Source organism: Equus przewalskii, unplaced genomic scaffold, assembly GCF_037783145.1.
Source record: "Equus przewalskii isolate Varuska unplaced genomic scaffold, EquPr2 ChrUn-13, whole genome shotgun sequence".
Lineage (NCBI taxonomy): Eukaryota > Metazoa > Chordata > Mammalia > Perissodactyla > Equidae > Equus > Equus przewalskii.
The window spans coordinates 9,349,288-9,404,214 of record NW_027228750.1 but is presented as its reverse complement, the minus strand read 5'-3'; the positions used below and the strand labels follow the sequence as shown (position 1 = coordinate 9,404,214).

General features: G+C 48.9%; 3 protein-coding genes and 3 long non-coding RNA genes across 22 annotated transcripts in view; 4 read left to right on the top strand and 2 right to left on the bottom strand.

Annotated features, from left to right (window-relative positions):
- Nucleotides 1-5,929, bottom strand: part of LOC139081598 (uncharacterized) — a 7,640-nt gene extending 1,711 nt beyond the window's left edge. The window contains exon 1 of the long non-coding RNA XR_011536729.1: nucleotides 5,791-5,929. This is a non-coding gene — a long non-coding RNA (uncharacterized lncRNA). The remainder of the gene's footprint in view (nucleotides 1-5,790) is intronic.
- Nucleotides 5,930-6,416: 487 nt separating this feature from the next.
- Nucleotides 6,417-7,045, top strand: LOC139081597 (uncharacterized). The gene is made up of 2 exons (XR_011536728.1): nucleotides 6,417-6,556; nucleotides 6,732-7,045. It is a non-coding gene; the product is annotated as an uncharacterized lncRNA (long non-coding RNA).
- A 5,490-nt stretch (nucleotides 7,046-12,535) lies between these two features.
- Nucleotides 12,536-18,847, bottom strand: LOC139081599 (uncharacterized). The gene is made up of 3 exons (XR_011536730.1): nucleotides 18,657-18,847; nucleotides 16,831-17,739; nucleotides 12,536-13,493 (listed from the first exon to the last, which is right to left on the bottom strand). It is a non-coding gene; the product is annotated as an uncharacterized lncRNA (long non-coding RNA).
- On the top strand, nucleotides 18,261-30,372 carry LOC103557535 (glutathione S-transferase Mu 1). Of its 8 annotated transcripts, none has more exons than XM_070607784.1 (9): nucleotides 18,261-18,574; nucleotides 18,681-18,756; nucleotides 19,157-19,221; nucleotides 19,523-19,604; nucleotides 19,703-19,803; nucleotides 20,618-20,713; nucleotides 20,798-20,908; nucleotides 22,862-22,972; nucleotides 23,253-23,631. In XM_070607784.1, the coding sequence occupies exons 2-8, from the start codon at nucleotides 18,747-18,749 to the stop codon at nucleotides 22,949-22,951; spliced, it is 555 nt and encodes a 184-aa protein (XP_070463885.1). In that variant the 5' UTR covers nucleotides 18,261-18,574; nucleotides 18,681-18,746; the 3' UTR covers nucleotides 22,952-22,972; nucleotides 23,253-23,631. The 8 variants fall into 8 exon arrangements, with proteins under 8 accessions (XP_070463885.1, XP_008528313.2, XP_070463881.1 ...); XM_070607780.1 differs by lacking the exon at nucleotides 23,253-23,631 and adding an exon at nucleotides 30,171-30,372 and having other exon boundaries at nucleotides 18,277-18,434; XM_070607779.1 differs by having other exon boundaries at nucleotides 18,277-18,434.
- Nucleotides 30,279-37,172, top strand: LOC103557536 (glutathione S-transferase Mu 1-like). Its single transcript, XM_008530092.2, has 8 exons — nucleotides 30,279-32,440; nucleotides 32,674-32,749; nucleotides 33,150-33,214; nucleotides 33,516-33,597; nucleotides 33,696-33,796; nucleotides 34,264-34,359; nucleotides 34,445-34,555; nucleotides 36,634-37,172. The coding sequence occupies exons 1-8, from the start codon at nucleotides 32,405-32,407 to the stop codon at nucleotides 36,721-36,723; spliced, it is 657 nt and encodes a 218-aa protein (XP_008528314.1). The 5' UTR covers nucleotides 30,279-32,404; the 3' UTR covers nucleotides 36,724-37,172.
- A 6,411-nt stretch (nucleotides 37,173-43,583) lies between these two features.
- On the top strand, nucleotides 43,584-49,068 carry LOC103557537 (glutathione S-transferase Mu 2). Of its 10 annotated transcripts, none has more exons than XM_008530093.2 (9): nucleotides 43,637-43,965; nucleotides 44,212-44,287; nucleotides 44,688-44,752; nucleotides 45,053-45,134; nucleotides 45,233-45,333; nucleotides 45,956-45,994; nucleotides 46,154-46,249; nucleotides 46,326-46,436; nucleotides 48,529-49,068. In XM_008530093.2, exons 1-9 carry the CDS (start codon nucleotides 43,930-43,932, stop codon nucleotides 48,616-48,618), a joined length of 696 nt encoding a protein of 231 aa, XP_008528315.1. In that variant the 5' UTR covers nucleotides 43,637-43,929; the 3' UTR covers nucleotides 48,619-49,068. The 10 variants fall into 10 exon arrangements, with proteins under 10 accessions (XP_008528317.1, XP_008528315.1, XP_070463876.1 ...); XM_070607775.1 differs by having other exon boundaries at nucleotides 43,664-43,965; nucleotides 46,326-46,522; XM_008530095.2 differs by lacking the exon at nucleotides 45,956-45,994 and having other exon boundaries at nucleotides 43,584-43,965.
- Nucleotides 49,069-54,927: the final 5,859 nt, after the last annotated feature.

Here is a 54,927-nt window from a genome sequence, read left to right as displayed (position 1 = left end):
CCTGGCTCTGAGCCACAGCCTTCTTCCTCTTCTCTGACGGAAACAAAAAAAGCAAGGGGGACTTAAAACATTTCAGTTTCTTTCTTTGTTGAAGATCTCTAATAAACAGTCTGGGAAGGAACACACAGGTCTTCGAGTACCTTTTGTAAGAACAATCAACAATAGCCATAGGCTCTTAATCCCTCCTGCCTGCCACAGCAGGAGCCCTTGTTCATGGTCATGGCAGAGGGTCTCAAGTCCCGCGGAGGGAATTTTTCCCAGAGTCTCCCATAACAGCAGGTGGATGTCAAAATGCCAAAGCTCTGTTCTGTTAAAGCCATTCTATGGGGGCCCCCAAAAGTGTGGTCTAGGCTAAGATGGTGAATTTTATGTGAATTTATGTGTATTTTACCACAATTTTTTTTTTTTTGAGGAAGATTAGCCCTGAGCTAACATCCGTGCCCATCTTCCTCTACTTTATGTGTGGGACGCCTACCACAGCATGGTTTTTGCCAAGCGGTGCCGTGTCCGCACCTGGGATCTGAACCGGTGAACCCCGGGCCGCCAAAGTAGAACGTGCAAACTTAACCACTGTGTCACCAGGCCAGCCCCATACCACAATTTTTTTAAAGATTTTATTTTTCCTTTTTCTCCCCAAAGCCCCCCGGCACATAGTTGTATATTTTTAGCTGTGGGTCCTTCTAGACGTGGCATGTGGGATGCCTCCTCAGCATGGCTTGATGAGCGGTGCCATGTCTGCACCCAGCATCCGAACGGGTGAAACCCTGGGCCACCGAAGCAGAGCACACAAACTCAACCACTCCACCACGGGTCTGACCCCCACAATTTTTTTAAAAAGTGTAGTGTAAAGACTTCCTTTCTCAAAGTCTGTTTTAACCCAAGGTTATAACGTAGAGTATCTAATGGAATGAACAGACTACAGAAATTATATCGGGAAGATTATTTCTTGCAGCTGAGGATTTGATGAGTATCAAGCGGTAGAGAGTTCAGACTTACATTATCTGACAAAATCCCGGAGGGCAGATACTGTGGTTCTGACCGAGGAGATGGCACACTGTAAAGCAGCTGTTCAACACTGGCCCACAAGAGAACCGCCTAGGGAGCTCTGAAAACTACAGACGCCACCACCCTCAGGAAGTCTGACTTCACTGGCCTGTGATGTGGCCCGAGCATCGGTATTTTTTAAAAAGTTCTCCAGATGATTCTAATGTGTGGACAGGTTGAGAATTACTTAGGTTTTTACAGCAGCAGAGTGGGGAAAAGGTTGACCTTTTTTTTTTAAATCACAGTTAAGTAACCCAACCAAGGCACATGCCTGAATGAGCCGGCCAGAGACTGCCTGGGCTTATCTTTCTAAGTCTCCATCTTCTTGCTCTTAATCTACTCCATGTGAACAACAGCTTGCTCTCTTTGTTTAACCTGTCATTGAGTATAACCCTTTGGAATTTGCAGGTCACTGTCGCTTGATCGGCACAGCCACCTTGTGAGATAGGACAGGTGTTACATCCTTATTTTCCAGGTGAAGGAAATCTCCTTTATCCAGTGTGAAGGGCACCGACTGGCCTGCTAGAACCTAGTGTGGGCCAGGGGTGGGGTAGAGCCACCTCCCTGATGGTCCATGTGACACAACCCGCTGTTACTATCTTGGATTGGTGTTCCCCACGCCACTGTGGCATGGCCACTTGGTCCACTAAAAGAACCAGTGTCACCCGTGGTTGTGCGGGAGTGTTCCTCTAGGCTTTCCACACACTTTGCATAACGAAATATTAACGGAATATGCAAGTCTGCTCTGAGAAACAGGCTGTAACCAAAAAGTCACAGCGGAGGAGAAAAGCACAGCCTCTATTCCATTAATTGTGAGATGCACCATCATTTTATGGACAAATAAGACATGGAAAAAATCCTACCGTGTAAACTGCAATGTGCTATTTGATTGTATGACATCTTTATTTCAGAGATGTTAGAATGCAAAAACAAATGCATCTTAGGGTCTGACCCCATGGCTGAGTGGTTAAGGTTCTGCGTGCTCTGATTTGGTGGCCCTGGTTCACAGGTTCGGATCCTGGGCATGGACCTACTCCACTTACCAGCCACGCTGTGGAGGTGTCCCCCAACACACAAAAATAGAGGAGGATTGACACAGATGTTAGCTCAGGGCTAATCTTCCTCAATAAAAAAGAAAAGCATCTTAAAATCCATAAAACAGGGTATTTCTAGCCGTCTCCTCTTTTCATGCTCCATAAGGAATGAGGTCCATATTTCCCCAGGGCCCAGTAGCCCAGAGGTAAAATGGGGTTGCCAGGACTCCAAGCACCTGCATTTCATGAGCCCTGTTCTCTCCCCATCTCTGTTATTCCTGGAAGTCTCCACAACACCTCTGTGCTCCCATTTGGCTCTGTCGCAGCCTCTTCTGTGAGGTTGCTGGCGATTCTGAGGGGTGCTTCACCAGGCAGCCTCTGAAAGTGCTTTCGCTGAGCTGGCCAGCAATCCCTGGAACACCCAGAGCAGAGGACTCTTCAGTGCTCACCTCGAACTCCCTATCTGAGAAGTGGCATTCACCACGGCTTCCCCTCCCCCTTGTCAACAGTAGTAAGAAAGTACACTGCCATTTTGACGAAGGAACGCATTCTGGATTCTCTTCATCTCGGGCACCGAGATCCCTGACCTACCTTTAGATGTTGGGCATTGCTCAAATCATAAAGTGTCTGCTGAAACATATATATGGACTTCAGGACCCAGTAGTCTCTCTGGATTTTGGAGCCGAAGGAAAGCAGCACAAACATGCCCTCAAAGCAAGGGAGACCTAAGTGTTGGGGCAGAGGGACACCCCCCACTCGTGAGCACACACGCGGCCTTTGCTGTCCTCAACTGCATCCTTGACCACGGGCCGTGGCTGCCAGCGGGCGAGCGGGCGGTGAGCTGAAGAGACTTGCCTCTTCTCTGACCATCGCCCACATGTGGCGCAGTTCCTGGAAAGTGCCCATTGCTTCATGCTTCTGTGTCTTTCCACCCTCTGCCCAGAATGGTGACATCCACATCTGTGTGCACCTTCCAAGGTCCCAGTCACATTTCGTCTCCCTTTTCCTTTCCTGACCTTTCCCTCCTGTGTCCTCGCCATGTTCGGACTTCCCTCCCATCGCTGCCACACCAGGTGGCTCTTCTTTGTTGATCTCATGCTCTAGACTAGCGCCAACCAGTGGAAGTGGGATGCTAGCTGCCTAATTTTAAGTGATCTAGTAGCCACATTAAAAAAGTAAAAAGAAAGTAACTTTAATAATTTAGTTAACTCAATATATCCAAAATAATATAATTTCAACATGTAAATCAATCCCATTTACAATTGCAACAAAAAGAATAAAATACCTAGGAATAAACTTAATGAAAGAGGTGAAAGATCTGTACACCAAAAACTATAAAACATTGTTGAAAGAAATCGAAGAAGACACAAAGAAATGGAAAGATATTCCATCCTCTTGGATTGGAAGAATTAACATCGTTAAAATGTGCATAATTCCTAAAGCAATCTATAGATTCAACGCAATCCCTATCAAAGTTCCAACACATTTTTTTACAGAAATAGAACAAAGAATCCTAAAATTTATATGGAACAAGAAAAGACCCTGAATAGCCAAAGGATTCCTGAGAAAAAAAAAACAAAGCTGGAGGTATCACACTCCCGGATTTCAAATTATACTACAAAGCCGTAGTAACCAAAACAGCATGGTAACTGGCACAAAAACAGACACACAGATCAATGGAACAAAATTGAGAGCCCAGAAGTAAACCCACACGTTTATGGACAGCTAATATTCGACAAGGGAGCCAAGAGCATACAATGGAGAAAGGAGAGTCTCTTCAATAAACGGTGCTGGGAAAACTGGACAGCCACATGCAAAAGAATGAAACTAGACCATTCCCTTACACCATGCACAAAAATCAACTCAAAATGGATTAAAGACTTGAATGTGAGACCCGAAACCATGAGACTTCTAGAAGAAAACATAGGCAGTACGCTCTATGACATTGGTCTGAGCAGCATATTTTCAAGTCCCATGTCTGACCGGGCAAGGGAAACAAAAGAAAAAATGAACAAATGGGTCTACATCAAACTAAAAAGTTTCCGCACAGCAAAGGAAACCATCAACGAAACGAAAAGACAATCTAACAATTGGGAGAAGATATTTGCAAACCACATATCAGATAAGGGGTTAACATCCAAAATATACAAAGAACTCATACAGCTCAACAACAAAAAAACCAACAATCCAATTAGAAAATGGGCAAAAGATCTGAACAGAGATTTCTCCAAAGAAGATATACAGATGGCCAACAGGCATATGAAAAGATGCTCAACATCATTAGCTATCAGGGAAATGCAAATCAAAACTACAATGAGGTATCGCCTCACTCCGGTCAGAATGGCTATAATTAACAAGGCAGGAAACAACAAATGTTGGAGAGGGTGTGGAGAGAAGGGAACCCTTGTTCACTGCTGGTGGCAGTGCAAACTGGTGCAGCCACTATGGAAAGCAGTTTGGAGAATCCTCAGAAAATTAAGGATAGATCTACCATATGATCCAGCTATTCCACTGCTGGGTATTTATCCAAAGAACTTGAAAACACAAAGGCATAAAGATACTTGCACCCCTATGTTCATTGCGGCATTATACACAATAGCCAAGACTTGGAAGCAACCTAGGTGCCCATCAAGGGACCAATGGATAAAGAAGATGTGGTATTTATACACGACGGACTACTAATCAGCCATAAGAAATGACGAAATCCAGCCATTTGTGACAACATGGATGGACCTTAAGGGTATTTTGCTGAGTGAAATAAGTCAGAGGGAGAAAGTCAAATACCATATGATCTCACTCATAAGTAGAAGACAAAAACGACAAAAAAAAACCCCCACATAGCATTGGAGATTGGACTGGTGGTTACCATTGGGGAAGGGGGGAGGGGGGCGGGCAAAAGGGGTGATTGGGGGCACATGTGAGGGGATGCACTATAATTAGTGTACGGGTGGTGAACATGATGTAATGTATCCAGAATTTGAAATATGATGTACATCCGAAAAAAATAAAAATAAAAAAAACCCCAAAAAAACCCCAAAAACAAACAAACAAAAAATTGATCTTTGAAATCGGATGTATGTTTTATACTTCAAGCACATCTCAGTTCCAATCCTAAATTTTCCCTGGAAATACTTGATTTGCATCTGGATCTCAAAACACAGATGAAAAAAACTGGTTCACATATCCAACTTGTCCCAAATATATCTAAAAGTTTTTCAATAACTGAATTGAGTATCAGTTTTTAAAATTAAATTAATTAAAATTAAATAAAATGAAGAATCAAATTCCTCAGTTGCACCAGCCACATTTCCAGCTTTCAGCGGGCACCTGTGGCTGGTGGAGACCACGTTGCACAGCACGGTTCTGAACCCCAGGCTTCCTGAGGGTAGGGATTGTTTCTCAGAGTCAAACACAGAGCTCAGAACAGAGAGGTCCTAAAATGTTTGTTGAATGAATGACTAACAGAGTTGGGACTTTCAACAAAGGGAAAAGCAAGAGTACAGCAACTTGTTTACAGATAAAGGCTGCCTGGATCAGTGTAGCTCAACAGAGCACTTCTCTGGCATAACCTCCCTCGCCTAAATCCTTTTAGATTTTAGAGAACCCTCCCTCCCAACACCAGCCAGCTCTTGTCTCCACACTCTCATTTGGCTTCTAAGAGCTTCCAGAGCTCAGTTTTTCAGATCCCCAGGGTTAAGAGGTAGAAACAGACCTCATTTCTTCCCTAGATATTTCCAGCCGGAGGCTCCACATATCCCAGGTCTCAGAGCTCCCGGCAAGCCCTCACAGGGCTGTCCAAGAAGACTTCTGTGCTCCAGCCGCAGCTGAGGCCAGTGGAAGCTTCCATCCTGTCAACGATGGCCCCTTAGGGACAAGGGGGCAGGGAAGAGCAAGAGGAATGTGTCCTCGTGATCACCATCTGCTGAGGGGAGCCCACTGGAGTTTTAGATCCTCCCTCCCAAGCCAGAAGTTTCTTCTTGGAAGGGAAGGTGGAGGACAGCTGAAGCTGGGGAAAGACTGTTAATGCCATCAGGTCAGTGTGGGAGGATGCGGTGTGAAGGTTTTAGTGTTAGAAGATGAGGTCACATTAGTCCTCTCCAGGTTCTGGGGGAATCATTTGTCCTCAAATTCGTGGTTCACACTATGTACCTGAGGGCCGTCCTGCCTCAAGGCAGCACCAGGAGACACAGTTACAGGGGCAAGTTGGGAAATATGAGACAGTTCCCAAACCAGGCTGAGGACCTTCACTCCCTCCCTTAAGAGGAATAATTAGAGCCTTGCCAGGCCCAGCCCTACTGGTCATCTCCCCCATCCACCTTCATCCAGGTTTTTCTGAGTCATTGGGCGAGATCGGGCCCCTCCAGCCAGTTGCACAGGCGTGTTCTGAGCCTCTCTGTCTGCCTAGGGCCCCTCCTCCATTTGCAGTTCTGGAGGAGCTGGGAGCCTCCTCTGAAACGGAAGAATATCGTGGAGATGGAGTGAGTGACAAGGCCTCCTGGGGGAAGGGGGGGCATGAGGAGAGCGCAGCAGAAAGAGCATGGACCTGGGGAGACACAGCCAGGCTGGATTCCAGCCCTTCCGCTCACCAGCTAGGTAAGCATGAGGAAGGTGCTTAAAAACCTCTGTGTCTCAGTTTCCCCTTTTGGTTGCCAGGTGGTTGGGAGAAAAGCCCACATTTAGTTCGCGGATGCTGTCCTCTTCGTCACCATTAACCCCACCGAGCAGAGCGGTCACAGCCTCCCTGGGCTCTCCATGCCTTCCATGCCAGTGCTCTGAGACATTCCAGATCTTCAGTCAAGCTCTTCTCCTCCTCCATTCTCAGAGCCTGAAGAAGAATTTCTGCCTGCAGAAAGTCAACTGCTTTTTCCAGCGCAGGGCAGAACCGACCTTGGAGTCCTGGAGAGTTCCAGGGGTCCTGTAAGGCCGTGGCTGTTCACTTCCCTTCAATAAATTTTCCTGCACTTGTCCTGGTTGGATGTTCTCTTCTGCTGTCAGGGTCATTGAGGGGAGGTGCAGGTTGGTGACCTTGACCAGTGAATAGGTCCCTGACTTAAGAGGGAAGCTGGGACAAACCCTGTGTTTGCCTCTGCTTTGAAGAGCTCAACTGGACCTCTCCCCTGCTATACTTAGTTCTGAGGTCCCTCTCTGTTGCCCAGCAAGGACAGTGCCAGCCTGGAGGTCTAATGGCCCACTGGACGCCTCACTGCTCTTGGCTGCGGCACATGGCCTGGTGCCAGCCCCAGGTGAAGGTTGAACAGCTCCTGCTGCCTCTTGTCTATTTACCTGCAGCCTACCTGTTCTCACCAATTGGTCCTGCGGCTTCTAGGAGATTTAAAGGGCCAGTGCCAGGACTTTTCCCTCCTTCATCTTTTGCTTTTTCTCCTTTTGGAACATTTAAGGTCTAGGACATTCAAAAGATACCACATATATGGGGGAATTTAGAAAGGCACCACCCAGAACTTCAGTGTACACCTCAGGCTGACCCCTGGCACAGAGACACCACATGACAAAACACACATAAACATACACGCACACCCCACCTCACACACATTCCATCTGTGACCACCACGTTTCCAGTCATGTCCCTGTCAATGTGAGGGACGTGTAGCTGGCTGCCAGGACATCTCTAGGGCTGGACCTCCATACCCTTCCTCTTTGTTGGGACAAGCTCTGGATTCAGATTCACAGTTTAGGCCACACCTAATTGATTATTTTAAATTTGATCCTTATCATTCTTAGTCCCAGGACTGCAGGGCTGGTCCTTGAAAGGAAAACACTGTCCTCTGCCCCGTGTCCTGGGTGCTCCTTCCCATCGCACTGGTAGTCCGTTCTGTAAGACACGTGGGTGTCGCGGATTACAAGGACTGGGAGGAGATTTGGGGCTGTTCTGAGTCCTGCTCTTCCTGTGTCAGGTACTCAGTTAAAAACCCGCCATTTCACAGGCACTGCTCTGGCCTCAACATGGCATCTGAGCCTCCCGGAGCCCCAGGAACGGGAGAGCCCAGGGACAAACTGAGAGATGGCTAGAGGGGAAGGAAGGGAGAGAGCTTTGTTCTTTTCGTGGTTCAGGCTGGTCTCCCAAGCGCACTGCCAACTCCCTGTGACCCAGCAGGGGTCTGAATGGGGGCGGGGGAGCCAAGAAACTGGAGGAGCCAGAGCCAGGTGCCTTCAGTGTCTCCGCGACCACACCTCAGGTCCCAAGTCCTCTGGGCTGTGACTCGAATGGCTCTTTTATCTTCCCTCTTCTCCCTGCTGCTTTCCTAGTCCTGGAGCTAAAGGAAGAAAACGAGCATCATTGAGGATGTGTTATCAGGATCTGTGCTCAGGATCTTACATTTATTGTGTCAAATTTAATCTTTACCACATTCCTACCGGGGAGAAGAATTATCACCTCCATTTTACAGATAGGGAGACTGAGGCTGAAAGGATAAGTAATTTGCTCAAGGTCATAGAGACAGGACAGGCTGTGCTGGGTTCCATGTCTGTGTCTGGCTCCCATGGGCAGCAGTCAGTGGCTCTCGCTTTCCTGTGCCAAAGAGAGAAGGCTCGGGTCCTTTTCCAGCCTGGGTGACACAGCTGAGGACAACGTGGATGAAGGAGCGTGTTCAGGGATTTGTCTGTAGCTGGCATTAGTGGAGCTGAGACACAGTAGGCTTGATATGAAGCACCAGAGACACAGACGGTATTTACTCCTGATCTGCAGAAAGCTTGGCAGGTGTCAGATCCCCATTGGGACTAGTTCTGAGATTCCAAGGCTGTAGTTGGCCCTGGGACTTGAGTCCACATGTGGGTGCCCCTGCGGATGGATTTTATCTTGACCTCTTCTCTTGTGGGGGGCACTGACTTCACCCTGTCTCCCTTTCCTTCTTCCTCAAATTACCCAAGACTCTGTCTCAGCGATGGGGTAGTACATTATGTTAGATCACCTTCACTGATAGGATCTTTTCCAGTGTACGAGGCACTGTGTCAGGCACAGTGGGGCTGCAAAGGTGACCCAGCCCTGAAGCCCAGTCTCCTGGGTGTCGTGCAGTTGAGGAACTACAGGAACCAGGCTGTGTGGTACGTGGGACCAGCTGGCTGCTGGGGGCGCACAGCCAGGACCCCACCACACAGGTGTTCAGGGGTCACCATTAGGCAACTCGTTGGAGAGCAGCACGTCTGCTTTATTACAGATTTGGGTATTTGAGGCATTAGTGCAACAGGTTTCTCAGCCTACAATCTGTTTTCCTTTCCCATTCTCCATCACGAAATCTGCTTTGCCAGCTAGTTCTCATCAGCTCTGGTCTGGTCCAGCTGATCGGCCTTGGGGATTATGCAAGAGACGAGACAACTAACTGACTGGGAGGGATAGAGGACAATTGGGGCTGTAGTCAGGGCTTTTTGGGGCCTGGCCCATTGGGTACAGACATTCCCATCATCTTTGAATCCTTTAAAACTTACCAGGCACTCTCTATGTGGGAAGATGGTGCCCAAACACATCTGCATGTCATATTGCCTGGTTGGCTGTAGCAGGACTGGGATGAGGTAGGCTGGGGCCAGTGAGATTGGGCCCAGATAACAGGCCAGCAAATGGACTTTCTCCTTTAAGAGGAATGATTAGAGTCTGGCCTGGCTTCACTGCTCCACATCCTCCTCACAGCTTTCACTGAGGTTTTGCTGAGTCATTGGGTGAGATGTGGCCTCTTCTAAGCTGCACAGGCACATTCTGAGCCCCTTTGTTCTGCTAGGGGTCCCTCTGTGAGCAAAGCCTAGGAAGCCAGGTGCCTCCCTCTGCAAAAGGGGAAAGTTTGTGCAGACAGGGAGGGCAGGGCCTCCTGTGGGGAGGAGAGGAGGGGAGCATGGCAGAAAGAGCACAGGACTGGAGGGAGAGGCAGGCTGCCTTCCAGCCCTCCCACTTACTGGCTGTGTGAGCATGAGGAAGGTGCTTCCCCTGTGTGTGCCTCAGTTTCCCTTGTGATACTCTGTGTGAGTAGATCGTATCCTGTAGGTAGTTGTGTGGAGATTCTGTAGCTATATCGTATCCCTGGTGGCCATGCAGCTCCTGGCAGTGCAGAGTCTCCATCAGTGGTAACTCCTATTGAGAGATCACGTTAGTTCCAGGACATTGGATGAGTTGACTTTCCAGAGCTGGGGACCCCAGAAAGACTGTGTAATGTTCCAACACTTGACCCCACAAGGAAGGGCTTTACCAGGGTCCTGCATTCACTGTGCCTGGAGTGGTGCTGCCTGAGCCCTGCTGGGGCAGCAGTCCCTGGGATCTGACCTTCTTTTTCCCACCCTCAGGGCCTGAAGAAGATCTCTGCCTAGATGAAGTCCAGCTGTTTCCTCCGAAGACCCGTGTTTCTATATGTGGCCTTGTGGGGCAACAAGTAGGGATTTTAAGGCCAGAAAATCAGAGCAAAGGGTCAGAGGGGCAACCGATGTCCGTGGCCCTGGAGAACAGCTGCACCTCCGTGCACCCAGAACCAGCTGTCTTGCTTCTTTCTCCTTTTTTTCACTTTCTTCTCCTGCCTCAGATGCCTTATTGGCCCCCTTTTCTCACTCCCTACCCGCTTTTCACTAGGATGTTTAAATCTTCAGCTCCCTACTTCTCTTCACTGAAGTCTGTCCCCGCTCCCACCCATCCCCATTATTCTCCCTGCACTGAAGCCACCCAGTCCATCCTTCCCTTCAGTGGTTGCTCTGTTGAGGAGCCCGACCAGACGCCTGGCCTGGAGAGCTGAGCCCTGAGCCCCCAGCACTGCCCTGAAGAGCCGTATTGGCCTTGTGTGCAGTGCCTGCTCCCCCACTGTGGCCCTGCCCTGCCTGATCCTCAGTAAAGCCTTAATGACACCTGCTGTGTCTTGTCTTCTTCCTTCTGGCCACGTGGGCTCACGATTGACCGTGTTGGGGGCGTGGGTGTGTCCATTTTTCCTTCTGTTGTCCATTGCAGGGGCTGGGTGGATGGGGATGAGTGTGTATGTGTGTGGTGGGGGGAACAGATGGGATTATAGGAATTCCTACTCATTTCAATCTCTCCTTCATGTGTGTGCCTCCGCACGGGGTCTCTGCAGAAGGAGCCCTCTGTGCCGGGGACCCACCTTAAATCGGCGTTCATGCAATGCCTCCTGTTAGCTTGCAGTGCTCGGTGTCATGGTTCTTGGGTGGTGGGAAGGGAGTTGAGCAGTCCACTGGGGTGTGGGATCTGACTGCCTTCAGTCGCCCTTTCTCAGAAGCTTCCCCTGCTTTAGACACCCTTCCTCTGCACTCTTACAACATCTCTCAGTGAGACATATCCCACTGTGTTATCAGTGTTGTTTTATTTGTTTTCCTCTCCAACTTGATCATAAATTCATTGAAGAGAGAATCTATGTCTTATTTTACTTTTTATCTCTGATATATATAACACTTCCTGGCACACAGTAAATGTTCAATAAGCATTGGAAATTTGATGGAATTATCTCTAGGTAAGACCTTAGGCAATCTCTACAGCCACGCTTTGGATTTAGAGCTCTGGGTATAGTTATCTCAGCCACTGGAGATACGGAATAAAGTTTGGTAGATTTTAAATCTACAGGTCCTGGAGAACGTCATTCCTTCTCTCTAACTTGAGCATTTCGTAGGCTGTAGCTGCCCTTTGAATAACGTGCCCTGAGATGCGCAGGCATTCCTGGTGCACCGTGCTAAGGTGCAGCCAATCTGTGCAGTCAGCAGGTGGTGAGAGCGTTGCATGTTAGGACATCTGCAAAGGAGCAGGATTGCTCAGAGAACCATCTGCAATGCAGGTTCCTCAAACAGGGGCTGGTTCCTGGAGTTGGGTCTTACTGACACGAAGCCCTGAAACTTGGCTGGTAAGAGGAGAAGATTTAGAGAACAGTCCTTTTGGGTGTTTGTCCAGATGTTCACTGCCTTGCAGTTATTAGATAGAAAAGGAGCAATGGTAACAATGTTAAAGTTCATTGAGAAATCAATAATTAATTAAAAAAGATAAAACGGGTACGATGAAAGTTCAGCAAACCTAAAAGGTAATGATACTGATCAGATCAAAGTTAGTTAAGCCAAAATCTGGTTAAACTTTAACTTAAAGACAGAAGACATAGAAGGAAAAAAAGGAAAGAAGTCATAGAAATTAGGAGTGACACAATGACAGAAGCTAAGTAGAATAAAAATATTCCATTAGAGTAAAGCAGACACAGAGCTGGAACACGAGTGGGCAAATGTTTCTGTAGAGGGCCAGAGAGTAAATATTTTTGGCTTCAAGGCTGCATGGTCTCTGTCTGAGTTTCTCACCTCTATCAGGTGGGTGGGAAAGCAGCCACAGCTAATGGCAAAACAAGTGGGTGGGCTGTATGCCAAGAGAGCTGCATTGGCAAAAGCAGGTGGTCGTAGTTTCCGGACTCCTAGTCTAGAAGCTCAAATTAAAAGGGCATAGCTATATTAAAGCTAAAATAGTAGATTTGAAATGTAAAAGGTCATCATCAAAGAAAAACAGAACCTTTTAATCGATCTTTAAAACAGAGGAAAGACACGATAAAGTTGCAAATGAAGACAATTTTCTAAACATTGTGGTCAAAATTGTAAAGCTAAAAACGTACACTTTAAAGCCAGGAGTAGAAGTAGAGGAGAGTATGTACTTCAAACTGAGGCAACCAAAAATGAACATCTTATGGTACCTAGGATCTAGCAGAGGTCCCAGGGCTTGGGTTCTTTGGCTCCTCGTGACAGTGCTCGTACACCGTTCAGTGTGAATCTCCCCCTTCTAGAATGGGAGACAAGACCATCTGAGAACATGGCTGCCGGCACTGGTGTCTCCTGCCTTGATCTGTGACCACCTGTTGTCTCTTTCAAGTCCCTGCTAGTTTCCTCCATTATCATTGTGTAGGTGAAGAAAGGTAAAGCTGAGAGACCCCAAGACAGCAGCTTAGAGAAAATGGAAGCTCATTCTTTCTTGTTCCAGGGGGAACAGTCCAGGCTGTTGAGGCAGCCCTGCTCCACGAAGTTATTCAGGGCCTCAAGCTCCTTCCATCCTGTGGCTCTGCCATGCCCTAGGGTGCCGCCTCTTCTTGGTGGAAGCTCTATCATGAGTATGGGAAGGAAAATAGAGAAAACCCAAGGAAGCAACCACCCAGTATGCAGGTGAGGCAGAAGTTGCCTCCATCACGATCATTCCCGTTTCATTCACGAGGTTCACTTGTGTGGCTGTACCTCGTGACAAGGGTAGACCCATATTTGGACCAAAGAGTGGATTTTGGTGGCCAACTGCAGTCATTCTCACACCCAGAAAAGTGGGGGTAAAGGTTAAACCCACGTCCACGAGAAACCGTGGGTATAATCCAGTGGCTTAAAGCAGTAGGAGAGAGGCCAAGGTGTTGAAGACAAGATCTGTATCTTCAGAGAGACCGAAGGGGAGTGGCGATCACCCAGGGTTCCCTGTTGCTGAAACAAGAAAGTGATTTATCAGTGGTATCAGGTGGCACGAGAAACCCTGGGATGGCCAGGGTGTTGGCCTTGGCAGCTGAGTCACTGGGAAGTGTGCCTAACCGCCTGAGTGATTGTTCTAGAGAAAGCCCTACAGCTGTTGCTGGGCACAACTCTGGAGCTCCTACCCAGATGTATGGCACCAGGTGCAAGTGTCTCACCACTGCCACCTCCAAAATCCTGATTCCTCCTCAACCCCCCTTGCCAGCAAATGAATTCTCAGGGCCTGCTTCTTCAGAACTGAAGTCCCGCCCCACTGCGTGCAGTTAACAGAGCCTGGGTTACAGGCCTGTGCCTCAGCCACAAGGGAGGCTGGAAGAGTGAGTGCATTGATTAGTGGTAAGTTCTGCTGTGTGTAAGTGAAAGGAGCAGTGGCTTAAACAGGACAGTAGTTTATTTCTCATGTGAAAGAAGTCCTGCAGTAGACAGGAAAGCACTGGTAATGCCGGCTTCACGGCAGCCTCGATGACTTTGCTTCTGAAGGCTCCATCGTCCTCTGCATGTGGTTTCATTCTCTGTGCGACCTCAAAGTCTGAAATGGCCATGAAGGCCTAATCACATCTGAGTTCCAAAACGCAGAAAGAGGAAGGGGAATGGGGTGGCTCTTTCCCTCTTAACGAAACTTCCTGGAAGTGACACAGAACTCTTCTCCTTATACCTCACTGGCTTAACTCAGTCACAGTAGAAATGACATCTTTATCCTGATAAGTAATGTCGCCAGCAGAAATGACAACAGAAGATGGGGAGATGGACATCAGGGTCAACTAGCAGTCCACCACCTTGGGGAGGTGGGACTTTAATGTGAGAAATTCCCCACTGTAAGAAGGATGTTTCAAAGATGCACAGGACAGATTCCTGACACAAACATATTCTTCTCATATGTGCATTTCCAACAACCATTACTACAGCAGCCGCCATAAAATTCTCCTGCTTAACGTAATGCAACCACTTCCTGTAGAAACAAAACGCACCCCCTACTTTGACCCCAAACAAGAACCACTTAAAGTATCATGAACCAGTGTACCCAGTTCCAAGTTTGGGCTTTCTGGGTAACATTCAGATTGATATGTTGAAGATGACAGTGTAAAGTGTTCTGTCAAGGACTCCTGATTCACCCCATGCAACATGGTATCGGAGGGGGGGGGGTGGACAAGAGGGAAAACAGGTGAGCTCTGTACTGCAGTTGAAAACAGTGTGCACGCAGATTTGCAGAGAAGCTGTTTTGCATTTATTTACAAGGCTTATAGGATGCCCTCCTTTGGTAAGAGGATTCCGAAGAGATGTTGCATAATAATGCTTTCATACTAAACACTGAAATCAGCAACCTAAAGTTACTCCCTGGATTGGCTCTTGTCTCCAGCACTCAGGTGATCGCAGTTTCAGGTTCACTGTCATCTCACTTTCATTTTTTTTTTTTCTGGTAGTTTTTTTGGTGAAGAAGATTGGCCTGGAGCTAAGACCGGTTGCCAATCTTCCTCGTTTTTTTGCTTCTCCTTAAAGCCCCAGTACATACTTGTATATCCTAGTTGTAAGTCATTCTAATTCTTCTCTGTGGAAAGCCCCCACAACATGGCTCAATGAGCTGTGTGTAGGTCCATGCCCAGGATCCAAACTGGTAAACCCCAGGCCACCAAAGCAGAGCTTGAGAACTTAACCACTCGGCCACGGGGCTGGCCCCTCATCCCACTTTCTTAGCCTTCATTTTCCTAACTCGTGTGACATGATGAGGAAACCTTTCTTGATGACAGACACACAGAGACCAGCCTGCCATTCCATGGTAACTCAAGATTTGGAAGCAGAAGATAAGAGGGGCCATCCTGATGGATTCCAGAAAACTCTTCCTGTAAATGCTAATTGTCATATTCCTACTTAATCAGATCTGGCTTTTCCCAGCAGACTCCACTTCAGGGGGTCGCCCCTACAATCCCCCATAAGGCTAGTCCTGTCCAAAAGCCCCGACAGCCACCCTGCATTCCCACGTTCTTCCAGGTCGCTTCCACATGAAACTTAATTTTGGAAGAAAGCAGCTAGGGTTTCAGTCACAGGTGAAAAAAATATGTTACCATGACTGGAAACTTTTCACCACACAAGATAAAATAGAGACCTATTCCCATTTTCCTTCCACTTCTACCACAACAGGAACATTATCCTCTTTGATCTATTCCCGTCCCTGTGCACCGTGGAAAACACTCCCTTCTAATCACCTCGGGCTGGCCCTCCTCTCCAGGTGGGGCCGCACAGCAGCACCTGTTCATCTGTCATTCAAATACATACACATCCATTGAATCTTTTGCTCTGGATGTAAATGCCACGAGTGAGTCACCTGTAACTATTTCCATGGAAAATCCCCAAAGAACACCAAGAGCCCATGTGTGTCGGTTTTCTGAAATGTTGCGTTCCAATAAGGCCCGAGCAAGGAGCAAGCCGGCTCACTAAGCCACATCCCCCACCCCCAGCCTCAGAGTCTGTGCTGCTCCTTGGCACCTTCCTGAACCTGAACTTGGCTGCTGACTCCAAGCCCGTCCACCAGCTGTTTTAACAACAGGGCATTCCATGTTCCGTGTTCTCGCTTCCAACCAGAACAGAGAGGAATTTCTAAAAGTTCCTTGAGCGCAGTAAGCTCTTATCTGAGGGAAACTCTTCTCCTTCCAGTCCTCACTAGAACGAACGGAATCAATACAGTGTTGTGGATGCCGACTTTGTGCCGGACTCTATAGAAGCGCTAAGTATAACAATTTGCTTCAGACACAGTCCCTGCGCTCATGCGACTATAGTTTAGTGGCGGAGACAGACATTTAAGCAAACAATTAGGGTTCAGCATGCATGTGCTGCTCCAGGAAAACATGCAATCCTATGGGAAGAGATTGAAAACAAGTGCATTTAAATTAGTGTATCGGGGATATTGGGGTCTAGGTCAGGGTAAACCAAATCTCAGTGACTTAATAATTCCTACTGACGCTTCACGTCCCACGTGCTCAACAGGGCCCTGCGCTCCGTAGTCTGTCGGAGACCTGCACTGACGGAGGCTTCAACCTGGAGCCTGCCCTCAGTCATCACAGCGCTGAGAAGCAGATGTGGCGACTCTCGCACTGGCTCTTAAAGCTTCTGCCTGCAAAGTGTAATTTCTGCTGCATTTCATTGGCCAAAGCAAGTCACAATGCGCCACTGAAGTTCAAGAAGACAGTGAAGCTTTCTCAAAGCAAAACCAATCAGACATCTTTGGTGACCAATCCCTAAGGATTCGCAGAGGAGTTATCAGTTGTGGCCTCCCAGAGGTGGTGACTTCTAAGCTTACCTTAGAAGATGAAGAGGCATGAGGCTGGCCCTGGGCCCAGGGCACAGCATTCCAGGCAGAAGGAACAGCAGGTGAAAAAGTGTGAAGACAAAAGACAACTGGGTTCATTGGGATAATCTATATTTATAAATTGATGTAACATTGGTCTGTTCTAAGTGTTCTGGAACTTAGGGAAGTATGGGCTTACTTCCCCTAACCACCCTATGAGGGAGGGTTCATTTATTCAGAGAAGGCAGTGAGGCACAGGAGGCCACAGCTTACTGTGGCAGAGCTGGGATCTGCACCCAGGCAGCCTGACTTCAGAGTCTGTGCTGCTCCCTAGGGAATTCAGAAAGGCTGGACCCTAGGGCTCCATGGCAGGGGGAAGGGACACAGTCTGGGGACTTCAAGGAGGAAAGTGAGCAGGCAGGACATTGTCTTTGTGGAGGTTATACCATGTCACAGATCACAGAGGGACTTCAGAGGCCACTGAGGCATCCTGTCATACCCCAAACTCCACATGGGTCAGGAGGCGGGTCAGGGGACAAATCTGTGCACCTGCACGGCTAAGGGACTGCAGGAGCCACCCTGACTGTGGTCCTGGGGGGAGTCCTCCAGCCTCCTGGCTGGCCACCCCACTCTGGTCTACCTGCAGCAGTACAGGGGTCTGGCACCTCAGAGGACAGCTCTGCCCCCCTCTCTCACATTCCAGCTGTGACCACCACATTCCCAGTCACTGTCCTGGTCAATTGAGGGACATCAGGCTGACTGGCAGGACACTTCTGGGGTTTCACTGGATTCCACACCTCTTTGTTGGGACTTATTCTGGATAAGTATTCACAAGTTAGCTCACAAAGCTAATTGATCGACTTACAATTTGATCTTTATCGTCCTTAGCCACAAGATCGAAAGGCTGAGTCCTCCAAAGTCCTTGAAAGGAACACACAAGAGATCACAGTTCCTTTCCTCTGCCCCTTGGCCTGGGTTGCCCTTCCCATCCCACTGAAAGTCTGTTCTCTAAGACACGTGGCTGTCACCAATTATAAGCACTGGGAGGAACTTTCACCGGTCTGAGGCCTAATCTTCCCTTAATAGAAACTGATTTAACTATTGATTTGAGGGGCATCAGTGTTCGGCCTTAACCGGGCAGTCAGAGCCTCCCAGAGCCCGCAGGAACTCTGCAGCTCAGGGGCAAGGGTGAGAGATGCCGAGAGGGCAAGGAAGGGAAAGGGGCCTTGGTCTCTGGATCGCTCAGGCCTGCGTCCAAGCGCACTGCCAACCCCCTGGGACTTAGCTGAGGTCTGTTGGGGGCGGGAACACCGGGCGAGCCCGAGCCATGGGGCCTTCAGCGTCCAGCTACCTGACCTGTATCCCCAAGGGTAGGAGCTAGAGAACTGAAAAGAAGCTTGCTTCCTCCTACTTGGGGGCGTGGTCGCCTCCGACGTCAACGCGTCTCGGGGGCGCGGCGGGGGCGGGGCCTGGAGGGCCGTGCGCGCAGCAGGCCCCGCCTCGCCCCACCCCGGTCAGAGGATAGATTACCCTCCCAGGTTTGCTGAGGCCCCTGCTCTCAGATCGCAAACGCCAGCAGCATGGCCATGACCTTGGGTTACTGGGACATCCGCGGGGTGAGCGAGGGGTACCCCTAAGCGGGACAGATGGAGGCCGGCGGGCGGGCAAACGCTGCGCAGCTGGACCCGGTTCTGGCAGAAGGTTCCTCTTCTGGGCTTGCTAGATCCCAGTCCCGTGCTGCTGCGTGTCCTCGCAGGTGGGCGCCTGTCTGGGTGGCTGGGGGTGTGTGGGAGGTTACCTGGAGGGAAAGGCGGCAGTCAGGCCTCTCAATCTCTTACCTGGGCCCCGGCCTTCTGTCCCAGCTGGCTCATGCCATCCGCCTGCTCCTGGAGTACACAGACTCAAACTATGAGGAAAAGAAGTACACGATGGGGGACGGTAGGGCAATCGCGTGGGGCCCCCACTTCTACCCAACTCCTGCTGCCTTGGTACCAGGCCCCCGTGCCCTGACCACCTGGTGCTCACCTCTGCTGACCTCCGCAGCTGGAGCAGGGCCGGCCCCTTCCCCTCCCCTTTGAGGGTGGCGCTCTCCTTCCAAGGCAGGACATGGCAGGGGATTGCTGGACCCCCTGTCTCAGTATCTGGGATGGGTTCCCCTTAGGGTTGCTAACCCTGTGTGAGCCTCACTCCTGTGGGTTCCAGAGCCTCATTAGCGTTCTTTCCCCCCAACCTGGACTGTGAAACTTAGTGGGTCAGATGCCAGATCCCCCTGAAAGTCCCTCCAGGAACGTGGGTTGGACTCTGAGGACGTTTGGGTCATTCATCTTCTCCACCACAGCTCCCGACTACGACAGAAGCCAGTGGCTGAGTGAGAAATTCAAGCTTGGCTTGGACTTCCCCAATGTAGGTGCGGGGTATGGGGGTGCTGTGGGGGTGAGTGAGAGGTCCTCTTCTCCGTCTCCTGTCCCAGCTTCCAGGTGTCAGGACCTGGTGCCTTCTGCTCAGCCTCTGAGCTCCCTGGTTCTCTTCACTGCCTTCCCATGATGCTCTGTCTTCCAGCTCATCGTTCATTTTACAATATAATTATTTAGTGCCTACCAGGGCCCAGGAGCTGTGGGTGCACGTTTCATGTCACCATTGGTCAAGGGAGGGAGGAGCGGGGGAGCCTGGTGGCCCAAGCGACCTGTGACTGTTGTCCTTCCAGCTGCCCTACCTAATTGATGGGGCCCACAAGATCACCCAGAGCAACGCCATCCTTCGCTACATTGCTCGCAAGCACAACCTGTGTGAGTGGGCTGGGGGTGTGGTGCAGGGGACCGGTGGCCATGCCCTGGGCTTGGCTGGGGTGGGATGTTGAGGGTGAGTCTGTGTTGCGTGGTGATAGGTGGGGAGACAGAAGAGGAGAAGATTCGTGTGGACATTTTGGAGAATCAGCTTATGGACACCTGCAATCAACTGGCTAGGGTCTGCTACAGCCCTGACTTTGTGAGTGCCCTCCCAGTGGGCTGGGCCTGACAGCCTTTTTATTGGAGACTGAATTCTGTGTCCCATCTTCACTGGTCCTATTTGCCATTTGAATTTCTTGGAGCTTCTAATCTTCCAAGCTGGTCCCTATACTGCCACCAGAGTGACCTGATCACCCCAAATTGCATGAAATGACTCTCAGTTCCTGCCCATCTTAGCGTAGGGTGCAGATTCCCCAGGGTGGAAATCATTCCTTGTCAGTCTGTTTCCTTGTTAGCCCAGCGCTGTCTCCTTGACTCCTCAGGTACCAGCACATTAGCCCAGTAGGCAGTTCAGGGTCAGCCACAGGGCCTTCGAACCTCTCCCTCCTTCCATCCAGCCTTTCATATTCTCCTCATTTGTCTGGAATCACCTCAAGTGTCTATTCTTCTGTCACCCACCTGCTAGACCTTAGGACTTCTTTCCCTGAGTGATTTTAGTTCTTTGCATCTTTGATTCTGCTCGACATGAGTCCAGAGCCCTGCCAGGTTCTCACAGCACTCCTGGGTTGTCCCATGGAGGGTGGTTGGAGATGAGTGGTGACAGCTGCAGGGACAGTGTGGCATTGCTTTCTGCCTTCCCAGTGCCTCTCACAGCTGGGGGGTGGTCCCCAACAGGAGTCTAATGACCACAGAGTGGATTAAATCATAGCCTGGGCACCCACCCAGCGATATAGTCTAGGGGGACATGGCTGCTCACCTCTGGCAGCATGGGGTCATGCGCAGCCCTGGGGAGGCCTGTCCCCCTGCCCAGGGCGTCTGTGTCTGAGGGTGGTGACAGCTGTTTTGTGCCTCAGGAGAAACTGAAGCCTGAGTACTTGGAGGCGCTCCCTGAAACAATGAAGCTCTTCTCACAGTTTCTGGGGAAGAGGCCTTGGTTTGCAGGGGACAAGGTAAGGAGAAAGGCTGTGGATGGGGAGTTGCCCTTCCTTCAAGTTTCAGAGATTGGTGCCCATTCATGCTTGGCCTCTCTGCAGCTCACCTATGTGGATTTCCTGGCTTATGACATCCTTGATCTTCACCGCATATTCGAGCCCAAGTGCCTGGATGCCTTCTCTAACCTCAAGGACTTCATCACCCGCTTAGAGGTGACTCCCCGGATCCTCCTTCTATTTCTTTCACTTTTGTTTTTTCCTCTTATCTCTGATGTTTTCCTTGTCCTGGAGCTATCATAAAGAAAAACTAGGATTCCTCGAGGAATTCTTTTACTCTAGAATCTGTGCTCACATGTTACATATATTGGGTGAAATTTAATCTTTACGGCATTCCTACATGGCAGAGTTATCACCTCCTTTTTGCAGATACGGAAATGAGGCAGAAAGAATAAGTACTTTGCTGAAGGTCACAGAGTCAGTAGAGGCTGTGCTGGGCTCCCTGTCAGTCTCTGGTTGCCGTGGGCGGTGATCAGTGGCTCTGTCGTTCCTGTATGGAAAGGAACATCTCAGTTCCTTCTCCTCTCGACCCTGAGTTTCACAGCTCTGGACATTGAGGGTGAAGAAGAACATTCAGGAGTTTGTGTGTGGCTGGCATTAGTAGAGTTGAGACACAGAGCGATTGATATTAACTACCAAAGATGTCTTCTTTTGTTGGGCACTTTCCTTCCCCTGTCTCTCTTTCCTTCTTCCTTGTAATTACCCAAAATTCTGCCTCAGCAATGGGGTAGTACGTTTATGTTAGATCACCGTCACTGATCTGATCTTCTCCTGTGAATGAGGCACTGCGTCGGGCACAGTGGGGATGCAAAGGTGACCCAGCCCTGGAGCCCAGCCTCCTGGGGCTCAGTGCAGTTGAAGAACTGCAAGAACCAGGCTATCTGGTAGGTGGGACCAGCTGGCTGCTGGAGGAGCACAGCCAGGACTCCCCTCACAGCTCATCATGGGTCACCATTAGGCAACTTGTTGGAGAGCAGCACGTCTGCTTTCTTACAGATTTGGGTGTTTGAGGCATTAGTGCAACAGGTTTCTCAGCCTACAATCTGTTTTCCTTTCCTGTTCCTCATCATGGAATCTGCTTTGTCAGCTAGTTCTCATCAGCTCTGGTTCTGGTCCAGCCTGATGGACCATAGGGATTATGCAAGAGCTGGGATGAATGATTGACAGGGAGGGATGGGGGACAGCTGAGGCTGCAGCCTGCAGCTTGTGGGGCCTGGCCCGTTTGGTACAGACAGTGCCAGCATCTTTGAATCCTTTAGAAGTTACTGGACACAGTCTATGTGGGAAGATGGTGCCCAAGCACACCTGTGTGTCTGTTGCCTAGTTGGCTGCAGCAGGACTGGGATGAGGTAGGCTGGGGTCCAGTGAGATTGGGCCCAGATAACAGGCCAGCAAATGGACATTCCCCTTTAAGAGGAATGATTAGAGTCTGGCCTGGCTTCACTGCTCCACATCCTCCTATCAGCTTTCACTGAGGTTTTGCTGAGTCATTGGGTGAGATGTGGCCTCTTCTAAGCTGCACAGGCACATTCTGAGCCCCTTTGTTCTGCTAGGGGTCCCTCTGTGAGCAAAGCCTGGGAAGCCAGGCGCCTCCCTCTGCAAACGGGGAAAGTTTGTGCAGACAGGGAGGGCAGGGCCTCCTGTGGGGAGGAGAGAAGGGGAGCGTGGCAGAAAGAGCACAGGACTGGAGGGAGAGGCAGGCTGCCTTCCAGCCCTCCCACTTACTGGCTGTGTGAGCATGAGGAAGGTGCTTCCCCTGTGTGTGCCTCAGTTTCCCTTGTGATACACGGTGAGAGTAGATTGTATCCTGTAGGTAGTTGTGTGGAGATTCTGTAGTTATATCATATCCCTAGTGGCCATGCAGCTCCTGGCAGTGCAGAGTCTCCATCAGTGGTAACTCCTATTGAGAGAGCACGTTAGTTCCAGGAAATTCAAATAGTTGAGTTACCAGCGCTAGGGGCTCCAGAAAGACTGTCTAATGCTCCAATACTGGACCTCACAAGCATGGGCTGTAATAGGGTCCTGTATTCACTGTGCCTGGAGTGGCGCTGCCCGAGCCCTGCTGGGGCAGCAGTCCCTGGGATCTGACCTTCTTTTTCGCACCCTCAGGGCCTGAAGAAGATCTCTGCCTACATGAAGTCCAGCCGCTTCCTCCCAAGCCCTATATATACAAAGATTGCCATTTGGGGCAACAAGTAGAACCCCGTAGGGCCAGGAGATGTGAGTGAGGAGCCACGCTGGGCTTGCTGTGCTGCACCCTGGAGAACAGCTGCACCCTCCAGCACCTCCAGAATCTCTGGCTTCTTCTTTTCTCTTTCTTTTGTTTCCCTTCTTCTCTCTCTCAGTCCTTACTTTAGCCCCTGTCCTCCCCCCATCCTAGTTCATCCAGTCCCTTTGAAATATGGTTCTCCAATTTTTTTTTAAGATTTTATTTTTTTCCTTTTTCTCCCCAAAGTCCCCCGGTACATAGTTGTATATTCTTCTTTGTGGGTCCTTCTAGTTGTGGCATGTGGGACGCCGCCTCAGCATGGCTTGATGAGCAGTGCGATGTCCGCGCCCAGGACTCCAGCCAACGAAACACTGGGTCGCGCAGTGGAGCGCGCGAACTCAACCACTCAGCTACGGAGCCTGCCCCGGTTCTCCAATTTTTTTCAGCAAAGTCCTCCCAATGTTAACCTTTCTGCACTAAAGTCAACCAGACTGTCCTCCCTTCAGTGGTTGCTCTGTTTGAGGTCCCCAAGCAGACCCCTGGTCTGTAGAGCTCAGCCCTGAGCTCCCAGCACTGCCCTGAAGGCCAGTATTGTCCTGGTGTCCTGGGTCTGCTCCCCTAGCTGGTCCCTGCCCAGCCATGCCTGGTCCCCAGTAAAGCCTTAATCACACCTTGTGTGTTTTGTCTTATTCTCTCCTGGCTACCTGGAGTCTCCAGCTGGCCCTGCTGCATCCGAGGGTCTGAGTGGTGATGCTGGCAGTGGCTGAGTCCCTGGGCATCCTGTTTGGTTGGAAGGTGTTCTGAGACTTCTCGTTCCTGTTTCTGACACCTTTACACAGGAAGCCTCATTGGGCTGTCTGTGGAGGGGAGGCCTCTCTCTGGGCATGGATCTGTCCTTCGTCCATCTTCCATTATTGAGGGCTCATGGCTGTGCAGAGCTGTGTGTCTTAGTGAGGGGGGCCCAGAGGTGGTGGGAATTCCCAGTGGAGAGAACCAGGATTCCTTTCCCTTGTCCGTTGTCTGGCTTCATCACATGCGTAAGGTCTCTAGGATCGTATCTCTACTCTTTTCTCAGATACCCTCAAGGCGCCCTCCCCCAGCTTGCTGCACAGCTGTTGTTGGGACCTTGTTTCTTGCTTACTCCATTTTCCTAGGTACCTGTGATTTAAATGTCTTTAGTCCTTGCATGTCTGAAAATGTCTCACCTAGTATACTCTGAACTAATACTTTGGTTGGGTCTAGACTTCTACGACGTAGATCTTCAGACGTGTGATGGAATTACTGACAGCTTCACGAGTTCAGCATTGCTGATGAGAAGGGTGATGCCAGTCTGACTCGACCCCTTTATGGATCGCCTTTTTTGTTAACTTAAGAAACTTTTAGGTTCTTCTTGCCATTACAAGTCCAGAGTCTACGTAGGGACTTAAGGGCTGATGTTTTCCCACTTCACACCCTTCCAGGAGCATTTCTAAGCATAGGTTTCCTCCACTGAATTCGCCAGTCTCCATTCCTCCACCTGCACTGCATCCTCTGGGAGGAATTTTAAATCACACTGTAGAGTAGGCTGCTGAAGAGGAAGTTCCCAGCAGCTCAATAGCTCCCAAACTGTGCCACCGTAAGTAGTTGCTGGTTTTGTGGATCTGGTGTTTAGGCAAGGCTCAGCTAGGAGTAAATACTGAAATCAATAAAGGACTCTTGTCCAAAAGTGACATATCCAAAAATACAACCCAAGGAAAAAGGGCCAAGTCTTCAACAGTCATTTCCCGAGAGAATATCCAAGTGGCCAATAAGCATATGGAATGGTCCTCAAGATCATTAGTTATTGGAGAAGTTATAAACACAGTTCAATCCCATTATGCACCCACAGAGGCTAAAATTAAAAGGACCGACAATTGTTCTAGAATTATGGAGTCACTGGCACTGTCATTCATTGCTGGTGGGGCAAGCACTTTGAAATACCAGTGATATCTACCAGAGCTAAACTTACACCTACCCCATGCCCCTGGAATCCCATGCTTTGTTGTATACCCACAGGGACGAGGGCTTATGTCTTCCAGGAGACATGCACAATAATGTTCAAAGCAGCTTTATTTGAAACAGCCAATAAGTGGCAACAATCCAAATGTCTAAAATGAGAGAATGGACAGATAAACTGTGGTTTATTAATATAATTCCATTATCCATACATACTGGAATAATGGATGGAATACATACAGCCATGAATATACTACAAATGAAAATGAATGTGCTACTACTACGCACAACATGGATGATTCTCACACACACAATGTTGACCAAAAGGATGCAGACACGAAAAAGTACACTCTATCATTCCACCTACATGCTCGTGAACAGGCAAAATGAATCCAAGGTGCACAGAGGTCAGTTGAATGGTGGGCTTTTGTGTGTGTGGGGTTCCTCATGGAAGGGACCTTGTGAAGCGCAGGAACTGTTCTCTCTTGATCTAGGAGGCATCCTGTAAGCGTATACATATGGAAAATCCCGTAGAGTGTACACTTAAGATGTGTGCCCTGTAGTGCATGTGGCTTATCCTTGTGTGTGTGCAGTGACGTACATAGTGTCTTGTACATTGAATTATCTGTGTTTTTGTGTATCCTCTGTCTCTCTCCACAGGACGAAAATACCCTGAGGGCAGGGATTTGTCTCTTGTTCAGCCGTGTTACAGGTGTTTGCACAACACCTAGAACAGCACCTGCACCCTAGTGGGTGGTCAGTGAATAGTTCTTAAGCAAACTGTATTCTAATCTTAGTGGGGTCACTTGAAATATTCTTTTTATGTTAAATTATGCCTACTTCTTGGATAGGTGAGATGGGTGTGCATACATTTCTTAAGTCTGCCCTTTTTTTCTCTTAACATTTCCCTTAGAAATCTGTGCGTATTGGTGGTCCACACGCGCACATACTTCTCAATATTTCACGGCTCTATAGCATTCCTTCCTGGAGATGAAGGGTCCTTTGCCTAGTCAATCCCACACTGTGGGGTATGTAGGGTTTTCTAATACTTTACCTTTCTTTACAACACTGTGATCGTCTTTAAGCTCATGTTTTCCTCTGGTTTTGGTCATTTCATTTGGGTAGATCCCCAAGCAGACCCCAGAAGGCAAAGGGTAAGAACAGTTTTATGCTCTTATAATAGATTATTTCCTTGCTCTTAATTTAATTTATGGTGCCACCAGCAAGGCATGTGGACCTCTTTCCCCAGTACCTTAGGCACTTGGGGCTCCACAATTTCACGTTAGGCTAGTTTTATAGGGTCATAAACATAGCCTGAAGTTTTCCAGTGTTAGGCTTTGCTAATTGTTTCTTGACTGAGTACGTTTCCACCTGATGAATCACGGTGTGTGAATGTCTCTGAGTTAAACCCTTTAACCAATCTCCACCCATGACTTATTCAATTCTTGGTTCACAGTTAAAACATGAGGTGGCGGCAGTCCAAACATTTATTTTTAGGGACAATTGTAATTAATTGTAGTTCTATTCTAGGGTTCTTATCATATAGCGAACGAATACACAAACTGATCACAATAATCAATGTATAGGTTTGTAAAACCAAACATAACGTAAAAAGCTACAGCATACCCATTTCGGTTGGTGCTGTTGTTTTAGACTGGACTGGCTGAGATACAACTTATAATACAACTTATAATACAACTAGAAGGAGGTTTAGAGTGAAGATATAATTTTTTCCTGTTGGTAATCTCCTGATCATCGTTACTATTTTAAGGCCTTTGAAGGGCAAATCACCTGTCTGCCTGCATGTTTTGCAGGGTTGACGTGTGTGAGTGTCTCTGGGAGGCCTTGAATGGTAGGTGGACAGTGGGAAAGGAGCTGTTTCTATGGGGACCTCCATCACTGATGTCCACGTCTGTGGCCGTCTCCAGGTACTTACATATTCAATTTTTGGTCACCACCATGAGGGTGTAAAAACAGAGAGGATCTCAGTCTAGACATTGTGAGTTGGCAGTGAGTTGCAGGAACTTAACTGCACGCCCTTGTCAGCCATGTGGATAGGTTTTCTTTCCTGGCTCCTCTGAGCCCCTGCAGTTTCCTTAGGGCCCCCAGAAGCATGGTGCGCCAACCCCTGTCTTTCATCTTTAGTGTAATGGGGTTGCTCTGCCTCTGCTCCCAGGGTGACCGCAGTGGCCCAGGCACTGGAAGACCACTGAGTCACTTTAGCTCTGGACCCTGGCACCCCGCTGTGGGAGAGCAGGGCTGTGCTGTCCTCTCCACAGTGCTCTGGCACTTTCCAGACATAGAGTGCTGTGGCGACCGCCTGACCCAGCTCCCCCGGCCTAAGTGGGCACTTGTGCAGGGCTCTGATGCGCTGAGGTGGGAGAGCAACACCAAAGACCGACCCCAGACCCATCCCTTGGTGGAGACATTTTAAAAATAAATTCAGTTCATCCTGTCTAGCCATGCCTGGAAGCTCCTGAAGAATTACTGTCCTGGCACAGGGCTCGGTTCTGCCTGGCCCTGCACAATGGAGGGAGAGTTCCAGGGCCTCTGTTGTCCGACAGCCACAGTTACACCACTCCATGCCCTGGACCCTGGAGGATCAGGCTGCCCAGCCCTTCCACTCACGTTCCCTGCCCACTTCTCATTCTCTTCACCCTGATCTGCAGCCTGGTGCCAGCGGCAAGAGCCCCCAGGGCAAGATTGTTTCCAGTCCTCCCTGCAGACAGACCCCTCTGCCAGCTGGTTGCCAAAGGAGTGGGTGCTCTGGTCTCCTTTCTGCTAGCTAGATGTGCCAGCGCAGGGTTTTCCACTTGCAGCTTTTCACCGTTCATCACAGACTAGGGTTTCTTAACCTCGACACTACCGACACTTTGGACCAAGGACTCTTTGTGGTGGGGGCTGTCCTGTGCCTAGCACGGTGTTTAGCAGCATCCCCAACCTCTAACCCACTAGCTGCCAGTAGCACTTCCCAGTGGCAGAAATCAGAAATGTCTACAGACATTGTCAAACGTCCCCTGAGGGCCCAAATCACCCCCAGTTGAAGACACCTGCTAGTGCATGGAGTTTAGCATTAAGAAAAGAAAAGAGGGGCGGGCCCCGTGGCTGAGTGGTCAAATTCGTCTGCTCCGCTACAGCGGCCCAGGGTTTCTCTGGTTCGGATCCTGCGCGTGGACATGGCACCACTCATCAAGCCACATTGAGGCGGCATCCCACATACTACAACTAGAAGGACCCACAACTAAAATATATAACTATATACTGGGGGGATATGGGGAGAAAAAGCAGAAAGAAAAAGAAAAGAATAGAATTTATAAAAATCAGAGTGCAACACATGTACTTAAGGTAAGTCCTATTTGATGCAATGTTTATTTCAATTAATAATATAGGTGTGTATGTCCTGGATCATATGGTAAATGTATTTTTTTAAGTATTGATATATCAGACTTTTAGAAAATTTGTAAAATATTACAAATAACTTGTGATGACCCTAGATATAACTTTTTCCACGTTTTCTGTCTCCTCTCTCTCTCTCTCTCTTATCTCTTTCCCTGCCTCTCTCCTCTTTTTCTCAGTATGCTCTGCAGGAGCACAAAGGCCTTTATAACAGAAACCCCGTACTCTGTTCTCTAAGCTGTCAGCGGTGATGTTTGGATTTAGGTTCATAAGCGACAGTGATTTATAGCCTTCCTCACCTCGGTTGTCCTTTCCAGGTTAGGTCATTCCACCATATTGGTCTATAGTTTATGACGATTTATGTAATGCATTCCTTTTTTGAAAGTTTGAGAAGTTATCCAGAAAATTCTCGAGGACTAGATGTTATTATTTTTCTTTATTTTGCTATTATTACTTCATTCAGAATCTTTCTTTCTTTCAACATATGTTGATATATTTATGTCTGTTCCTCTTGGTTGTAACAGTAATTATCCATTAGCCCAGAAAAGTGTTTCCCCAGTTTTAGAAGCTGGTTTTTATTAATTCGTAACCGCTGTTCTGTTTTTGTTATTGGACTGATGCTCTATCCATGTACCCAATATTTTCAGAGAATTAACTAACGGTTTCATAAGCATATTGGTTAAATTTCAATATATTTCTTCTTAGCCTTGTTTCTTATATAGTTTTCACGTTGAACTTTGTTCCTTTTCTAAATTCTTGAAGTCCTAGTTTGTCTTTCCTTATTCAAAATAAGATAATCATGTAGAAAATTTTTTTTCTAAATTCCAATTTGGCAGCATCTTTTTTTTTTTTTTTGAGCAAGATTAGCCCTGAGCTAACTACTGCCAATCCTCCTCTTTTTTGCTGAGGAAGACTGGCCCTGAGCTAACATCCATGCCCATCTTCCTCTACTTTATATGTGGGATGCCTACCACAGCATGGCTTTTGCCAAGCAATGCCATGTCTGCACCCGGGATCGGAACTAGCGATCCCTGGGCCGCTGAGAGGCGGAAAGTGCAAAGTTAACGGCTGTGCCACCAGGCCAGCCCCTAGCAGCATCTTATAAATGGTTCTTGTTATTTTCTTATTTTCAGAGTAAAAAATATTCTTTAACTTAGATGTCGGTAAGTTTACACAGACAATATTTAGATGATTTTAAAAACTTGCCATGATGTAGGACATTTTAATTCTACTGTTCGTATTTTTCATAATATGTAGTTTTCTATTCTGAGGCTATTTTATATAGAATTTCTGTTAATTTACCTTGAGAGTTTAGAGTGTTAGCAGCAGAGCTGGAAGGAATTGTGGGATGCAGCCCAGAAGTCAGACTAGAGGCCCTTAGTCCAAATTTCTCACAATATTCGTTGATGTCCTGCACAGGATTGTTTCAAAATATTAGAACTGGCCAACATTTTAAAATGATGAGAGAGCACATTAAATCCAGAAGATCTGGCAACATTGGGACTCAATTTCTGGGAGGTCGCGACTGACTGCAATCACTCCTTTCAGACCACCCTCCAGTTTCCCTAATCCCCACTGTTCCCTATTGCCTTTCCCAGACCCAGTGTACCCACTGGTACAACGTGGACCCTCTGGGCCCTGTGGACCCTGTGTTTGAGATCCTGCTCAGCCGGCCCTCCTCCTCCTTTGCAGAACCGTGCCCTTCTGAAGGGGCCATCTGTGCTCTGGGCCCATCTGCTGTCTCCTTGGTGTGCTTGTCCTAAGAGGCATTGCCTCACTGCCTCTGAGTTTAAACATGCTAAATTGTGACTCATATTTTAAAACATCTCTCTTTTTTAGTTCCCACCTGACTTCCAGTCTTTAATAGCCAGAACTGTCTCGTTCATGGTGGCTACTATATGACAGAATTTCAATGACTGTTTCTTCAATAAAAGAATGACCGGACGGATGAGTGCTAACGTAACAATATCTGTTCTACCTTTTGTAATACTTATTAGTCTGTTTAATGTTAATTTAAAAAAAAATCATTTTCTCAGTGGAATCTAGTAATGTCTCTGTTCCAAGCTCAATATGTATAAACTCAGAATGACAACTCCTTAATGCATTATGAAAAATATAACAATTAACATGTCCAGCATTTGTGTGTGTCCACGGCACTCATCGCCCTCCTGTGGGCAAACCCACCTGGAACTCACCTTGACCCTGGGGGCTGCATCTTGAGCCTGGACCCAGACTTGAGGCCTGGAGGACTGGCAAGGTCTGAGTGGGTGGGGAGCTTCTGCAGCAGGGACTGACTCTGCCGCCTCTCGTGACATTCAGCCCACCCCCAGCTCCCCAACTAAGCAGAGATGTGCAGACCCCTGACTTCTATGATTTAATAGCAACTAGGTAGAGTCTCTGTGTCCTTCTCAACCCCCTCCACACTTTCCCTCGATGCTCTGAAGGTCTACTGAGTACCGGATTCACTCCTTTCTAGCCTCTCAAAGTGTTGCCCAATTTTAAAACTTAATTTTCTGCAGCGCACCAAGCTTGCCCTTTAATTTGTAAACCCATTTTTTATTTAAAGTTCCAACTCATCTGTTTTCACATATTCACTAAACCTTGTAATATGCTTTAAACAAGGGAAAATGAACCACAGGCCAAACTATGTCCTATTTTAGTTTTGAAATATTCTTCTGACAACATAGAGGAAAGTTGGCAGGTAGGACCTTGTTCTTGTAGAGGTTGCACCACAGGTCACAGATCACAGAGGGACTTCCAAGTCCATCTGAGCACTCCTCATACCCAGCCAACAAGGGTCAGGAGCCAGTGTGAAGACCTGAAGCAGAGAATCTGAGGCCCTGCACAGCTGAGGGTCCCCAAGGTGCACCCTGACTGCTGTCCTATGGGGGGCACTCCAGGCTCCTGAGTGGCCACCGACTCTGGCCTTCCTTTGCTGCAACACAGGCGCCTGGGCCCTCAGAGGACAGTCCTTTCCCCTCTCTCACATTCTGTCTGTGACCACTACAGTCTGAGTCAGGGTCCCTGTCAATGAGGGACGTGTAGCTGGCTGCCAGGATATCTCTGGGACTGCACCTTCATACCCTTCCTCTTTGCTGGGACGGGTTCTGGATTTAGATTCACAGTTTAGGCCACAGGTAATTGACTATTTTATATCAGTCTTCTTTCTTTTTTTGAGGAACATTAGCCCAGAGGTAACATCTGCTGCCAACCGTCTTCTTATTGCTGAGGAAGATTGGCCCTGAGCTAACATCCATGCCCATCTTCCTCTATTTTATATATGTGGGACAACTGCCACAGCATGGCTTGATGAGCAGTGCATAGGTCTGCACCAGGGATGAACCAGGGAACTCTCCCCAAAAGCAGAATGTGCGAACTTAACCACTGTGCCACCAGCCTCCCCAGTAGTTATCATTCTTAGTCCCAGGACTGAAGGGCCAAGTTCAGCCTGGCCCTTGGCCTGGGTGGTCCTTCCCATCCCATTGATAGTCCGTTCTGTAAGACACGTGGGTGTCACAGATTACAAGGACTGGGAGGAGATTTGGGACTGTTCTGAGTCCTGCTCTTCCTGTGTCAGGTCCTGAGTTAAACCCGCCATTTCACAGGCACTGCTCTGGCCTTAACCTGGCATCTGAGCCTCCTGGAGCCCCAGGAACTGGGCAGCCCAGGGACAAACCGAGAGATGCCTAGAAGGGAAGGAAGGGAGAGAGCTTTGTTCTTTTTGTGTTTTAGACTGGTCTCCCAAGCGCACTGCCAACTCCCTGTGACCCAGGAGGGGTCTGAATGAGGGCGGGGGAGCTACGGAACCGGAGGAGCCTGAGCCAGAGCCAGGCAGCCTTTCCTGCCTGAGAGCCAGAGCCCAGTTCCTCGCGACTCTGGTTGAAAGGGATTTTACCTCCGCTCTCCTTGGGGGTGTGGTCGTCTCCGGTGTCGCTGAGCCTCGGGGGCGCGGCGGTGGCGGGGCCGGGAGGGCGGTGCGCGCAGCAGGCCCCGCCTCGCCCCATCGGGGAGAGGATAAATTCCCGTCCCAGCTCTGCTGAGGCCTCTCCACTCAGAGCGCAAACACCAGCGCAATGGCCATGACCTTGGGTTACTGGGATATCCGCGGGGTGAGTGAGGGGTCCCCCGGGCGGATGGGATAGAGGCGGGCGGGCGAGGAAACGCTGTGCAGCTGGAACGGGTTCTGGCAGAAGGTTTGTCTTCTGGGCTTGCTGGATCTCAGGCCTGTGCTGCCGCGTGTGGGGAGTGTCTGGGTGGCTGGGGGTGTGCGGGAGGTTAGCTGGAGCGAAAGGCAGCAGTCAGGCCCCTCCATCTCTGACCTCGGCCCCACCTTCTCTTCCAGCTGGCTCATGCCATCCGCTTGCTCCTGGAGTACACAGACTCAAACTATGAGGAAAAGAAGTACACGATGGGGGACGGTAGGGCAATCTCATGGAGTCCCGACTTCTGCCCAACACCTACAGACTTGGTAACAGGCCCCCCTTGCCCTGGCCGCCAGGTGCTCACCTCTGTTGCCCTCCGCGGCTGGAGCAGGGCCCGCGCCTTCCCCTCCCCTTTGAGGGTGCAGCTCTCCTTCCAAGGCAGGACAAGGGAGGGGATTGCTGGACCCCCTTTCTCAGTATCTGGATGGGTTCCCCTTAGGGTTGCCTAACCCTGTGTGAGCCTTACTCATGTGGGTTCCAGAGCCTCATTAGCGTTCTTTCCCCAAAACCTGGACTGTGAAACTTAGTGGGTCAGATTCCAGATCCCCTGAAAGTCCCCCCAGGAACGTGGTTTGGACTCTGGGGACGTTTGTGTCACTCATCTTCTCCACCACAGCTCCCGACTATGACAGAAGCCAGTGGCTGAATGAGAAATTCAAGCTTGGCCTGGACTTCCCCAATGTAGGTGCGGGGTATGGGGGTGCTGTGGGGGTGAGTGAGAGGTCCTCTTCTCCATCTCCTGTCCCAGCTTCCAGGTGTCAGGACCTGGTGCCTTCTGCTCAGCCTCTGAGCTCCCTGGTTCTCTTCACTGCCTTCCCATGATGCTCTGTGTTCCAGCTCATCATTCATTTTACAATATAATTATTTAGTGCTTACCAGGGCCCAGGAGCTGTGGGTGCACGTTTCATGTCACCATTGGTCAAGGGAGGGAGGAGCGGGGGAGCCTGGTGGCCCAAGCGACCTGTGACTGTTGTCCTTCCAGCTGCCCTACCTAATTGATGGGGCCCACAAGATCACCCAGAGCAACGCCATCCTTCGCTACATTGCTCGCAAGCACAACCTGTGTGAGTGGGCTGGGGGTGTGGTGCAGGGGACCGGTGGCCATGCCCTGGGCTTTGCTAGGGTGGGATGTTGAGGGTGAGTCTGTGTTGTGTGGCCACAGGTGGGGAGACAGAAGAGGAGAAGATTCGGATGGACATTTTGGAGAATGAGGTTATGGACACCCGCATGGCCCTGGTCAGGGTCTGCTACAACCCTGATTTTGTGAGTCCCATCACAGTGGGCTAGATTTGGACAGGGTTTTAATGAGTAGACCAGACTCTTATGTCCCATCTACACTGGTCCTATTTGCCCTTTGATCTCCTTGGAGCTTCTAATCTTCCAAGCTGGTCCCTATACTGCCACCAGAGTGACCTCATAACCCTCAATGGTATCAAACAGTTCTCCTCGGTTTGACCGATGGATGGTGGTTGGAGATGAGTGGTGACATCTGCAGGGACACTGTGGTATGGCTCTCTGCCTTCCCATTGCCTCTCACAGATGGGGGGTCGTCCCCAGCAGGAGTCTAATGACCACAGTGTGGATTAAATCATAGCCTGGACACCGACACAGCTGCCATTTGGCAGGACGTGGCTGCTCACCTGTGGCAGCTGGGAGTCACTGGCAACCCTGGGGAGGCCTGGCTCCTGCTCTGGGAGTCTGTGGGTGGTGACACTTGTTTTGTGCCTCAGGAGAAACTGAAGCCTCAGTACTTGGAGGCGCTTCCTGATAAGGTGAAGCTCTTCTCACAGTTTCTGGGGAAGAGGCCTTGGTTTGCAGGGGACAAGGTAAGGAGGAAGGCTGTGGATGGGGATTTGTCATTGTTCTCAGGTTTCAGAGTTTGGTGCCCATTCTTGCTTGGCCTCTCTGCAGATCACCTATGTGGATTTCCTGGCTTATGACATCCTTGATTATTTGCGTACTTTTGAACCCAAGTGCCTGGATGCTTTCCCAAACCTGAAGGACTTCATAGCCCGCTTTGAGGTGATTCCTCTGATCCTCCTTCTATTTACATCTCTTTTGTCATTCCTTTTCTCCCTTCTGCTTTCATGGTCCAGGAGCTAAAAGAAGAATAGCTAGCATCATGGAGGATGCAACATCAGGATCTGTGCTCAGGATCTTACACTTATTGAGTCAAATTTAATCTTTACCACATTCCTACTGGGGAGAACAATTATCACCTCCATTTTACAGATAGGAGACTGAGGCTGAAAGGATAAGTAATTTGCTCAAGGTCACCGAGGCAGGACAGGCTGTGCTGGGCTCCCGTCTGTGTCTGGCTTCCATGGGCAGCAGTCAGTGGCTCTCGCTTTCCTGTGCCAAAGAGGGAAGGCTTGGGTCTTTTTCCAGCCTTGGTGACACAGCTCAGGACAACATGGATGAAGGAGCGCATTCAGGGGTCTGTCTGTAGCTGGCATTAGTGGAGTTGAGACATGATAGGCTTTACATGAAGTACCAGAGACACAGACGGTATTTTCTCTTGATGTCGAGAAAGCTTGGCAGGAATGGATCCCTGTTGTGGGTAGTTCTGAGATTCCAAGGCTGTAGTTGGCCCTGGGATTTGAGTCCACGTGTGGGTGCCCCTGTGCATGGATTTATTTTGACATCTTCTGTTTGGGGCACTACCTTCCTCCAATCTCCCTGTCTTTCTTCCAACTGTTTACCCAAGACTGTGTCTCAGCGATGAGGTAGTACATTCATGTTAGATCACCTTCACTGATCGAAACTTCTCCTGTGTACGAGGCACTGCCACAGGCATGTTAGGGATGCAAAGGTGACCCAGCCCTGAAGCCCAGCCTCCTGGGGCTCAGTGCAGTTGGAGAACTGCAAGAACTAGGCTGTGTGGTAGGTGGGACCAGCTGGCGTCTGGAGGAGCACAGCCAGGACCCCCCTCACTGCACTTCATGGGTCACCCTTAGTCCACTCATTGGAGAGCAGCACGTCTGCTTTATTACAGATTTGGGTATTTGAGGCATTGCAACAGGTTTCTCAGCCTACAATCTGTTTTCCTTTCCCATTCCCCAACAAAATCTGCTTTGTCAGCTGGTTCTCATCAGCTCTGGTTCTGGTCCAGCCTCATGGACATGGGGATTATGCAAGAGCTGGGATGAATGATTGACAGGGAGGGATGGGGGACAGCTGAGGCTGCAGCCTGCAGCTTGTGGGGCCTGGCCCGTTTGGTACAGACAGTGCCAGCATCTTTGAATCCTTTAGAAGTTACTGGACACTCTATTTGGGAAGATGGTGCCCAAGCACACCTGTGTGTCTATTGCCTAGTTGGCTGCAGCAGGACTGGGATGAGGTAGGCTGGGGCCCAGTGAGATTGGGCCCAGATAACAGGCCAGCAAATGGACATTCCCCTTTAAGAGGAATGATTAGAGTCTGGCCTGGCTTCACTGCTCCACATCCTCCTATCAGCTTTCACTGAGGTTTTGCTGAGTCATTGGGTGAGATGTGGCCTCTTCCAAGCTGCACAGGCACATTCTGAGCCCCTTTGTTCTGCTAGGCGTCCCTCTGTGAGCAAAGCCTGGGAAGCCAGGCGCCTCCCTCTGCAAAAGGGGAAAGTTTGTGCAGACAGGGAGGACAGGGCCTCCTGTGGGGAGGAGAGGAGGGGAGCGTGGCAGAAAGAGCACAGGACTGGAGGGAGAGGCAGGCTGCCTTCCAGCCCTCCCACTTACTGGCTGTGTGAGCATGAGGAAGGTGCTTCCCCTGTGTGTGCCTCAGTTTCCCTTGTGATACTCTGTGAGAGTAGATCGTATCCTGTAGGTAGTTGTGTGGAGATTCTGTAGCTATATCATATCCCTAGTGGCTATGCAGCTCCTGGCAGTGCAGAGTCTCCATCTGTGTTAATTCCTATTGAGAGATCACGTTAGTTCCAGGACATTGGATGAGTTGACTTTCCAGAGCTGGGGACCCCAGAAAGACTGTGTAATGCTCCGACACTTGACCCCACAAGGAAGGGCTTTACCAGGGTCCTGCATTCACTGTGCCTGGAGTGGTGCTGCCCGAGCCCTGCTGGGGCAGCAGTCCCTGGGATCTGAGCTTCTTTTTCTCACCCTCAGGGCCTGAAGAAGATCTCTGCCTACATGAAGACCAGCCGCTTCCTCCCAAAGCCTCTGTTTCTGAAGACGGCTGTGTGGTGCAACAAGTAGGGCCTTATAAGTCCTGGAGATGGGAGGGAGGAATCAGAGCTGTCCCAGATGTCCTGGCCCTGAACAGCTGGACCTCCGTGCCCCTGGAGCCAGCTGTCTTGCTTCTTTCACTGTCTTTCCCTCCCTTCTCACTGTCAGATGCCTTATTGGTCTCTTTTTCTCCCTCCCGACCCCCTTTTCATCCAAGCCGTTTACAGCTTCAGCTCCCCACGTCTCTTCCATGAAGTCCCACCCCAATATATTATTCTCCCTGCACTGAAGCACCCAGTCCATCCTTCCCTTCGGTGGTTGCTCTGCTTGAGGAGCCCGACCAGACCCCTGGCCTGGAGAGCTGAGCCCTGAGTTCCCAGCACTGCCCTGAAGAGCCGTATCGGCCTGGTGTGCAGTGCCTGCTCCCCCACTGTGGCCCTGCCCTGCCCTGCCTGATCGTCAGTAAAGCCTTAATGACACCTGCTGTGTCTTGTCTTCTTCCTTTTGGCCACGTGGACTCACGATTGACTGTGTTGGTGGTGTGGGTTTGTCCATTTTTCCTTCTGTTGTCCATTGCATGGGCTGGGTGGATGGGGATGAGTGTGTATGTGTGTGGTGGGGGGAACAGGTGGGATTGTAGGAATTCCTACTCATTTCAATGTCTCCTTCATGTGTGTGCCTCTGCATGGGGTCTCTGCAGAAGGGGCCCTCTGTGCCGGGGTCCCACCTTAACTCAGCGTTCATGCAATGCCTCCTGTTAGCTTGCAGTGCTCGGTGTCATGGTTCTTGGGTGGTGGGAAGGGGGTTGAGCAGTCCACTGGGGTGTGGGATCTGACTGCCTTCAGTCGCCCTTTCTCAGAAGCTTCCCCTGCTTTAGACACCCTTCCTCTGCACTCTTACAACATCTCCAGTGAGACATATCCCACTGTGTTTAATTGTTTTCATTTGTTTTCCTCTCCAACTTGATCGTGAATTCATTGAAGAGAGACTGTATGCCTAGTTTGACTTTTTATGTGTGATATATATCACACTTTTTGGCACACAGTAAATATTCAATAAAAATTGGAAATTTGACGGAATTATCTCTGGGTAAGACCCTAGGCAAACTCTACAACATGATTGGGATTTAGAGCTCTGCGTATTGTTAATTTCGGCCACTGGAGATACAGCACAAAGATGAGATGGTTTTAAATCTATAGATCTGGAAGAATGAGCCATTAACTGTGACTGAAGCATTTTGTAGGCTGTAGCTGCCCTTTGAATAACTTGACCTGAGATGAGTAGGCCTAGTGTGCCAGGCCAAAGCTGCACAAATGGGCTAGATTTGCTCCTTCTCCCAGACCGATAGATTGGTGTGTGCATTTTATGTTAGGACATCTGCAAAGGAGCAGGATGAATTGGATAACCATCTGATAAGCAAGATCCCCAAACAGTGGCCAGAAAGTGGAGTTGGGTTTTATTGAGGCAGAGTCTTGAGACTTAGCTCATGAGAGGAGATGATTTGGAGAAGAGTCCTGTTGGGCGTTTGTCCAGATGGTCACTGCCTTGCAGTTATTAAATAGAAAGGGAGCAATAGCAATAATGTTGAAGTTCATTGAGAAATCAATAATTAATTAAGAAAGATAAAAGTGGGGCCGGTCTGGTTGTGCAGTGGTTAAGGTCCCATTTTCTACTTCGGCAGCCCAGGGTTCACAAGTTCAGATCCCGGGTGTGGATCTAGCACCGCTTGTTGCTATGTGGCATCCACGTAAATCAAAGGAATAATGGCACAGATGTTAGCTCAGTGATAATCTTCCTCAAGGAAAAAGAGGAAGATTGACAACAAATGTTAGCTCATGGCCAATCATCCTTACCAAAAAAAAAAAAAAGGACCAAACTCCTAAGATAAAAGTTGAGCAAAGTTAAAATTTATGAAACTGATAAGATTAAAGTTAGTTAAGCGAAAATCTTATTAAAGTATATCGTAAAGACAGAAGAGATAGAAGGAAAAAAAGGACAGAAGTAATAGAAATTAGGAATGACACAATGACAGAAGATAAGTAGAGATAATGAAAATAATCCATTAGAGTAAAACAGATACAGAGCTAGAACAGGAGTGGGCAAATGTTTCTGTAGAGGGCCAGACAGTAAATATTTTTGGCTTGGGGGCCACATGGGCTCTCTGTCAGTTTCTCACCTCTATCACGTGGGTGGGAAAGCAGCCACGGTCAATGGCAAAATGAGTGGGTGGGCTGTATGCCAAGAGAACTGTCTTGGCAAAAGCAGGTGGTCGTAGTTTCTGGACTCCTAGTCTAGAAGCTCAAATTAAAAGGGCATAGCTATCTTAAAGTTAAAATACTAGATTTGAAATGTAAAAGTGATCATCAAAGAAAAACAGAACCTATTAATCGATCTTGAAAACAGAGGAAAGACATGATAAAGTTGCAAATGAAGACAACTTTCTAAACATTGTGGTCAAAATTATAAAGCTAAAAACATACACTTTAAAGCCAGGAGTAGAAGTAGAGGAGAGTATGTACTTCAAACTGAGGCAACCAAAAACGACCATCATGTGGTGCCTAGGATCTAGCGGAGGTCCCAGGACTTGGGGTTCTTTGGCTCCTCGTGACAGTGCTCATACACCGTTCAGTGTGAATCTCCCCCAGCTAGAATGGGAGACAAGACCATCTGAGAACATGGCTGCTGGCACTGGTGTCTCCTGCCTTGATCTGTGACTGCCTGTTGTCTCTTTCAAGTCCCTGCCTAGTTTCCTACATTATCATTGTGTAGGCGGAGAAAGATAAAGCTGAGAGACCCCAAGACAGCAGCTAGAGAAAATGGAAGCTCCTTCTTTCTTGTTCCAGGGGGAATAGTCCAGGCTATTGAGGCAGCCCTGCTGCACGAGGTTATTCAGGGCCTCAAGCTTCTTCCATCCTGTGGCTCTGCCATGCCCTAGGGTGCCGCCTCTTTTCCTTGGTGGAAACTCTATCACGAGTATGGGAAGGAAAATAGAGAAAACCCAAGGAAGCCACCTCTCATTATGCAGGCGAGGTCCAGGTGTGTGGCTGTACCTAGTCACAAGGGTAGACCCATATTTGGACAGAAGAGTGGATTTTGGTGGCCAACTGCAGTCACTCTCACACCCAGAAATGTGGGGGTAAAGGTTAAACCCACGTCCACGAGAAACCCTGGGTATAATCCAGTGGCTTAAAGCAGGTAAGAGAGAGGCCAAGGTGTTGAAGACAAGATCTGTATCTTCAGAGAGACCTAAGGGGAGTGGCGATCACCCAGGGTTCCTTGTTGCTGAAATAAGAAAGTGATTTATCAGTGGTATCAGGTGGCACGAGAAACCCTGGGAGGGTCAGGGTGTTGGTCTTGGCAGCTGAGTGACTGGGAAGTGTGCCTAACCGCCTGAGCGATTGTTCTAGAGAAAGCTCCACAGCCGCTGCTGGGCACAGACTCTGGACCTCCTACCGCGATGTATGGCACCAGGTGCAAATGTCTCACCACTGCCACCTCCAAAATCCTGATCCCTCCTCAACCCCCCTTGCCAGCAAATGAATTCTCACAGCCTGCTTCTTCAGAACTGAAGTCCTGCCCCACTGTGTGCAGTTAACAGAGCCTGGGTCACAGGCCTGTGCCTCAGCCACAAGGGAGGCTGGAAGAGCGAGTGCATTGATTAGCACTAAGTTCTGCTGTGTGTAAGTGAACAGCAGCAGTGGCTTAAACAGGACAGAAGTTTATTTCTCATGTGAAAGAAGTCCTGCAGTAGACAGGAAAACACTGGTAATGCCGGCTTCATGGCAGCCTCGATGACTTTGCTTCTGAAGGCTCCATCGTCCTCTGCATGTGGTTTCATTCTCTGTGTGATCTCAAAGTCTGAAATGGCTACTAAGACCCCATCACACCTGAGTTCCAAAACGCAGGAGGAGGAAGGTGAATGGGGTGGCTCTTTCCCTCTTAAAGAAACTTCCTGGAAGTGACACAGAACCTTTTTCCTTATACCTCACTGGCTTAACTGAGTCATAGTAGAAATGACATCTTTATCCTGATAAGTAATGTGCCCAGCAGAAATGACAACAGAAGATGGATATCAGGGTCAGCTAGCAGTCCTCTACTTTGTGGAGGTAGGACTTTAATGTGAGAAATTCCCCACTGTAAGAAGGATGTTTCAAAGATGCATAGGATGGATGCCTGACACAAACATATTCTTCTCATATGTGCCTTTCCAAATAACCATTACTACAGCCGCTGCCATAAAATGCTCCTGCTTAACGTAATGTAACCATCTCCTGTAGAAACAAAACGCACCCTCCACTTTGGCCCATAACAAGAACTACTTAAAGCGTCACGAGCTAGTGTAACCAGTTCCAAGTTTGGGCTCTTTGGGTAACATTCAGATTGATATGTTGAAGATGACAGTGTAAAGTGTTCTGTCAAGGACTCCTGATTCACCCCATGTAAAATGGTAAGGGGATGGGGGGTGGACAAGAAGAAAAACAGGTGAGCTCTGTACTGCAGTTGAAAACAGCAATGCATGCAGATTTGGGGAGAAGCTGTTTTGCATTTATTTACAAGGCCTATAGAAAGCACTCCTTTGGTAAGAGGATTCCCAAGGGATGTTCCATAATAAAGCTTTCATACTAAATACTGAAATCAGCAACCTAAAGTTACTCCCTGGATTGGCTCTTGTCTCCATCATTCAGGTGACCTCACTTTCAGGTTCATGTCATCCAACTTTCTTTTTGTTGTTGTTGTTGGTATACTTTTTTGGTGAAGAATAGTGGCCCTGAGCTAAGACCTGTTGCCAATCTTCCTCGTGTTCTTTTTTCTCCCCAAAGCCCCAGTACCCAGCTGTACATCGTAGTTGTATGTCATTCTAGTTCTTTCTGTGGGAGGCTGCCACAGCATGGCTTGATGAGCCAGCCGTGTGTAGGTCATGCAGATGATCCGAACCGGCAAACCCTGGGCCACCAAAATGGAGCGTGGGAACTTGAGCACTTGGCTACGGGGCTGGCCCCTCATCCCATTTTCTTAGCCTTCATTTTCCTAACTCGTTGGCACGATGAGGAAAGCTTTCTTGATGACAGACACATGGAGACCAGCCTGCCATTCCATGGTAACTCAAGAGTTGGAAGTAGAGGTTAAGAGGGTCCCATCCTGATGGATTCCAGAAAACTCTTCCTGTAAATGCTAGTTGTCATATTCCTGCTTAGTCAGATCTGGCTTTTCCCAATAGCAACTAGGGAAAGTCTCTGTGTCCTCCTCTACCCCTCCTCGACACTTTGTCTCGCTGGTGTGAAACCATTATTGAGTACAGAGTTCATACCTTCCTATCCAAACGTGTTACAGAATTCTAAAACTTAGTTTTCTGTAGAGCATCAACCTTGCACTTTAACTTGTAAAGTCCTTTTTCTTTAAAGGTCCATTTATCCGTTTTCACATATCCACTAACCTTGCGACATCCTTCAAATAAAGGAAAATGACCCAGAGGCCAAACTATGTCCCATTTTCCTAGTTTTGTAATAGTCTTCTGCCTTCAAAGAGGAAAGGTAGGAGGTTGGACATTGTTCTTCCGGAGTTTGTACCACATGTCACAGATCACAGAGGGACTTCACAGGCTGCCTGTGCCACCCTTTCATACCCAACCACACATGGGTCAGAAAGCAATGTCAGGGCTCAAAGCGGTGACTCTGTGGCTCTGGACAGCGAAGGATCCACAGGGCCCACCCTGACTGTGGTCCTGTGGGGAGTCCGCCATGCTACCGGTGGTCTACCCCAGGTCACTGTTCCTGTCAATGGGAGGGACATCTAGCAGGCTGCCAGGACATCTCGGTTTGCACCTAGAAACCCTGCCTCTTTGCTGGGACTGGTTCTGGTTTAGATTCACAGGTTACCCCATAAAGCTAGTTGACTGATATATATTTGATGGTTATGTGGGCAGATTCTTGGGACCCCTCTCCCTGGTCTAACAGGGAAGTCTAGCAAGCAGCCTGATGGGTATAAGTCAGTACAATAAATTCCATGCTGCGCTGTGAAGCAGCCACAGAGGCCATCTTCAGCCTGTGTCAAAGTGACTTTGCAACCCCCCACCTCATGACTCAAGATGCCAGTGGACCAACCCACAGCACGAAAAGATAACGGGGTACCTGGCGCTCACATTTCCCACCTGCTTTTCTTAGAGATTGAGGGACTAATTAATGACCCTGGTCCTTGTCTCCCTCCACACAGATAACGTCAGCATCTCTGAACTTGTTTGAAGTATAACCAAGAAATTCTTGTTTATGTTACCTTCAAGGGACTATTTAGAGAAAAGCCCAGATGTACTCTATCCCTTTATTTGAAACTGAGTTGTCAGTTTTTTTCCCCTCTTACCTACACATACACTGTTTTCTGAAGAGATATAAGCCACACTCATACTCCCACACCTCAGAGACGTCCCCTCAGAGCGCTCTGTTGAACTGCTGTCCTGGAGTTAGAACTCTTCACGCTGATTATTGAAAAAACTCCTTCACTGATACCACCTAGACTCTTTATTTCAGTCGACACTTATTCTTAGTCCCAAACTGAAGGGCTGATCTTCTAAAGTCCTTGAAAGGAAAACCCTGAGACCATGGTTGCTTTTCTCTGCCCGGTGCCCTGGGTGGTCCTTCCCATCCCACTGATAGTACTTCTGTAAGACACGTGGCTGTCACGGATTACAAGGACTGGGAGGAGATTTCGGACTGTTCTGAGTCCTGCTGTTTCTGTGACAGGTGCTGAGTTAAACCCGCCATTTCCCAGGCACTGCTTTTTGGCCTTAACCTGGCATCTGAGCCTCCTGGAGCCCCGGGAACTGGGAACTCAGCAACCCAGAGCCAAAGCAGAGAGATGCCCAGAGGGGAAGGAAGGCAGAGAGCTTGGTTCTGTTTAGGGTTCAGGCTGGTCTCCCAAGCGCACTGCCAACTCCGTTGCTCCTGGCAGAGCTCCGAATGGGGCGGGGAAACCAGAGGAGCCCGAGCCAGGCGGTCTTTGGATGTCCTGGCGAGCAGACCTAGGCCAGAGTCCCCGCAAGTGTAGCTGAGCAGGATCTTAGCTCCGCCTGCCTTGGGACAGGGCTTGCCTCCGGCGGCGTCGCCAAGTCTCGAGGGCGCGGCGGGGGCGGGGCCGGGAGGGCGGTGCGCGCAGCAGGCCTCGCCTCGCACCACCCGGGTCGGAAAATAAATCTCGTCCCAGCTCTGCTGAAGCCTCTCCACTCAGAGCGCAAACACCAGCACGATGGCCATGACCTTGGGTTACTGGGACATCCGCGGGGTGAGTGAGGGGTCCCCCAGGCGGGTGGGATGGAGGTGGGCGGGCGGGGAAACGCTACGCAGCTCGAACCGGTTCTGGCAGAAGGTTGGTCTTCTGGGCTTGCTGGATCCCAGTCCCGTGCTGCCGCGTGTCCTTTCAGGTGGGCGCGTGCCTGGGTGTCTGAGGGGTATGTGGGAGGTTACCTGGAGGGAAAGGCGGCAGTCAGGCCTCTCAATCTCTTACCTGGGCCCCGGCCTTCTGTCCCAGCTGGCTCATGCCATCCGCCTGCTCCTGGAGTACACAGACTCAAACTATGAGGAAAAGAAGTACACGATGGGGGACGGTAGGGCAATCGCGTGGGGCCCCCACTTCTACCCAACTCCTGCTGCCTTGGTACCAGACCCCCGTGCCCTGACTACCTGGTACTCACCTCTGCTGCCCTCCGCAGCTGGAGCAGGCCCAGCCCCTTCCCCTCCCCTTTGCGGGTGCAGCTCTCCTTCCAAGGCAGGACAAGGGAGGGGATTGCTGGAACCCCTGTCTCGGTATCTGGGATGGGTTGCCCTTAGGGTTGCCTAACCCTGTGTGAGCCTCACTCATGTGGGTTCCAGAGCCTCATTAGTGTTCTTTCCCCCCAACCTGAACTGTGAGACTTAGTGGGTCAGATTCCAGATCCCCTGAAAGTCCCCCCAGGAACGTGGGTTGGACTCTGGGGAGGTTTGTGTCACTCATCTTCTCCACCACAGCTCCCGACTACGACAGAAGCCAGTGGCTGAGTGAGAAATTCAAGCTGGGCCTGGACTTCCCCAATGTAGGTGCGGGGTATGGGGGTGCTGTGGGGGCGAGTGAGAGGTCCTCTTCTCCGTCTCCTGTCCCAGCTTCCAGGTCTCAGGACCCAGTGCCTTCTGCTCGGCCTCTGAGCTCCCTGGTTCTCTTCACTGCTTTCCCATGATGCTCTATGTCCCAGCTCATCATTCATTTTACAATATAATTATTTAGTGCTTACCAGGGCCCAGGCGCTGTGGGTGCAGGTTTCATGTCACCCTTGCTCAAGGGAGGGGGAGCAGGGGGGCCTGGTGGCCCAAGCGACCTGTGACTGTTGTCCTTCCAGCTGCCCTACCTAATTGATGGGGCCCACAAGATCACCCAGAGCAACGCCATCCTTCGCTACATTGCTCGCAAGCACAACCTGTGTGAGTGGGCTGGGGGTGTGATGCAGGGGACCAGTGGCCATGCCCTGGGCTTGGCTGGGATGGGATGTTGAGGGAGGGTCTGTGTTGTGTGGCCATAGGTGGGGAGACAGAAGAGGAGAAGATTCGTGTGGACATTTTGGAGAATGAGATTATGGACACCCGCATGGCCCTGGCCAGGCTCTGCTACAACCCTGACTTTGTGAGTCCCATCCCAGTGGGCTGGTTTGGGCAAGCTTTTGATAAGGAGGGAAGACTCCTGTGTCGTGTGTATACTAGTTCTATTTGCCAATTGAAATCCTTGGAGCTGCTGATCTACCAACCTGGTCCCTATGCTGCCAGTAGAGTGACCCTCATAACCTCAAATTTCATTAAATGAAAACTGTCAGTTCCCACCAATCTTAGGATAGAGTCCAGAATCTCTAGAGGGGAAATTAGTTCCTTGACAGTGTGTTTCCTTGTTAGCCCAGCGCTATCTCCTTAACACCCTCAGACATCAGCACATTAGCCCAGTAGGCAGTTCAGGGTCAGCCACAGGGCCTTTGAACCTCTCCCTCCTTCCATCCAGCCTCTCAAATTCTCCTCATTTGTCTGGAATCAGCTCAAGTGTCTATTTTTATGTCACCCACCTGCTAGACCTTAAGACTTCTTTCCCTGAGTGATTTTAGTTCTTTGCATCTTTGATTCTGCTCGACATGAGTCCAGAGCCCTGCCAGGTTCTCACAGCACTCCTGGGTTGTCCCATGGAGGGTGGTTGGAGATGAGTGGTGACAGCTGCAGGGACAGTGTGGCATTGATTTCTGCCTTCCCATTGCCTCCCACAGATGGGAGGTGGTCCCCAGCAGGAGTCTAATGACCACACGGTAGGTTAAATCATAGTCTGGGAACCAACCCAGCTCTCATCACAGGGCACATGGCTGCTCACCCATGGAAGCTGGGGATCATATGCAGCCCTAGGGAGGCCTGTCCCCCTGCCGAGGGTGTCTGTGTCTGAGGGTGGTGACAGCTGTTTTGTGCCTCAGGAGAAACTGAAGCCTGAGTACTTGGAGGCGCTTCCTGAAACAGTGAAGCTCTTCTCACAGTTTCTAGGGAAGAGGCCTTGGTTTGCAGGGGACAAGGTAAGGAGGAAGGCTGTGGATGGGGAGTTGTCATTCTTCCCAGAGTTTGGTACCCATTTCCTTCGCCTGTCTGCAGATCACCTTTGTGGATTTCCTTGCTTATGACCTCCTTGATCGACTTCGTATGTTTGAGCCCAAGTGCCTGGATGCGTTCCCAAACCTGAAGGACTTCATAGCCCGCTTTGAGGTGATTCCTCTAATCCTCCTTCTATTTACATCTCTTGTCTTTCCTTTTCTCCTTGATGCTTTCCTAGTCCTGGAGCCAAAATGAAGGTAACTATCATTAATTGAGGACTTGCATTATGTCAGGATCTGTGGTCACGATTTTCCATACAATGGGTCCTATGTAACCTTTTCACATTCCTGCTGGAATGTTACAGACAGCGAAACTGAGGCTTGGAAAGGATAAGTAATTTGCTCAAGGTCACTGAGGCAGGACAGGCTGTGCTGGGCTCCTTGTCAGTGTCTGGCTTCCATGGGCAGCAGTCAGTGGCTCTCGCTTTCCTGTGCCAAAGAGTGAAGGCCCAGGTCCTTTCCCAGCCTCGGTGACACAGCTGAGGACAACGTGGATGAAGGAGCGCGTTCAGGGGTCTGTCTGTAGCTGGCATTAGTGAAGTTGAGACACAGTAGGCTTGATATGAAGCACCAGAGACACAGACGGTATTTACTCTTGATCTGCAGAAAGCTTGGCAGGTATCAGATCCTTGTTGTGGGTAGTTCTGAGATTCCAAGGCTGTAGTTGGCCCTTGGATTTGAGTCCACGTGTGGGTGCCCCTATGGAAGGAGTTTATCTTGTTGTCTTCTGTTTGGGGCACTACCTTCCCCCCATCTCCTTTTCCTTCTTCCAACTACTTACCCAAGATTCTGCCTCAGCGATGGGGTAGTACGTTTGTGTTAGATCACCTTCACTGATCAGATCTTCTCCTGTGTATGAGGCACTGTGTCAGGCACAGTGGGGCTGGAAAGGTGACCCAGGCCTGGAGCTCAGCCTCCTGGGGCTCAGTGCACTTGGAGAACTACAGGAACGAGGCTGTGTGGAACATGCGGGACCAGCTGGCTGCTGGAGGAGCACAGCCAGGACCCCCCTCACAGCTCATCATGGGTCCACTTATTGGAGTCATGATTAGTCCACTCATTGGAGAGCAGCACGTCTGCTTAATTACAGATTTGCGAATTTGAGGCATTAGTGCAACAGGTTTCTCAGCCCACAATCTGTTCTCCTTCCCCATTCCCCATAGTGAAATCTGCTTCATCAGCTAGTTCTCATCAGCTCTGGTTCTGGTCCAGGCTGCCGGGCCTTGGGGATTTGGCAATTGCTGGGATGAATGATTGACAGGGAGGGATGGAGGACAGCGGAGGCTGCAGCCTGCAGCTTGTGCGGCCTTGCCCATTGGGTACAGACAGTGCCAGCATCTTTGGATCCTTTAGAACTTACTGGACACTGTCTATGTGAGACGATGGTGCCCAAAGACACGTACGTGTCATATTGCCTAGTTGGCTGCAGCAGGACTGGGATGACGTAGGCTGGGGTCCAGTGAGATTGGGCCCAGATAAGAGGCCAGCAAATGGACTTTCTCCTTTAAGAGGAATGATTAGAGTCTGGCCTGGCTTCACTGCTCCACATCCTCCTATCAGCTTTCACTGAGGTTTTGCTGAGTCATTGGGTTAGATGTGGCCTCTTCTAAGCTGCACAGGCACATTCTGAGCTCCTTTGTTCTGCTAGGGGTCCCTCTGTGAGCAAAGCCTGGGAAGCCAGGCACCTCCCTCTGCAAAAGGGGAAAGTTTGTGCAGACAGGGAGGACAGGGCCTCCTGTGTGGAGGAGAGGAGGGGAGCGTGGCAGAAAGGGCAGAGAACTGGAGGGAGAGGCAGGCTGCCTTCCAGCCCTCCCGCTTACTGGCTGTGTGAGCGTGAGGAAGGTGCTTCCCCTGTGTGTGCCTCAGTTTCCCTCGTGATACGTGGTGAGAGTAGATTGTATCCTGTAGGTAGTTGTATGGAGATTCTGTAGTTATATTGTATCCCTGGTGGCTATGCAGCTCCTGGCAGTGCAGAGTCTCCGGCAGTGGTGTCAACTATTGAGAGGGCACGTTAGTTCCAGGAAATTGGATGAGTTGACCTTCCAGAGCTGGGGACCCCAGAAAGACTGTGTAATGCTCCAACACTTAAGCCCCCAAGGAAGGGCTTTACCAGGGTCCTGCATTCACTGTGCCTGGAGCGGCTGTGCCTGAGCCCCGTGGGGCAGCAGTCCCTGGGATCTGACCTTCTTTTTCCCCACCCTCAGGGCCTGAAGAAGATCTCTGCCTACATGAAGACCAGCCGCTTCCTCCCAAAGCCTCTGTTTCTAAAGATGGCTGTGTGGGGCAACAAGTAAAACTGTGTATGGCCAGGAGATGGGAACGAGGAGCCAGTGCTCTGATTGCTGCCCTGGGGCCCTGGAGAACAACTGGACCCTCCTTCACTCACAGAGTCACCCTTCTTGTTCTTTAGTCCCTCTTTTCTTTCCCTTCACCCCCACTCAGGTCTTTCATTTGGCTTCTTTCCCTACCCCTATCCCGCATCCAACCAGGCCATTGAGAGCTTCAGTTCCCTACATTTCTTCAGCAAAGTCCCCCCAGCATTATCCTTCATGAACTAAAGTCAACCAGACTGTCCTCCCTTCAGTGGTTGCTCTGTTTGAGGTCCCCAAGCAGACCCCTGGTCTGTAGAGCTCAGCCCTGCCCGGCACTGTTCTGAACGCCAGTATTGGCTTGGTGTCCTGGCCTTGCTCCCCCAGCTTGTCCCTGTCCAGCCATGCCTGGTCCCCAGTAAAGGCTTAATCACACCTGCTGTGTCTTGTCTTATTCTCTCCTGGCCACCTGAAGTCTCCAGCTGGCCCTGCTGCTTCTGACGGTCTGAGTGGTGATGCTGGCAGTGGCTGAGTCCATGGGCATCCTGTGTGGTTGGAAGGTGTTCTGAGACTCCTCGTTCCTGTTTCTGACACCCATACACAGGAAGCCTCATTGGGCTATCTGTGGAAGGGAGGCCTCCCTCTGGGCCTGGATCTCTCCTTCGTCCATCCTCCATTATTGAGGGCTCATGGCTGTGCAGAGCTGTGTGTCTTAGTGAGGTGGGCCCAGAGGCGGTGGGAATTCCCAGTGGAGAGAACCAGGATTCCTTTCCCTTCTCCATCGTCTGGCTTCATCACTTGTGTAAGGTCTCTAGGATCGTATCTCTACTCTTTTCTCAGATACCTTCAAGCGCCTTCCCTAGGCTTGCTTCACAGCTGTCATTGGGACCTTGTTTCTTGGTTACTCCATTTTCCTAGGTACCTGTGATTTAAATGTCTTTAGTCCTTGCATGTTTGAAAATGTCTCACCTAGTGTACACTGAACTAATACTTTGGCTGCATCTAGACTTCTAGGACGTGGACCTTCAGACATGTGATGGAATTACTGACAGCTTCTAGAGTTCACCATTGCTGATGAGAAGGGTGATGCCAGTCTGACTCGATCTCTTTATAGATGACCTTTTTTTTTTAAACTTAAGGAACTTTTAGGTTCTTCTTGCCATTGCAAGTCCAGAGTCTACATGGGGACTTAAGGGCTGATGTTTTCCCACTTCATACCCTCCCAGGAACATTTCTAAGCATAGGTTTCCTTCAGGCCATTGAATAGTCACCATTCCTCCATCTGCATTGCATCCTCTGGAAGTAATTTTAAATCACACTGTAGAGTTAGCTGCTTAAGAGGAAGATTCTAGTAGCTGAGGAGTTCCCAAACCATGCCACCATAAATAGTTGCTGACTTGTGGGTCTAGTATTCAGGCAAGGCTCAACTGGGAGAAAATACTGAAATCACTAAAGGACTCTTATGCAAAAATAATTTATCCAAACACAGATCCCATGAAAAAAGGGCCAAGTCTTGAACAGTTATTTCCCCAAAGAGAATATCCAGGTGGGCAATAAGCATATGAAAAGGTCCTCAACATCATTAGATATTGGGGGAGTTATACACATAGATCCTATTACATACCCACATAGGCTAAATGAAAAGGACTGACAATTGTTCTTGAATTTGTGGAGTATCTGGCACTGTCATTCATTGTTGGTGGGACAACCACTTTGAAATACCAGTGATATCTACTAGAACTAAACATACATTTACCCCCATAAGGCTAGTCCTGTCCAGAAGACCCAACAGCCGCCCTGCAGTTCCTACCTTCTTCCAGTTCTTTTCCCATTTGAAACATAATTTTGGAAGAAAGCAGATACGGTTTCAGTCAGTGTTCAAAAAAATATCTGTTGAAGCCAGCCCAGTGGCGTAGTGGTTAAGTTCGTGCTCTCTGCTTCAGCGGCCCGGGCTTCACCAGTTCAGAACTCGGGTGCGGACCTACACACTGCCTGTCAAGCCATGCTGTGGCAGGTGTTCCGCATGTAAAATAGAGGAAGATGGGTACAGATGTTAGCTCAGGGCTAATCTTCCTCCAAATAAAAAAATCTGTTAATACAATTGGAAACATTACACCATAGAAGCTAAAATAGAGAGCTATTCTCAGTTTCCTTCAAACTTCTAACACAATAGGAAGATTATCCTATCCTGTTTGTTCTGTTCCCATCCCTCTGCACCATTGAAAACACTCCCTTCTAATCACCTTAGGTTGGCCCTCTTCTCCATGTGGGGCCACACAGCAGCAGCTGTTCATTTGAAAATCAAGTATACACACATCCAGTGAATCTTTTCTTCTGGATTTAAATGCTACGAATCAGTCACCTATAATTATTTCCACAGAAAATCCCCAAAGAACACTAAGAGCCCATCTTTGTTGGTCTTCAGAAATGTTTCATTCCAGTTTGGCCCTAGCAAGGAGAAAGCCAGATCACGAAAGCAGAAGACAGATTATGGAGGATCTTGTAAACTGGTGGAGATTGCCTTTTTCTGGAGGCCTAAGAAGCCGTCAAGTGTATTTAAGCAGGGGAGTGCCCTGAGCAAATTTGCACATTAGACAAATCACTCACTACAGGTCAATTCCTTCCCTCTCCCCTGCCAACTCTCTGAATTCTCTAAATTTCTTTTTATTGGAGCTCATTACTCCATCTAGTCTTGGAGCTGAAGGAGAAGGAATGTGCGCTTTCTGTTGGAAGTCCTGGTGTTCTCATAAGCCCTTAAGCTTGCTTTAAAGGGGGATCCATGTCCATACACATCAGTGCCCCCTACTCCACCCTTTCTCTCAATGAAATAACTCTACAATGAATTTTTCTTAAATCACTTAATACATTTCCTTCGGAACTGGAAATGCCTTAATTAGGTTGCCTAACCTTCAACAATGAGTACAACGAGTTTCCCTTATACATTTTGAGGAAGTGCTCCACCAAATTTAATGTACCTATCGCAAGTTTGTTTTCTGGAAAAGCTGTTATTGATGCTACTTGCACAAACCCATCACTGGTATACTAATTTCTCAACATTTCTGTGGCCTCTGCCTCTGGGATGACAGGACATGCACTTCCCCTCCTTGCTTGAAGGAACCATTGTGACAGCCTTCTCTTCTTGGCCTATGTCTGAATTAGAGTTGGGGAGGGTTTAGAGCCTGGGGAAACCACATCTGTGGTTCTGTGAATGGATCTGTTCCTCTCAGTGGCCTTCCCTGCTTTCTGGGCCAGTAAGGTCCTTGGTTTTCGAAAACTGTCAAGTGGATTTTTACTAACAAACATAGTAACTAGAAAAGTTGGAACATATGATTTGCCTGTAGTCTTTCTCTCTGGAATTCGTGTGCAATACAGACCTATGCTTTTTAAACTTCTCCTTTCCAATTGCCATGTTGTTCTCTTCTGTCATCTGTCTTTCCCGGGATTCTTTTCTCAGAGGACTGAAGGGCCAATTTCTTGTTTCCATGCCCTCTTCCCTGTGGTGAACAGACTCTAAGATGGCCCCCATAATCCCACCTGTGGTCCTCATGCCCTTGTGAAATCCTGTCTTCTTGAGTGTGGGCAGGTCCTGTGATTTGCTTCTAATGGAATACAGCAAAGGTGATGGGATATTGTTTCCATGGTTACATTACATAGGACTATAGTGTCTCTCTTTCCAGGAGACTCTCCCCCTTACTGGGTTTGATGAAGCAAGGAGCCAAGAGTGGCCTCCGGCTGACAGCCAGCAAGAACCTGAAGCCCTCTGGCCAATAGGTCATAAAGAACTGAATTTTATCAACAATTACATGAACTCGAAAGCAGATCCTTTTCCAGTTGAGCCTTGAGATGAGATCATAGCCCTGGCTGACACACTGACAACAGCTTTCAGATGAGACCCTGAAGTGGAGAGCCCTGTAAAGCTGTACCCAGACTCCTAACCCACAGACAATCTGAGACAATGTGTATTGTTTTAAGCTGCTAAATTGGTGGTAGTATTGTCACACAGCAATAAATAATACATTCCCTTTCTGAGTTCTGGTCATAGCCTCTATCTAGTCAGACAGGCATCCTCAGCTTCTCTGGCCTCCCTTAGATCCACAAGGCCTTCTCTTAGGGCACACTTCACTCACTCACACTATGGAAATTCATGTCCATAGTTACCAGGTTGCAGAGGAACTCTCAGCTTTACACCTCTTCTGGCCACAGGCTCCCCATACTGAAGATACTGGCCTGAATACCTGACTACTGCTACCAGGGCTGGCAAAAGGTGGCTGTTGAACTGTCTTCTTAGTATCACGTATCTGTACTAATTCCTCCCGAGGCAGCCCTCCTAACATCACTGGGCATCCCAGACATTCAGGCCCTCTGGCCCTCCCTCCCTAGAGGGATCCTTGGCTCCTGGTCCACAGTGGGCAGCAATCTGGCCCTCAGGTCACTGTCTTAGGCTGGAAACTACTCAAAGACTTTGCTCTGCAAATGGAGAGTGGTGCCAATTCAATCTCCACAGGAGTCGGTTTCCCTTAAGTTTGCTTTCTTTTCTTAAAACAAGCTTCTATTACACAGTAACACATGAATACATTCTCCTAGTTAAAAAAGAAAAATGTCCTTAGCCTATCTCTAGGGTCTCCTTTTACTTCCATTCTGGAGCCTGGGCCTTTCTCTGATTTGCCTGAAGTAAGCCTTGATATCATTTGGTTTGTCCTTCCAGAACTTTTTCTATGCATTCACATACATAAATCTATCTGCAGAAAATGCTTACTGCATGATTTCCCTTTTTAAAACATAAGAGATATCATACTGAACATACTAATCTGCAACCTAATGTAAAAAATTCAGCAATGTATCTTGGGGATCATTCCATGTTAGTTCATACAGTTGAATCTCAAATTGTCTCATGGTATTCCTTGTATTGATAGGCATTTACATAATTTCCACTTATTTGTTATTACTAATACCAGGTCAACACAAGGTTGACATAAGGGAAGCCATATTGTAGAAATCATATTGTAACTTTGAATGACCTCTAACTAACTAACCCTGCTGGATCTGCCCCCTCCAGGAGATCTGTCTACCTACTCTGTACATTTCACGACCCCTGCTTGTGTATATACCTCCTAGCTGCGATGACAGTAACTTTGTCCTTTTGAGTTCCTTACGAAGGTGATGCTGCCCGGACAGTGTCTATGCTGATGGCCATCATCAATGACAACTGAAAGACCTGGTGTGTCCACTCCCAGTCTGTAACACTAGAGGGTCAACATTCCTAACCATCTCTCCTATAACCCACTAGCCTATATAACTGCTTCAAGATTCTGTGTCTTCCTTAAGATGGTTCTTTAGGACACGAGTCCCCCATTTTGATTTGCCAGCTCACTGCTTAACCAAATGTCTTTTCTCTGCCACCATCTTGCCTCTTGATGAGTGGCTTTCATCTTGTGGCGAGCAGATCGTGCCCTTTGTGTGGTAACATTACCAACAATACCACAATCTTGGTATATACCTTAGGTATATGGGTGAGTTATTAATAGGATGGAATTATTAGGTCACAGGATATGATTTGACTTTCAGAAGAGACTGACAAACTGTCCTCCAAAGTAGCTATACCACTTTACAAGTTCACCCGTAGGAAATGCACATCACCTTCCTAAGCCTTGCCGACACTTTATAAACTTACTTTTTGTTCATCCGATAGGTGGAATAATGGTCTCTCATGGTGTAATTTGCAGTTCCTTGGATTATAAACATCTTTTTAACATTCTTTTTTGGCCATCAATATTTCTCTTTCTGTAAATTATTCATTCATGGTTTTTTGATCAATTTTTTAAAACTGAGTTGTGTTAGTCATTTATTGTAGTTCTTTACATAGTCTTTACACCAGGCCTTTGTTTTTATCCCATCTGTCATTTAATTTTGCTTATTTGTGCCTTATCACAGATAACTTTTAGAATTTGGTACTGTTCAATTTGCAATTTTTATGTCTTATTTAGAGAATCTTTTCCTACCCTATGATCAAAAACATTTTTACATTTTCATTAATACTTTTACAGCTTGCTACTTAACATTGGGCCTTACCTTCCAGGTGAATTAATTTTAGTGAATGGTATGAGGAAGGGTTCTATTATTTTTAATTGGTAATTGTTCAATGCTATTTGTTGGTTAGCCCGCCAGTGTGAAATACGATCTTCATCACACTAAAGTACCACATACAAGGGTCCGTTTCTGAACTCCAGTTCTGTGAAGTCCCCAGAACCACACAGTTTTACTTGATATGTTCACCAGGTGTTTATAGGGGCTCTA

What these genes read in the sequence shown, in the direction of transcription:
- LOC103557535 (XM_070607780.1), top strand. Translation starts at nt 18,399, where the DNA reads ATGGCCATGACCTTGGGTTACTGGGACATCCGCGGG. An exon ending in TGCTCGCAAGCACAACCTGT is followed by an intron (nt 19,605 to 19,702) that starts GTGAGTGGGCTG and finishes GCGTGGTGATAG; the next exon opens with GTGGGGAGACAGAAGAGGAG. An exon ending in TCTGCTACAGCCCTGACTTT is followed by an intron (nt 19,804 to 20,617) that starts GTGAGTGCCCTC and finishes TTTGTGCCTCAG; the next exon opens with GAGAAACTGAAGCCTGAGTA.
- LOC103557536 (XM_008530092.2), top strand. Translation starts at nt 32,405, where the DNA reads ATGGCCATGACCTTGGGTTACTGGGATATCCGCGGG. An exon ending in GTTACTGGGATATCCGCGGG is followed by an intron (nt 32,441 to 32,673) that starts GTGAGTGAGGGG and finishes CTTCTCTTCCAG; the next exon opens with CTGGCTCATGCCATCCGCTT. An exon ending in ACTTCATAGCCCGCTTTGAG is followed by an intron (nt 34,556 to 36,633) that starts GTGATTCCTCTG and finishes TCTCACCCTCAG; the next exon opens with GGCCTGAAGAAGATCTCTGC.
- LOC103557537 (XM_070607772.1), top strand. Translation starts at nt 43,930, where the DNA reads ATGGCCATGACCTTGGGTTACTGGGACATCCGCGGG. An exon ending in GTTACTGGGACATCCGCGGG is followed by an intron (nt 43,966 to 44,211) that starts GTGAGTGAGGGG and finishes CTTCTGTCCCAG; the next exon opens with CTGGCTCATGCCATCCGCCT. An exon ending in TGGGCCTGGACTTCCCCAAT is followed by an intron (nt 44,753 to 45,052) that starts GTAGGTGCGGGG and finishes TTGTCCTTCCAG; the next exon opens with CTGCCCTACCTAATTGATGG.